This window comes from Bubalus kerabau, chromosome 13 (assembly GCF_029407905.1).
Source record: "Bubalus kerabau isolate K-KA32 ecotype Philippines breed swamp buffalo chromosome 13, PCC_UOA_SB_1v2, whole genome shotgun sequence".
Classification (NCBI taxonomy): Eukaryota; Metazoa; Chordata; class Mammalia; order Artiodactyla; family Bovidae; genus Bubalus; species Bubalus kerabau.
In genome coordinates, this window is record NC_073636.1 from 35,636,065 (window position 1) to 35,708,153 (window position 72,089).

Sequence of the window (72,089 nt, forward strand, 5' to 3'; positions counted from 1 at the left end):
ATGCTTCAGTTTCAGCCAAGACTGGGATAATCTGCTCTTGAGTTTCAGCCAAATTCCACGGAGTCCGCGTCCAGGCCATTCGGGCTTCTCCCAGCCTGGGCGCTGGCAGTCTCTGTGGAGTCAGAGCAACTGGGTCGGTCCAGGTAGCAAGCCCTCCTCCAGGAGCAGAAAAAGCCTAGTCCCCTGGATCAGGTTGGGGGTGGGGAGTGGTTCAGCACTGGGGCCACCTAGAAATGGCACATGCCCATGTCATTCATGTCGCAACACCCTAGTATTTAAAATAATCTGGGGGATGCCTTAGTCCCCAAACAGTCCTCACCATTTTACTAAATTCTTGGGCCCCTATCAATCACCTTGTTACCATCGTGGGAAACAGGAGCACAGAGAAATGAGGCTAGCACATCTCAGCTAGCCTCCCTCCACTGGCAATTCTCAGATGACTTCTTTGGGTGGGAATAACAGTTCACTTTCCATAGGAGAAATATGGAGAGTCTTAGAGCAGGTCCGATGCAGTCTTGAAAGACATTTGAATCTGGACTCCACACGGCACATCCAAGGTCTGGGTCGCTAGCAGGGAGAGTGGGTGTGTGCCTAAGAACAGCAGTCCGCAACCTTTTTGGCACCTGGGACCAGTTTTGTGGAAACAGTTTTAAGATCCTGATGCTGAGAAAGATTGAAGGCAGGAGAAGGGGACAACAGAGGATGAGATGGATGGCATCACCAACTCAGTGGACATGAGTTTGAGCAAGCTCCTGGAGATGGTGATGGGCAGGGAAGCCTGGCATGCTGCAGTCTATGGGGTCGCAGAGTCGGACTGGACTGAGCGACTGAACTGAACTGAGAAGCGGGTGGTGGTGGATGGTTTGGGGGAGTGATTCAAGCGCATTACATTTCTTGTGCATTTTGTTTCTATCATTATGACATCAGCTCCACCTCAGATCATCAGGGATTACATCCTCGAGGTTGAGGACCCCTGCCTAACAGCATCTCCTTCGGCCTGTCTTGCAAAAGGTACCCAGCAAGACTCAGGCACTACTGGCGGGAGCGTGAGAGCAGGTACTCAGTAGGTACTGGGAACGTGGATTTCGCCGAGGGGCGCTGTTTCCCTAGAATCTTCTTCCGGCTTCCCTGGGAGTAAACGCTTTCCACTTGGGAAGGACGATCACTCTAGATGAACTTTGAGCTTCTGCCCCAGCAGGATAGACTCCCAGATTCGACGCTGGGGTTGGGAGGAAATCAGGGCAGACATACTTTGGTATCGGGCAACATCACCAATAACTAGTTCCAATGAAGGCCGGAAAGAGCGAAACCAGGTTTTGTTGGCGCGCGATCCCGGCCCGGGTCCAGGGGTTCGCCCTTACCCCATACCAAACTCTCCTGGTTTGGGCTTACACTGCGGCCGCCTCTCGCGAGCCCTGGAACTTGAGTGGGTGCGGGGTGGAGGAGGGCGCGGAGCACCGCGCTGTGTCTGTGACCTTAACCGCAATCTGAGCCCAACACCAGCACGTTAGGAACTACGATCTTCCTTCGGGGACAGGGTGCCGAGTCGCGGTCGCCCTTGCCAACTCCGCATCCGGGTGCCCTCTAGCACCCTGGCTGCCGGGTAACCCGGCTCAGAGGGAACTCGTAGGTGTTTTCCCAGGCCTAGAGCCGGTGCCGCGCGGTACTCCTTGTCCCCGGGAGGCGTGGCGAGGCCGATTCCGCTCAGGGCGCGCCCCACCCCTGCCCCGCCTCCAGCTCCGCCCCGGGCCCCGAGGGCAAGTTGGGGGAGGGGGAGGACGGAATTTCCCAGAGCGGGGGCTCCGGCCGCCCCGCAAGCCGGCGGGCTCTTTCTGTTTACGGAGAGAAAGGGGAAATGGAAAAGGCGGGGAGGCGGCGGCTGGAGTCTGCTGCGCCGCCCCTCGGCCGGCTCAGACGCCGTGACTCAGGGGCCGACGAGGGCGGCCCGGGAGCGCGAGCTGCTCAGGGCTCATTTGGCAGCTCGGACCTGGACTGCGCGCCACGCTCCGGGGCCGGTCGCCCTGGCTCCCTCTTCTGCTGTCGCCGGGCCTGGGGACCCCGGAGCGCCCGGCTCCCGGGGGCTGCCCACCAGCTGCGACGAGAGCCGTCGGGGGACCGCGGCGGGAGCGCTCCGCTCGCGGGACCGCGCGGAGGCAGCAGGTAACGCAGACTTTGGGGGCTCGGGGGTATCGTTAGATCGCAGCCCTGCTGGGTGTCCCGGGGGTTCCCACCCTGAGATCCGGGGAGCCCCGGCATCAGGGCGTGGGGGTGCGGGGTGTATTCCGGGGCTCCAGGAGGTAGGAGCTGCCCGCTTCCAGCTGCGGCGCTCCGGTGCTGCGCGCGGGTAGTCGCTGCAGCCGGCACAGCTGGAAAGCACCTTGCGCAAGGGTCTCTCGGGGCGCCGCCCCCGACTCCTCCCTCTTCCTCCTGCTTCCCGGATCCCGAGTGCGCGAGCAGAGTAGGTCCCGGCGATGCACCCGGAGGCTGGGACCCGCTGTCTCCGCGCCTCCCGCTGCGTGCGCCACCTGCACAGCTGCTCTTTCCCTGCCCAGACCCGGTGAGTGCACCCCGGAGGCGGGGGCCCCCAGCTGCCCCTCGCCCTAACGAGGGTTGCTCTTCTAACTTAACTTGCAAGCCCTTTAAGGCTCCCTTCTCTTTAAGGAAAGAGATGGGAAGAAGGGAGTAGGGGTGGGGGCTGGCGGGACCGAGAGACATGGAAGAGCTGAAACTTAAGTTTCATGCTTGTTCCGTGGACCGTCTTCTGTGACTAATAGGGTGATTATAGCAGAAGACCAGTGCTGGGTTTTTGGCCTAAGAAAGAATGTTCAGGGGAAAAACGTTATTTCACAGATGTTTCCCCGTGGACATTCAGTATTCAGGATTCCGAAGTTTAAAAGGAAGAACGGCATACAGATTTTCCCAAAAGTTAACTGTCTTTACGTGAAACACTGCAGTCTGTTTCATTTTGGGAAAGACATATTTTGGACTGCTCTTGATGAAAACAGGGAAAGAAGCGCTAATTCAGTTGGCCTCTGTATCTGTGCCCTGAGTTGTAGGTACTTGCCAAGTAGAAGGTTATCTGAATCGGCAAACGCCCCCAGATCTGATGGGTGGAGGTTTGTGTGCAGTGTTTCGGACTGAGGTCTCCTGAAAGGAAAATTGGAGAGTTGAGGCACATAGAGATTTTGGAGTGGCTGTACTTTCAATACAGTGAGAATGGCTTCATTCTGGGGTTTTTTGAGAACAAAAATATCATTAGAGAAAGTCTTCCTGGATGTGTGCCCCGAGGGGCAATGTAATATTTTGGCAGAAAAATGTTTTAAATGGGAAGTACCACAGGGTATAATCATCCTTTTGTTAAGTAGGAACTTAGGCCAGTCATGTTGGCCATTTTCACTCACACTTGCCAGGAAACCCTCAACTTTTGTTTGTGTAGATGAAAGAAGCCAGGAGTATGCCATTTATGTTTAGGAAAAGTATTTCCTCTTGATTGTATTGCCAGTGTCAGAAATAATTAAGAGCAGATAATTTTGACTATGGTGGTGGTTTAGTTACCCAGTCATGTCTGATCCTTGTGACCCAATGGACTATACCCTGCAGGCTCCTCTGCCCATAGGATTTTAGACACAGACAAATGGGCAGAATTTTGACTATATCTGCCCATTTGTCCATGTCTAAAATTGGTATACTCCCCAACTGCAGTAAGAACCAGTGATTTAATGCAGATTTTTTTTTTTTTAATTGTAAACTGTGTGGAGAAGAGTCCTTGTGGCTACCGTGGAATACAGATACCATCACCATTCACACTTTTTCTAGATGGCTACTGATGGTGAAAAACTAGGAAATTGTTAGCATTTTGTCTGCCTAGTTAAGGCCTGAAAGTGCTAAGGCTTTTGCCCAGAACTTTAGTGGATGAACTGGTCATCAGGGTTGCCTCGGGAGCACACAGATTTGCGTGAGAGGAGCGTGGCGTTGCTAAGGAATTAGTGGCACGGAAGACACACTCCTCCACCTCCCTGCCCTCCCTCTGTGCATTCCCTCCCTCCTCTAGCTTCCAGTTTACGGGTGTGTGTGTCTCCGCCTCTTAGGTTTTACATATAAATGCTCCAGACTTTCTGGAGAATATAAGAACCAAAACCTGCCTTTCCACTCTCTGGATCAGCTGACTTGTAAACTGTATGGACCTTTTTCTCTCTTTCTTTAGCCCTGTTACCCCTGGGAACTTTATTTTCTCTCTGGCCAGCCTTTTGAGAAGTAGACCTAGCAGCTTTGGAAGTTTTTAGCCAGTGGGATCCTAAATTGGGCTGTTTTTTGTTTTAATTCCGTTTTTTTTTTTTTTTCCTGTAAATTTTGCAAGTAGAAACTGCAACTAAACAGCCCCATGAAACCCAAGTTGAACGTTCCTCCATTAACCTAAGAAATTCCTTTCAGAATTCAACAGACTCCAAGAGCCTAAATCAGTCTTCCTCAAAGACCCGCTAGGTCTCAGAGAGGGGGGCTTCCTTTGCTCTCTAGATGCAACTATCAGTGATAACAGCCATCAAAACGTTTCATAGGTTTCTATTTTTTTTTTTTTTTTGTCTCTTATTTTAGAAACGATCTTTAAAACCTTGCTGCAAAGAAGTGGGGGAATAGGTAGCCACATCCCATTTGCAGATAAGAAAGCTGCTCTGTTGAGGTATCTGCAAAGCCAGGAATCAGACCCGTCCTTGGCTTTCATGCACATCATAGCAGCTGCAAAAGACATAGTTGATTCACTGTGTACCAGACTCTGCACCGAGCACCTTGTGCTCTTGAGCTCCTTTGATCCTCACAACCACCTATGAAGGACATGCTGTTATTACTTGCATTTTACAGATGGGGAAGGTTGATGTGCAGTGGGGTTAAAGAGGGCTTCGCAGGTGGTTCCGTGGGTAAAGTACTTGCCCAAGATTAGCAGACAGAAAAGGAGAGGCTAGAGATTGGATCCCCTGCAATCTGAGTCTAGGTGGGGTGTCAGACTGCAGGATCTTACCTTCTTATCCCAGACACTGTTTGTAGAGCAGAAATTGATCCCCCAGTAACTTAATAATGGCACAGAACTGCATGGTTCATTTCTCCAGTGAAATTCACCAAGAGGTCTGTGTCTGGGTCTTGTGGGCAGGTGGCCCTGAGATGGAATATTTCCCTGGGTTTGGTGTGTGTGCTCCAGGTTGATGGGAGCCTGTGGGTTTTATTTATCCCTGTGTGCATTGAAGACTTATGCTTTTAAGAACCTGAAACATCTCTCAGAGAGAGGCTGCTTCCAGGAGTGTAGTAGTTTAAGTAGACATACATACCTTTCTATTTTCTTAGGTCCCTTAAGTCTTTTTATCTTTAACCCTTTGGGATGGGATTGTTCCAAAATCCTGTGTTACAGCCTCACAGTTTACAATTCATTTCTCTTCATTTTCTCATTTACAGATCCCCAAGTATGGCTCCCGATGTGTGTAAAAAACTGAAATACAGTTTTGGCTAAGCAGACTTAGTTGACCTTGTCTGTGTCTTGCTTATGATAGATTTGGCTGCCCTGGCCTCTTACCACAACTTCTAGAGAGTCTTTGATTTAGATGTTATATGAACCCTCTTGAGTCTGTGAGATGCATGCTTTGTCCCGTTAAAGAGTTCTGGTCACAGGAGGGGACAGCTGATTACAGGTTAAAAGAATCTTCTCCTTTCTCATAGCCATCCTCAGCAGAAGGAGGATTTGAGGTTTGCTGTCTTCCTTCTAAGTGAGCCGTTTAATTTATTTGCATCAGAATTATTCCTGAAACTTGACTTACCATCACCAAATTTGCTTAGATTAAAATCCATTTGAGATGCTTCTGGCTTCAAGACCTGAATTTTATTTGCAAAGCTAGCTCCTGAATTTGGTAAAGGAATTTTTTTTAAGTGTATTTCTATTTTTATTTTATGTATTTATTTATCTTTGGCTACACCACGTGGCTTAAAGAATCTTCATTCCCCCACCTGGAATTGAACCTGGGATCCTGTGGTAAAAGGGCTGAGTCCTAACCACTGAACTGTCAGGGAATTCCCAGAGAGTTTCTTTTCTTTTTAAATTCACCCAAGGCCTAAAAGTCACAGAGATCATGTAGAAAGGGTTGCCCCTTTTGGGAGAGCAGCAGGTTGGAAACTGTCAAGAACCAGGCACCTCAGCTCCTGCTCCTCAAATTCACACTTGGGTTTAGTAAACGTTTATTTTCAGAGGCTATAGCTGAAGCCAGCAACTCAGTGAGTAAGTGGGTAGCTAGTGAGTTCACTGGATCTCAGGTTTCCTCTCTGTAAAGTCAGCACCAGATTAAAGGTTATCTCAGGTCCCTTTCTTCACTGTCTGTGCACTTGACCTCACACACCCTGTGGCTGGAGCCCCTATTTTATGAACAAAAGCATATAGAAGTCTGTACCCAGTCAATCTTGTCGGTTTCCTGTTGATCGCAAATACACACACAGTAAAGTAAGTAGTCGCGCTTTCTTCTGCAGACTCTTTGGAGAGCCCAGCAGTGATGGAGTTCATGAGCACCGGGAGTGACAACAAAGAAGAACTCGATTTATTAATGAAACATTTGAATGTGTCCGATGTGATAGACATTATGGAAAATCTTTATGCAAGTGAAGAGCCAGCGGTTTATGAACCCAGTCTGCTGACCATGTGTCAGGGCAGTAACCACAACGAGGAGGAGCGATCTGAGTCTCTGCTGCTCAGTGGGCAGGAGGGGCCCTGGTTGTCCTCAGTCAGATACGGGACCGTGGAGGACTTGCTTGCTTTTGCAAACCACATATCCAACACTGCGAAGCGTTTATACAGACGCCGACCTCAAGAATCTGGAATTTTGTTAAATATGGTATGTTTTTCCCTCATCAGTTGAGTGCTGTGTGTTCAGCTTCCTACTCCTGCTACATTTAATGCTGAGTGGGATTTGAACGTTGTTCAGACTGGCTGCCAGGTACAGTTTTTAAAAATGGAATATCTGTAAGAATGACCTCCGTGTGAAAGATGCAAAAAATACAGCCTTCATTAAAAGTTTTGTTTAAAGAATCTTCTCCATATTTTAGAAGTAGTTCTACAAATAGGTAGTTAAGAAGAATGAATTTTAATTTCATTATTCACTAAAGAGCTCACTTGTCAATTAAGTCAAAGAGAAAGGCTTTGAGACTCATGTGAGAGGGGAATAAAGACTTTGTCTTTATAGATATATATTATATAGTATAGTTTATGTATAATATTATATAATTTACAGGTATACAATATAACGATTCACAATTTTTGAAGGATATACTTCATGTATATTATTTTAAAATATTGGCTATATTTCCTATGTAACACAGTATATCCTTATAGGTTATTTTACACATAATAGTTTGTACCTCTCAATCCCGTACCCCCTTCCTTTCCCTCTACCCACTGCTAGCCATTAGTTTATTTTCTATGAGTCTGTTTCTTTTTTTAATATTTATTAATTTGTTTTATTTTTTAGATTCCACATATAAGTGATATCATACAGTGTTTGTGTTTGTCTGACTTAATTTCACTTAAAAGCATAATACCCTCCAAGTCCATCCATGTTGTTGCAAATGGCAAAATTTCATTCTTTTTTATGACTGAGTAGTAGTCCATTTTGTGTGTGTGTGTGTGTGTGTGTGTGTGTGTGTGTGTGTGTGTATACCACATCTTCTTTATCCATTCATGTGTTGACAGATGGTTAGATTGCTTCTACTTCTTGGCAATTATAAATAATGCTGCTGAGAACACTGGGATGCATGTGTCTCATTGAATTATTGTTTCCATTTTTTTCAGATATATGCCCAAGAGTAGAGTTGCTTGGGAATATGGTGGTTCTCTTTTAAGTTTTTTGAGAAACCTCCATCCTGTTTTCCATGGTAGCTGCACCAATTTGCATTCCCACTAACAGTGTAGGAGGATTCCCTTATCTTCACAGCATTCGTTATTTGTGTTCTTTTCGATGATAACCATTCTTACAGGTGTGAGGTGATATCTCCTTGTAGTCTTGATTTGCATTTCCCAGTGATTAGAGATGTTGAGCATTTTTTCCTGTGCTTGTTGCCCATTTGCATATCCTCTTGGGGGAAATGTCAGTTGAGGTCTTCTGCCCATTTTTTAATCAGGTTGTTATTTTTTTGATGTTGAAGAACTGTAGGAACTGTTGGTGTATTTTGAATATTCACCCTTTCCTTATTGGTAGTATCATTTGAAAATATTTTTTCCTGCTCAGTAGGTTGTCTTTGTGTTTTGTCCTTGGTTTCCTTTGCTGTGCAAAAGTTTTTAGGTTTAATTAGGCCCCATTTGTTTATTCTTGCTTTTATTTCCTTTGCTTTAGGAGACAGATCCAAAAAATATTGCTATAATTTATGTCAAAGAATGTTCTGTTTAATTAACATTTTTGAAGGCTGAATTTTTGTGCCCCTCTTTTGTTACATCTTGAAACATCATAGTATTAGTACTGGCTAAATTCAGTTCTTGTAGAAATGTAGTTTGTGGGCAGTAAGTAGTTATCCAGAGATGCTCTCTCTTTAATTGGTGAGGTATGAATGACAAGGGATATATTTGTTTAGTTATCCTAAGTATGCAAATAATCCAAAATATTGTGACAACACTTAGTTGCCACAATAGAAGATCAGGTGATGTATTGGGGTGTGCTTAGTCTCTTAGTGTGTCAAAGGTGAAGGTAGGTGCTGGCTAAAGGTGATCTAATTTTTGGAAAAGAACAATTCTCAAAGGAGTGGGTGGGAACTTGCAAAACATGCTTACTGATGATGAAAGCACCTCAGTTTCCTTTGGTGCATAAATGGAGAGATGGTTAATATATGGAGGGTGGCGTTGAACAAGTAGAGTCTGTACCAAGTACTTAATTATTATTATTATTTTTTGTGTACTGCATTTGTTCAGTTCAAAACAACACAGTGATTTAGGTCAGCTGTGTAGCGAATTGTTTTGCTAGAAGCCAGCTGTGTTCACCTATCGCTCAATTGCCAGCAAGATTGCAAAATCATGTTTTACAAAAAAAAGTAAAGGTTACATTTTGCATTGTTGTATGACTTGCTTTGGTCTGGATATGCCAAACTGTATTTGATACTTAATTTTGTCTTGAGAAGAGTACTTCTTTTCATACATGGGAAGTCATAATCCGAACTAGGGGTCATACCTGTTTGTCTAAAATATAGCTGGAGAACTCTGGTTCAAAATAACATATGTGTCTATGATCAGAAACATAATGGTTTATGTGTTTCTTTTTTTGCGTACTTACTTCTTAAAATGATTATTTTAAAGGAAACCATACAGAATAAACACATTGTTTTTGCTTGTAAATATGTAGAGACTTCCCTTCTTTCCCCTGGCCAATCAGACTGATGAGAGATGGGCCATAGAATTGGGAATGTGCGGAAGGGAATTCGGGGAAATTTCGTTTCTCTGCTTTACAAGATGATGGCTAGTCATCTACTAAACATGTTGGTTCCAAGTGTACCTTCATATGGACCACATGCTCCCTTCCAGGATTTGTCCATTAGTTTGTAGACAGAGCTCAAACATCTACAGGGCATGAGGTGCTTTTTCAGGTGCTAGAAATACAGTCTGTGTTTCCTGGTCACTTTCTGTGTGCTGAAGGAGGCAAGTAAACATGTAATTATAATGCAGTGTAATATTTCTCAATACAGCTACGCCCTGATCAGGGGAATGGTCAGGCAAGATACCTCACATAAACATGAGGGTTGATAGGAGGAAGGGAGAACATTAGAGAGGCCTCCAAGAGGAATTAAAAAATAAAAATTTTTTTCCCCTTGTTTTTGGCCACACCATGCAGCTTTCAGGATCTTAGTTTCCCAACCAGGGATTGAACCCTGGGCCCTGGCAGAGTGGAACTGCTGAGTCCTAACCACTGCCTTGCCAGGGGAATTCCCCCCAAGAGGAAGTGATGTTTTAATTACTGAGTTGGAATCAGCCAGATGAAGGGGATGGAGAGCAGAGAATGTTCCAGATGGTGAGATTGGAGGCATAGATACATGGTGTGTTGCTGGCAACTAACAATCACAGCACCATGGAATTAGACAGGGTGGAGGGCCCAGGAATTACAAAAATAACCTGAAGCACAGGTATGTGAAATGGTGGTCTGCATGTGTGTACAGGTAGCAGCTATTTTCCTAAAAATAATATTTATAAATATTCCTCCAACATCCACAGGACCTGGGGAAGAAACGTGAGGAGACTAAGCCAGGGATTGCTTTGTATGAGGATGCTACAAGTTACCTATAATCTAGACCAACTCTCACCCACATCTGGGATTAATAGCCTAAAATGAGTTCTCAACACTCAACTCTTGGGTGATTATTGGGAAGCTGAAGATCCCTAAGGAGCTCACTCAGAGGTGTGGGTGTGTGATGCTGAGTGCTGCTCCTCAGGGCTTAGTCACGGATTCCTGGCTTCTCAGTCTTAAAAAACCTTAAAGATACTTGAATCAAGCTCTCTCTCTCTGAGGCTTGGCTCACCCCATTCATCATCTCCAATAATTGCTAGGGCATTTTTGCCTTTGCTTGGAAAACTATGACGAAGCATGCATCATATTCTGGGGTGTATATGGTCATATCAGGCCAACTGATTGCAGAGAAGTCCTTCCTTAGATGGCACAAACATTTATCTGTGAGCCCCCTTAGTCCTAGCCCTACTTCTTGGCCATAAAAATGGGATGAATCTCATAGGTATATGATGAGTAGTGGTAAAGAGGCCCTTGAGTTAAAGTGCCCGGCATGTATCTCAGCTCTGAAATGGATTAGGTGACACCAAGCCAGCTACTGCAACCTCTGTGCCTCTGTTTACTCATTTGTAAAATGGGTAAATGGCCACATTCACTCCACATGGTTGTTTGGGGCAAATAATAAGTGACCTGTTGCACATTGTGAGTGTTGAAAGGACACAGGCCATTGTGGTTGTCACGCTCCTTCCTTACGACAGTCCTCCCAGTGTTTACAAAACTGCACGTCTTCCCTCTTCTTCCCTCGTCCCCCACGTCTTCCCTCTTCTTTCCCCATCACCCCTGGCTGTGCCTGCCCCTTCTTGTGCACTGTGCTGTTAACTTTCCTCCTCCTTGGGTCTCAGGCCCCAGCCGGTGCCCATCTGACAGCCCAGAACTTGAACCCAGCTGTGCCTTTGCTATGGGACCAGCAGGGGAGCACAGAGCCAGCTTGGCCTTTGTTCTAGATCCCTTATCTCTCTTCATGTAGCCCAAAGTCACATCCATTTTCTAGCTACCACATCACCCTTATGGAATCATTCTCACTGACTTACCTACTCAAATGCTGTTTCTGGGCTGGTGATGGGTCATGCCAATGGCAGTGATCAGGATGAATAAATGGACAGCATAGGGGCTTCCCAGGTGATGCAGTGGTAAAGAATTCGCCTGTCAATGCAGGAGACGCAGGAGATGTGGGTTCAATCCCTGGGTCAGGAAGATCTCCTGGTGAAGGAAATAGCAAACCACTCCAGTATTCTTGCCTGGAGAATCTCATGGACAGAGGAGCCTGGCGGGTGACAGTCCACGGGGTTGCAAAAAGTTGAACATGACTGAGCAACTGAGTGCACGCGCGTGCGCGCGCACACACACACACACGGACAGCTTGCCTCCAATGTCTGCACTTGAATGTGGCTTTAGTACATGAAAGAGTTGACAGAGATAATGGACAACAGAGATTTCCAGAAGATTATTTACTTGGGCTGCTAGAAAGAAGAAGAAGAAGGGGAAAAATATTTCAAACCCAGATAGGGAAGGTCTGGGGCTTGGGAAGATCCCAGGACTTTGCAGAACCACATACTGGCCAACACGTGTGTGTCACCCTGCACGTTCAGGGTCTGTCATCAGAGGTGGCGTGGAGAACTCTCAGGGCGTTCAGAGAAGAATGTGGGGAATGGTACACTGGGGTGAAGGAACTGCAGAATTTGATCTAAAGAGGAGAAGGCCAAGCCGTCTCAGTGGACTATAAATTAGGCATTTGGTCACTGGGTTCAACTTTAATTATAACCTCTGGAAAACTGAAGGCTCTTATCTAAAGAATAGGAGCTGTGGCTTGAGGTCAGATAGACCTGACTGTCACTGCCTACTGAGTTCCTTAACCTCTTCAAGTCAGTTTCTTCATCTCTAAGTGGAGATAAAGAGAGTCCTTACGTCACAGACTTGTGCGAAATTGATGTGTTAGTGTGTGATGTACTCAGCGCAGTGCCTGGCCAGAGCTAGCACTCAGCAGATGGCTGGTATTGTTACTCTCATCCTCTCAGCTAAGAGGACACTGGGCCAGAGTGGGTTAAAGCAGATTTGAGTTGAACAAAAGTAACACTTTCAAGTGAAGTCAGACAAAGACAAATATCCCATGATGTCACCTATATATGTGGAATCTAAAAACATGATACAAAGGAACTTATTTACAAAATAGAAACAGACTCACAGATGTCGAAAACAAACATGGTTACCAAAGGAGAAAGGTAAACAAACATGGTTACCAAAGGAGAAAGGTGAGGGGAAAGGGAGAAATTAGGAGTTTGGGGTTAGCATGTACAAACTGCTACATATAAAATAGATAAACAACAAGGACCCGCCATATAGCACAGGGGATTCTACTCAGTATCTTGTAATAACTTAGAATGGAAAAGAACCTCAAAAAGAATATATATGTGTTTATGTAACTGAATCACTATCCTGAACACCTGAAATTAACACAACATTGTAAATCAACTATACTTCAGTGATTTAAAAAAAAAAAAAAAAAAACTAAAAAAAAGTAAGATTTTTTTTTTCGAAGGCTGCTTAAACCCTGAAGTGAGCCCAGGAGAATCAAGAGCAATTGGATCTGTAAATATTTAATAACAAGGAAGGGGCGGTAAAGCCAGTGCAGCTGAGTGCCGGGAGCACAGTTCTGTCTTGAGGACTAAACCCACCATGTCCCCAGCCTCCCGTAGAAGTGGCCTCCAGGAACTTGAGGTGACGCTTCTTGAAACGAGGTCATATTTAAAACTTGGCAAGACCACAGTCTCCACTTAGTTATGGTCCCTTTCGGGTCTTGCACAGCGGTCAGGCTCAGTAAATGCTAAAGTTTTGAGTGTCAGTAACTTCACATTTCTAAGTATGAGCCTCTTTCTCTGTTTCATCCCCTGACTAATAGTGCACATGTCTGTGGGGTGTAGCTACGATTAGCAATAATTGGTCCTGAATGAATAACCCTTACGGTCACCAGGGTTGTTCCCAGAGCAGAGTCGAGTAAGCAGCCCAGTGGGTCTGGAGATGAATTGCTATCTTCTCTCCCCAAGTGATCCTCATTCCCCTGCAGCCTCTTCCGTTCTTGAAATAACTTTGTGTCACTTTAATAGTCTCATAATTCCTGAAGTCATAATATTACTAATGACTTGTAGGTAAAACCTGTATTTTTGGGATTCTAGCCCTTGAAAAAAACCATACACCATTTTTTTAATAAAAGAAATGTGCTCCAGGTCACCTCTCTTGTGAACTTATTGTTTTCATTTTATTTATTATTATTTCTCCCTTTAATTTTTCGCTCTTTAAAAATTGAGATAGACTTTCTATGCAGTAGAATACACAGAGGGCTTCCCTGGTGGCTCAGATGGTAAAGAATCTGCTTGCAATGCAGGAGACACAGGTTTAATCCCTGGGTCAGGAAGATCCCCTGGAAAAGGAAATGGCCACCCACTCCAGTATTCTTGCCCGGAGAATTTCACGGACAATGGAGCATGGCAGGCTATAGTCCATGGGGTCGCAAAGAGTCAGACATGACTGAGTGACTAACACACACACACAGAATACAAAGATCTTTAATATCCAGTTTGACGAGTTTTGACATGGGTACATACCCTTATAATCCATACTGCTATCGAGATATCTCTCTCTTAATTTTTTAGTTATTATTTTTATTTATTTATTTGTGTTGATTTACAGTGTTGCATTCATTTCAGGTATGCAGCTAAGTGTTTCAGTTATGCTGTATATTCTTTTTTAGACTCTTTTCCTTTATAGATTATTGCAAAATATTGAGTGGAGTTTCCTTTGCTATACAGTAGGTCCTTGCTGGTTATCTATTTTATATATAGTAGTGTGTGTATGTTAATCTCAAACTCCTAATTTATCCTCTCCCATTTCCCCTTTGGTAACCATAAGTTTGTTTTCTGCTTTGTATATAAGTTCATTTGTATCTTTTTTTTTTTTTTAAGTTTCCACATGTAAATGATCTCATGTGGTATTTGTCTTTCTCTGTTTGACTTCACTTTGTATCACCTCTAGGTCTATCCATGTTGCTGCAAATGGCATTTGTTCATTCTTTTTCATGGCTGAGTAGTATTCCATTGCATATATATGTACCACATCTTCTTTATCCATCTTAGGTTGTGGCTCTCAGTTTTTGAGTTAGCTGTCTTGTTCAAAGTGTCTGCTGACACTCAGAGCTCAGGGACTGTCTGTCTCTTGTTCTTGCCTCCTCAGCACCAAACATAGAGCCTGGCCCATATCATGCCCTCAGTAAACATTAAATGAGTGAGTAGATGAGAGAGAATTCTGCCCTTGCTTTATTTATGTCAACTTACAGCTCTGGCAAAACACATTGTTTCCCAGAATCCTCTGTGATCATCAGTTCATTTCCGCACTGTCTCTGTGTGCATCACCTCTGAGTAATAGTTATGCAGACTAACAGGTTAGCACATTTTAATTGGAAACCAGTCAGCTTGCGTGTACAGTTTACATTTCTGCAATCTTTATTTTCAGCCTTTTGGTCACAACAATCAGGGTGCCTTAGATAAACCATTTTTAAAGTTCTCTTTCGCAATGAATTACTCACATGCAGATAGAAATACGATCAGGTCTGGCCAGTGACGTGTTTCTGTTACATGCTTTCTCTGTCTTGCTGAAGCTCTAAATATAGCCTCTGTACACTGTTAGGATTATATACAGTGACATTCATTTTTAACACTGCATGTAAGAATGTGTTCTAACATAACCAGTTCCTGAAGGGTGGGTCTTGGAAGAGAACCTTGCTGAAATTCTCACCCTCCTGCATGTTTGCTTTGTTGTAGGTAATCACTCCTCAGAATGGACGCTACCAGATAGACTCTGATGTTCTGCTCATCCCTTGGAAGCTGACCTACAGGAACATTGGCTCTGATTTCATTCCTCGGGGGGCATTTGGGAAAGTGTACTTAGCACAAGATATAAAGACTAAGAAAAGGATGGCATGTAAATTGGTATGTACTTCATAACCAGACACGGTGCCCTGAGTGTTGGCGTTGGGGCTTTTGTGTGTTTCTTTACCCAAAGCTGGCTACCCTTTGATTGCCTCTTGTTTGAGGGTGCTCAATCCAACACAGCATCTGTGTTTTATAGATAGGCTTCCTACCTGGGGTCATTCAATCCCCAAGTCTACTTAAGTACAATAGTTGAATTTAGTTTGCACTGGTAAAAAAGAAGGTACTAGCTTACTTAGCGCCAGCTTGGATGCCTGCATCCTTCTTGTGGTAGGATAGGGGAGGGAAGCTCTCCTGCAAGAGCAAATTTATTTGCTGCTGTTTTTAATCTCACCCACAGGGGAGGGGACTAGGCAGGGAAGTAGACGCTGTTCAGAAAGCCACAAGACTTCTCAGGACTACAGATTAAAGGGCTGAATTTATTTATTTATTTTTAAAATATTTATTTATTTATTTTGGCTGCACTGGGTCTTAGTTGCGGCATGTGGGATCTTCGCTTTGGCAATTGGACTCTTAGTTGCAGCATCCTGGATCTAGTCCCCAACCAGGAATTGAACCTGGGCCCCCTGCATTGGGAGCGTGGAGTCTTAGCCACTGAACCACCAGGAAAGTCCCCAAAGGCTAAACTTAAATAGACCAGTATTGAAGACACCCCATCTCTTCTTATTAAACATTAAGCACCCGCTGAGGTGCCCTCATTTTGGAATACTGGCCTGATTTACCAAAGTGAGCAGGCACACACCCTATGACCCAGCAATTCCACTCCTGCAGGTGCCTGACCAGTAGGCATGCATCCACGATCCCCAGAAGCCATATGCTGGAGTGTCCATAGCAGTACTGTGCAATAGCCCCAAACTGGAAAGTTTGCAGATGTTGAAATGTGGTATATTTATACAATGCAATGCTGTCCAGCAGAGAGAAGAAATGACTTACAACTGCAATGATGTAGATAAATCTACAGTAGGTGAAGCTAGAACAGCTGGACACAGAACAGGATCTGTTCTATGAGATTCCACTTATACTGAGTTGGCCAAAACATTTGTTCAGGTTTTCCCATTACATCGTATGGAAAAACCTGAAGGAATGTTTTGGCCAACCCTATATAAAGGCCCAAAAGGCTAAACAGACCTGTTGGAAATCCTGTCTCTGGGTGTCCCTGGGGAGCGGTGACAGGTAGGGGCCAGCAGGGGGTTTCAGGGATGCTGGTGAAGTTCTGTTTCCTGATCTACATGGTGGTTACATGGGTGTGTTGAGTTGAAAATTCATGGAGTGTGATAATCTGTTTTGCATTTTTGCGTATGTCTCTTACACTTTAAAGTTTTTTAAGGACAATAAGACAGACTCACTTTTGATTTAACAAAAAACAAAATAGAAAATAATGACACTATCATCTCAGTCTATCATGAGGGCCTCGTTTGTGCCTCCATAAAGGTTGACCCAGAGCATCTGTTATTAAAGGGAAAAAAGGAAGTAATATGGTAGTTATTTGAAGGTTGCATTTAGAAAGAGATATGTCCAAGTTAAAAAAAAAAAATCTGGAGACATTTTTTAAAGCTCTTAGAGCCAGAAAGTGTTCTGTTTTTCAGTTTTATCACAAAAGACATGGCAAATAGCTTTGTGGGTTGTTTTCCTTGCAGTCCTTATATTTAATTTTTAAGCTGTGTGTTTTCTTAAAAAAGAGAAATATGTAAGATGATTAACAACCCCAAACAGTTCATAAGGATGCAGGCTAGAATGAGACCCCTTTCCTTGCAGCAGTTACCATTAATGGGTTCTTACACGTCCTTCCAGAAAATTTCTATGGACATGTGTCTGTATAGTGGAATATTGTTTTACAAATGGGAACATAATATATGCATTTCTGCATCTTGCCTACTTCAGTCTAACAGTTTATTTTGGAGGCATTCCTGTCATGTAAGAGTTACTTCTTTATTAATGACTATTGATTTTCCATAGAATAGATGGTCAGTGCTTATTTAAATGCATTGTTAGAACGTGAACTGTGAGACTAAAGACAGTGTTTTATGACAAGGAAGACTGAAAATAATGACCCAAAATCTAGGTAGCATAGAAATTCCATGTATAACAGATGGGAAATTACCTTCTGTGGGTCAGTCATGAACAATTCTTTCGTTGGTGTCTGTACTCTAAATGAAAGCGGTATTTTATTATTTTGTCCTTTATTTTCTTATTTTGAATTTTTTCACCTTATGCAGACATTAATGTAAAGGCAGATCCCAAGTAAACATTATCTTTACTCTGGAGTACAATTTCATAATACATCAGAGTATCCTTGAGGGCATTTGTTTGCCTTCTGGTTTGTAAGTTGACCTATATTGTGTATATTTTTCATTATCCTGGGGTTGTTGAGGATATTCCTTGTGCTTTTGTGTTCTAGATCCCAGTAGACCAATTTAAGCCATCTGACGTGGAAATCCAGGCTTGCTTCCGGCACGAGAACATTGCCGAGTTATATGGCGCCGTTCTATGGGGTGAAACTGTCCATCTCTTCATGGAAGCAGGCGAAGGAGGGTCTGTCCTGGAGAAACTGGAGAGCTGTGGACCCATGAGAGAATTTGAGATTATTTGGGTGACAAAACATGTTCTCAAGGGACTTGATTTTCTGCACTCAAAGAAAGTGATCCACCATGACATTAAACGTGAGTTATCTTTGGATGTGTCCCTTTTTGGCTTAAACAGACTAGCTGGACTTTAGGCAGATGGGCTCTTCTGTTCAATATGAATGTCCTTGATGGCATGAGGACTGCCCATGGGTCAGGAATATCCCCTAGAAGGAAATGGCAACCCACTCTAGTATTCTTGCCTAGAAAATTCCATGGACAGAGGAGCCTGGCAGTCCATGGAGTTGCAAAGAGTTGTACACAACTGAGCAACTAAGCATGAGCATGACTGCTTTCTAAGAGTAAGAGATTGTGGAGAAATACATAAGGGAGATCCACTGTGAATCCTTAATATCTAAGCATAAAGTGGGCTAGCAAAACTTGTACTGAGAAAAGTTGGGTATTTTACTTTTTAGTTTTAGAAAGTGGCTTGATAATAGTACACAGTATATAAAATATAAAAAATATTTTCCACCTTTATTGAGAAATAATTGACAATATAACACATGTTTAAGATGTACAGTGTAGTAATTTGATACATGTATATATTGCAAAATGATTATCATGATAAGGTTAGTTAATACATCATCCATCTCATGTATTTATAATTTTTTTGTGTGGTGAGAACTTTTAAAATCTGCAGCTTACAAAAATACGATACAGTATTGGAAAATACCCTGATGCTGGGAAGGATTGAAGGCAAAAGGGGAAGGGGGTGGCAGAGAATTAAGTGGTTAGATAGCATCACTGACTCAGTGGACATGAATTTGAACAAATTCCAGGAGATAGTGGAGGACAGAGGAGCTTGGAGAGCTGCAGTCCATGGGGTCACAAAGAGTCAGACACCACTTAGCAACCGAACAACAATTGTTAACTATAGTCACCATGCTATACCTTACTTCTGGACATATGGTCCCAAAAGTTTTTCATCTCGTTACTGGAAGTTTGTACCTTTTTTACCACCATCCCAAATTCTCTTTCCCCAACCCCTGGCAACCACTTTGTTCTGTGTTTCTATGTTTGCTTGCTTTTTTCTTTTTTAGACTCATAAAAGTTAGATTGTATGATATTTGTCTTTCTCTCTCTGATTTATTTAGCCATCAAGGTTCATCCATGTTGTCACAAATAGCAGGATTTCCTTCTTTTTTATGGCCGTATAATATCCCATTATATTAATATGTATCAGGCAACGTATATGTGTATATCACAAAATTTGCATATGTATAAATCTTCTTTATCCATTCATCCATTGATAGATGCTTAGCTTGTTTCCATGTCTTGGCTATTGTAATTTGAGGATTATTAATGACTACCTTCATTTATATCCACTTTGACTGAATTCTTGACAAATCTGAAGTGATTTTTACCTAAACTCGCACCCACATTCACCTTTCCCTTTTGAATATAATGCACTCATTTCAATAAAGGAAGCATTTCAATGTATCTTTATTTGAAACCCAATTTAAATAATGTTTCCATTTTGTTTATGGATAGATACACAATTTTTTACCAAAATTTCTCCTCTCTTTATAGCTAGCAACATCGTTTTCATGTCCACAAAAGCTGTTTTGGTGGATTTTGGTCTAAGTGTCCAAATGACCGAAGAGATCTATTTTCCTAAGGACCTCCGTGGAACAGAGGTAATTATGTTCATCTGAAAAATGGGCAATAGCTTTTTTTTTTTTAGTATTTGTTTATGTTTTGCTGTCCTTGGGTCTTAATTGTGGCATTCGGGGTCTTTCTTTGTGATGCATGGGCTTCTCTCAAGTTGTGGTGCTCAGGTTCCAGAGCCAGTGGGCTCAGTAGTTGTGGTACATGGCTTAGTTGCCCTGAGGCGTGTGTGATCTTAGTTCCCCGACCAGGGATCAAATCCGCATCCCCTGCATCGCATGGCTCATTCTTAACCACTGGACCACCAGCACAGTCTGGCAATATCTTATCAACAGGAAAAATAAGATGTTCTATCATTACTGCAGAAAGGACAAAGAAGGGGAAGAAATCCATTACATTAAACCATTATTATCATGGGAATGTTTTTAATGAACATTCACTCTGTGTCGTGTGCTCATTTTAACACTTTATTTGGATTGTATTATTTTATCCTCACAATACTATTATCATAGGGAAATACTATTATTACCATTTTAAAATAAGAAAATAAGCATGAAGAAGTTAAGATAAAGTGCCCAAAGTTATTCAGCTACTGACAGATCAGGGAATCCAATATAGTTTTTTCTGAGTCTATAGTCTAAGGTTTAACTGCTGTGTAACTAATATGTACATTTTCAGTAAACAGTATTACTGCTTTGGTTCAGTTACAGCCATAATCGTCATGATCATTAAGAACGACATTTATTGAGATCTGATATTTTAGGCCTCTCTTTAATCCTTGTACTCTTAAAAGAAATCTCACTTATTGGAGCACGAATGAATCTTATTTGAAGGTATAAGCTTACTATAATATTCAACTCATTTGTGAAACAAAAACAACAAAAACAAAACTTTCCTGAATCTAAATGAGAATCAGAGAAATGCATTCATGAGCTTTCAAATAATATATTTAGCATTCACATTATTAGGCTGCATTGTTGATTCATATAGTGAGTGTCTGTTGGACATCTGAGTGTTCAGGCTGCTGTGTATGCAAGGGATGGGACCCAAGACAAAGCCAACAAGGACTCCATTCTGGAGTTAGGACCGATTTTAAATTTACCTGGATTATTAGTTTAGTTTATTATTTAGTTTATTATTAGCCATTTAGTTCAGTCAGTTATGATGGGTGTGGGGTTGGTTGCATCTGGGAAGGTACATGGGGGTAGAATCTGCCTTCCTGGCCCATCTCCATGACAGTGAGGGCTATCAGAGTCCCTCAGCCCCATGCCCTTCTCTGTTGAAAGTGCCCTCAGGAAGCGAAGAGGGGGCAGTTGCTGAAGCTTTGCTTCAGACAGGCCAGATTACCAGGCCAGTCCCGGTGTTAATCAAAAGATGAACTTTATTTTAGCTAGTAAATGTATTACATTGGACTCAGTTGCAGTGCAAGGGTTTCCCCAATGGCTCAGCGGTAAAGAATCTGCCTGCAATGCAGGAGACGCAGGAGATGTGGATTCGATCCCCGGGTTGGGAAGATCCCCTGGAGGAGGAAATGGCAACCCATTCCAGTATTCTTGCCTGAAAAATCCCATGGACAGAGGAGCATGGTGGGCTATAATCCAAAGTGTTGCAAAGAGTGAGACACGACTAAGTGACAGAGTACACATATGTACGCAGTTGCAAAAAGAATTGTCTGCATTTTAGGCTGGGATTTTGTCAGCCTTTTTTTAATCTTTTTTTTCCCCCTCAAACTTTAACCTTTTAAATTTGTATTGGGGCATAGCCAATTAATAATGCAGTGGTAGTTTCAGGTAAATGCCATACATATACATGTATCCATTCTCCCCTAAACCCTCCTCCCATCCAGGCTGTGTAAGCCTTTTCTTAACTCTCTTAAAGCAGACTTTCTTGGGCAGCAGAAGAGATCTTTGGTTTTGCTTTTATTAGTGAACTTATTCTGGAAAATACTTGGGAGAGGATCCTGGAGAGTTGTCTTCAAGCAAAATAATATTCAGAAAACTGTAGACCTTTTATTTTAAGCATGTTTTAGTCTCCAGATCTTGGGACTACTTCCCCAAAGCACAAAATCTAATAAGACTTAACACATCTGACGTGATTTCTTTGGAAATATTTCAGCATGTTTTGGCAGTTGTCAGATGTTCAGATATGTGACACTCTACTTCTTTTCCTGGAGCCAGTTTGAAAAACAAACTATTTATGGTTTTAAAAGATGGAAAATACCTTTCTCTTCCCAGCAGGATGATCAAATTGGACATTTTGCAATAACTGGAGAAAGACATCTCCTTTCTGGGATTTTCTATCAGAAGAGTGTGTATTTGAGTATGAGATAGCAACACAGTGTCTATTCCTGAATAGGAGTTTGGATTGAAGTATTTTCACCAAATGTTAATTGCTTTCTATGAAGTGCTAAACTGGCCTTGGCATTCCTAGCTGTAAAAACTCTTCTGATCCACCCGGGTTTGTTTATTGTATGTCTGGCACATGTGATTGTAGTGTGGTAGGAAGTGTGCTGATGAGTTGAGATGTAGAGGCCACTTCTCAGAAAGCTTGTTTTGACCCCTCATCCTTAAAGAGCAAGAAGGCATAATTAATCAGGGTCAGCCGTGCAGATTCGCCTTCCATTAGAACTTGATCATTTGGTTTGATCAGATGTCTTCTGAACCCCCAAGCCGAGCTTCCAAATACGGTCACCCACGGTCTTCCTATTCAGGGCATGATCTTGTAACCATGCCATGCGATGCACATACAGGGTTAATCCAGCCTATCTTTAAACTGTTGTTTTGGAATTCCTTGGTACAGAGAAAGAAGAAATAATGAATGTGAAAAAGTAATTAGAGTTCCCTTGATAGCCTTGTTCCTTTTGTAAAGTTCTTATATAAGGTCACATGTCATCATCAAGTGCTTGGGGACATACAAACACATATACACACACACACACAGAGTCTCCTTCCCTTTGTAATAAATGTGTTGGGAGGTAAAGGCCTTGACCCCCACACCCCCCACCCCTACCCCACCAAGCTCTAGGCTCCCGGGTCCATGCCTAAGGGTGCACAACCCCCAGAGAGCCTGGCTTGGGTTCCCCTCAGGCCTGTTTTAGGAAGTGCCCTTAACCCCATGCCCTGCTACTGTGGCTCCCTAGAGCTTAAGGAGTCAGGAACTGGGAGCCATGGGGCTCTGGGCAAGGGATCTGCCCCTACCACATGCCACCCCACAGCCCTGCCAGGGCCCCAGGTGAGCACACAGCTGCCGCTGGTGACACCAGAAGTAATATTTTGCCTAATCCTTGCTTAGGAGAGTCACCCAGGGTCGGGGGGAGGGGAGGCAGGCACCTCTGTTAACAGTTGTCCTGACCACTGAGTATGTTGCTCAACTTTGCGATTTTATTTAGTAAGAAAGTCCAAGGAGAGAGAGAGAAGAAAAAAAAACTAGTAAAGGAACCAAGCCCAGGCAGCCCGGAAGTATGTTGTAGGAAGTACTTGAGGCAAGTGAGGTGGGGAAACTGGGCAATTTCCCCAGTTTTTGTAAGCCAGTTCTTTCTTTATTTGCTCTGAAATGTATTCTGGGAATACTGACCCCCCCCTCCATGTTCATGGCAGCATCCAAGGTTGTTAAAGCTAAATATTGACGGTGAGGGTAGGAACTGCACTGTGCCTGTACCAGCCATAAAGACAGGTCACTGGTGTTTGCTCTTCTTCTCTTTTAGAAACACACACTGCTTAGGGAAACCATTTCTAAAACGAGCCCTCCTTTTCCAGCATTGGCTCATAAAACCAACTTTCACAATGTGAACATGGCCTGCCTTTAATATTTAGTCACTGGGCTCCCTGTTGGGTAGAAATAAGAAGTGGTTCATAGAAATGACCCATTAGGATCACTTTTCCAATATTACACTTTATTTATTTGTTTTTGGCTGCTCTGGGTCTTTGTTGCTGCACACGGGCTTTCTCTGATTGCAGTGCGTGGGCTTCTCATTGCAGGGGCTTCTCTCTTATTATGGAACACAGGCTCTAGGGTGCATGGGCTTTTCAGTAGTTGCAGCACATAGCTCTGTAGTTTATAGCACACAGACCCAGTTGCTCTGAAGCACGTGAAATCTTCCCAGACTGGGAATCAAACTCCTGTCCCTTGCATTGGCTGGCTGTACCACCAGGGAAGTCCTCCATTGCTACACTTTAAATTCTTCTCTTCTGTGTAGTCGGTGTTGATACTCTGGGACCTCTGCTGCTTTTGATGACTGAAGATAATTATCAGTTTGGCGTTTTAATGCCAAACATGAAATGAGGACGTGTATTTTAGTGTCCATTGAAATACAAAAGGAATTGGTATTTTAGTAGGAACAGGAAACATCGATCCTTGCTTTGCAGAACTTTGAGTGGGAGTGCCAGATGTGTTCTCAGCCGTGGATGATTTGCTGCCTGGTCTGCCTTGTGCTCAGTCTGTGGGGAGAGGTGCTGTGAGGCTGCAGGGTGAAGCTGCCTGAGGCCGCACGGGTCAATGCTACTCCTTCGCTGAAGGGAACACAGCAGGGACATGCTGTTCTCAAGGGATGAAGTGTGCAGTGGATACAGCGAGGGGCATGTACCATCTTCCAGAACTGGGTTAGGGAAATGGTGCCTAGACCCATGAGGGGGTCAGACTGACCTTCCTGCTTCTTTTTCAGATTTACATGAGTCCGGAGGTGATCCTCTGCAGGGGCCATTCGACCAAAGCAGACATCTACAGCCTGGGGGCCACTCTCATCCACATGCAGACGGGCACCCCACCCTGGGTGAAGCGTTACCCACGCTCCGCCTACCCCTCCTACCTGTACATAGTAAGTGAGGGCGGTGGGGGGAGGGCGGGGTTGGAGCATCTCACCTGCTCAGGAGAGCTGCTCTGTCTCTGATAGCACACACATCTGATGGGATGATGGTGAACTATGACCATCATCCTCTATGGTAACACTAGTATATGCTCAGTATGCTAACTATGGTATGCTGACCATATACTAGGCTTAGTATAACCCTAACTCTCCCACATGGAGGGATCACCCTATGGAAACCCATCCAGCTGTGCCCAGGCAGAAATTATACACTATGCTGTTATACACGATGCCACTGAAAAGCATCAGAGTAGCATAAATCATTGAACTGAGGAAGTTGTATATGTTCTTTGAACACTTTCCAAAAAGACAGTATTAGATTCTAGATCCCCAGGGCAGCCTGGCACACAGTGAAACACGCAGCGCCCCCCCCGACCCCCCACCCCTGCCACTCACCCACCTCCTTTGACTATAGAGAAATTGAGAGGCAGGCGCTTCCCCGTTTCTGCACAGGGGCCTTTGGGCATTGCTTCTATGGAAAGCTGTGTATTCAGACCCCGAGTGTTTATCTCTGACTGCATTTAACCAAAAGATGGGTTTCACTCAGTGTCCTTAGGAAATGTTACTGAAGGGTATGAGCCGTATTCACTTCAAAACAAAAGACTTTCCGGGTCTTGTAACTAGAATAGCTGTGCTGTCGAGGGTATATTTTCATGCCATTGATGCTAAGAGAGTTGGTTTGTTCACAGATCCATAAGCAAGCGCCTCCTTTGGAAGATATCGCTGAAGACTGCAGTCCTGGTATGAGAGAGCTGATTGAGGCTGCCCTGGAGAGGAACCCCAATCACCGGCCTAGGGCAGCAGACCTACTGAAACACGAGGCACTGAACCCCCCCAGGGAGGATCAACCCCGCTGTCAGAGTCTGGACTCTGCCCTCTTTGAGCGGAAGCGGCTGCTGAGCCGGAAGGAGTTGGAACTTCCTGAGAACATTGCCGGTATGGACACCCTGCAATGTGCGGTGCCCTGGCTTCCCTTCTTTTTCTGTCTCCATCCACCTTCTAATAGAACTCATGAACATGCCTGGAAAAACAAATAGAATTAGCAGGTGCAAGCTAGTATATGTAGGATGTGTAACAACAAGTTCCTACTGTATAGCACAGGAACCTATACTCAGTATCCTGTGATAAAGCATAATGGAAAAGAATATGAAAAAGTATATATATATATAATATTTTTCATATTCTTATATATATATATAACTGAGTTACTTTTCTGTACAGCAGAAATTAATATAACATTGTCAATCAACTTGACTTAAGTAAAATTTAAAAAACTGAAGTGACTTGCTGCATGCTATAAGTTGTTGGAGAGATTTCAGCAAGAATGTTAGCAAAAGCATATACCAAAAAAAAAGAAAAAATTAGCTGGGAATTCCTTGGCAGTCCAGTGGTCAAGATTCCATGCTTCCACTGCAGGGGGCATGAATTTGATTCCTGATGGGGGAACTAGGATCTTGCAAGCCATGGGGTGTGGCCAGAAAAAAAAAAAGTCACAATTAAAAAAAAAAAATCAGCTAATTTACCAGCAAGCCTAACTGGTTTCCAGTGCAGATGGAGGTAATGCTATCTTTGAGAATTACCTCTGCCTTGCTTTCTTTTGCAACAGAGAAGAGTGTTTGCTTTTAAAAATAGATCAAGCATGACAGTTTTGCTGTTGGCAAAGAGTGGGACTCTGTACACTGCAGTTATGATAAACTATGCCAGCTGTTGGTTGGAAACATCACAGCACTGATAAAATATTGAATTTGAAGGCAACCTGCATTTCTGTCTTCCTCTGCTCAAAAATCTCTCTTCCAGCTGTGAAACCTTCCCATTTAGGAAAAACGATACACATTCCAGGAACATTGGATGTGCATGGAGAAGGGTTTCTATTTTTATTATGAAATCTGTGATGTTCTAACTCTATCTGGGTCCAAACCCAGATGTCAAGCCTGGAATGCTTGTTTGCATTTCTCGGCTTCTTGTCTGACTTTCCTGTATTTGAAAAGAATCGTCTGGGATATTGGAAAATGGGCCAGGATTTCCAGCTAATTTCTTATGGTTGTTGACTCCTTTTTAAATTATTCTGTCTGTGCTGTATCCCATAAATTAGCCCATCATGTTTAACTCTATGGCTTTTAAAAAAATTTTTGGCTGCACCCTGAGGCATGTGGGATCTTAGTTTCCCAACCAGGGATTGAACCCACAGCCCCTGCACTGGCAGGCAGAGTCTCAACCACTGGACCACCAGGGAAGCCCCCAATTCTACGGCTTTTTAATAATAATTCAACAGAGTTTTAGTGCTGTTCCATTCGGAGCAGGCAATGGCACCCCACTCCAGTACTCTTGCCTGGAAAATCCCATGGACAGAGGAGCCTGGTGGGTTGCAGTCCATGGGGTCGCTAAGAGTCAGACACAACTGAGCGACTTCACTTTCACTTTTCACTTTCATGCACTGGAGAAGGAAATGGCAACCCACTCCAGTGTTCTTGCCTGCAGAATCCCAGGGACGGGGGAGCCTGGTGGGCTGCCGTCTATGGGGTCGCACAGAGTTGGACACGACTGAAGCGACTTAGCAGCAGCAGCAGTGTTGTTTTTGTTAAGTTGAGGGAACAGGCATCTATTATTGAACATGTCCCCTGATCACTTATTTTATTTTTTCAATATTTCCTTTTTCAGACTCTTCGTGCACTGGGAGCACTGAGGAATCGGAGATGCTGAAGAGGCAGCGTTCTCTCTACATAGACCTTGGGGCCCTTGCTGGCTATTTCAACCTTGTCCGGGGTCCGCCGACCCTAGAGTATGGCTGATGGCTGGTGGCGTTTGCCCTGAATTAGGACTCAACATTCATAGATCTCTGGGAAGCTGATTCTGCTGACTCTGCATAGGATCTTCATCGAGGGAATTGTATTTTTATTGGCTGGGCTCTTCAGACTCATGAATGTGACTCCATGTGGCTCCTGTGTGTTGATGTGTGAAGCTACCCTTGGCCTGCTAGGCTGGAAAGTTCTCATTTCTCAGGTAGTATGCCTGACTCTAAGGAAGCTGAGAGTTCACGGAAGGATCATTTCTCAGTGACTGATTCCGTTCATTGTGCACTTTGCTCAAAATTTTAAGAATACCAATTACAAGAATAATATATTAGCCTACAATGACTGTTCTTGGTTCTATTAATAATTTAACGAAGGGAACTTCTTTTAACTCAGTGTATATATGGTGTATATTGGTATATATTGTATGATAACTCTTCAAGCCTTTGTAAATGCTGATAGAAATGAAAATCTTTATATCTGGGGTAAATAGAACAACTTGAATATTATAGCGATAAGCTGAGCTAGTGTCTTAAAAATGGCTAACCGATGAATTGGGAGCCATGTGACAGCTGCCGCTAGTGACAGGTTTGGTTTGGTTCCTATGGAAACATTTTGTACTGTACATGCTATGCTTCAGACATTTGAAACATGATGTTTTGAATGTGGATAAAACTGTGTTAAACCACATAATGTCTGTACATCCCAAAGGATGAGAATATGACCTTTAAGAAAAATGGAACATTTATAAATTCTTAATGATGCTACTTTTATAATTCTTACTTCTCTATTTTCTTGAAAGCATTTGTATATTAAAATAGCATACTGTGTATGTTTCATATCGAATGCCTTCATGAATCTTTCATACATATATATTTTTAACACTGTAATGTATGTGAGTATTCCTCCTTCAAGTATGTTTTTACATCATGCAAATGAAAATGAGACTTTTATCCAACATGACCCATCAAATCAGCTGAATAAATTCAGTATTTTGCCTGAAGTCTTGTAAAGAGTGTGATTCTCAGCTGGCCCAGGGATGGGTTTTAGGGGTTGGAATAGAACTTGGAGGAGAACGTGTGCCATGAGGAGGCCAAAAGTGCCCGAGAGCTTTGTGAGCTTTGCATGTTGTATGTGTGCACCTCTGCTCTTGCTGCTGTGTGAAGCCATGGTTGTCATCTGGATTGTCATCTGGATTATGTATTTTCAGTACATCGTGGTTGGGAAATAATTCTCAGCTGCTGGTTTAGGCTGTGTGGTTCGATTTTGCATCTTATTTTTATACATTTATACCACCTCTGAATACCTGCTTGCATTCTCCATGCCAATTATTGTCAAGCTCATAACCAACTTGCTTTTGTAGAAGGTAGATTTCACTCATGTCTAGAAACTCTAATGAACACTGTTGAATGGGGGTCTGATCCATCGTTCACTGAGTGAATAGTGTTAAACGCTTGTACCAGTGTTATATAAACATGCCCTCCCTGTAATTAGCAACACTGCACTTGTGAAAGAGGCACTGTTACCTCTGCTTTGTTTTTGTTTTTTCAGAAGAAGAAACTGAAGCAGAGTGAGGTTAGCTCACTTAATGCTGAAGATCTCAAAGCCCACCAGGAGAGAGATGGGAGGTATTTGCATGTGGGCCTTTCTGGATCGTATGCTTAATCTCCTCCTCAGATTGTTCTTGTGATAACGATAGACCAACAGAAGTGACAGAAAACTCAGTGTCCCTAAGATTCTGGTCTCCAAATAAGGGCAGAGGTAGATTTACCACAAAGCTGATGTAGCTTTGGCCTCAGGGGTCCTTGCTTGTGGAGACCTCTCTGTGGCCCTATGCCAACTTCTGTGCCCTCCCAGGCTGGGCCCAACACACCTGGACTCGCATAGAGCTGTCAAGGTGCACAATGTCCTTTTTTATTTGGCTGCACTGGATCTTAGTTGTAACATGTGGGATCTAGTTCCCTGACCAAGAATTGAACCTGGTCCCCCTTCATTGGGAGCCCTGAGTCTTAGCCACTGGACCCCCAGGAAAGTCCCAAAGGTGCATAACTTTTGATGATTTTCTTGAAAAACCTAAACAGCCCATGTGAATTGAGGTCCAGTTAACAAATTCCACTTGGGGAAGAACATTTCTTTTAAGTAAACTGGAGCTCTCATGGAAAGATCTGGGGATGTTTGTCTGCCAAGGGGTGGTCAAGGGTAGTGGGGCTGAGAAGGTGGTCAGAAGAGCACCCAGGGGAGTTCAGGGCTGGGACGTGAGCGCCGAGGACTTGCACAACTGCCGACCCAGAAAGCCACGAGTTGTGGCTGGGATGGGCCACCAGACAGAACGTCAGCTTCAGAGAAGCCAGGCGGCCCCAAGAAGGTTCTGAGGGAATCCACTGCTCACCTCCTTCTTGGAAGATGGGCAGTGGGGCTGTCAGACCCTAGGGTAATGAGGATGGAATGATCATATCCTGAAACCAACACCTGCCCACCTGGGTACTTCCTGCTTCAGGCAGCAAGGCTGATTGTGTGGGGGAATTGGAATGCGTTATGCGAAGAGTCGGACATGACTGAGCGACTTCCCTTTCACTTTTCACTTTCATGCATTGGAGAAGGAAATGGCAACCCACTCCAGTGTTCTTCCCTGGAGAATCCCAGGGATGGGGGAGCCTGGTGGGCTGCCGTCTATGGGGTCACACAGAGTCGGACACGACTAAAGTGACTTAGCAGCAGCATGGAAGATGGATGGGACCTTTCCATTTGGGGCTTGGAGACGGTCTTGTCTAAGCTGCTCTTAGACTGGTATATTGACCTGTTTGGGGAGGTCACATGGGCAACGCTGGAACCTGATCCTCTGATGATCACAATGCCCTTATGTATGCCTTGAGGTCTGAAAATAACTTGAAACAGATCATGAAGACTGCCCACCCAGAATGTGCTGGACCTAATGGGGGCTTGCCAAGCCTCAGAAAAACAGCTTCCATCTAGGGGGTCAACCAACACATCTACACCCCCGGTGCTAGTTCTACCGGATGTATGCCATGTCATGACGCAGCAAGACCTGAAGCAGTGGGCTGATTTCTATCAGCCACCGAGTTCCTCCACTATCTGACATACCGAAGTCAATTGATCTTTCATTGATAGCACTTTTCCGTGGCATAACTGAATGTGAAAGCAATGTTTTCTAGAGGGCCTGGGGGATTTTTTTATTTTTTGTAGATCTGCAGCATGATTGGAAACAAAGATTGTTTGATGCCAGCGTCCAGGGCCAGCCCTAGGGGCAACCGGAAAGAAATGTGCTGCCCAGCAGGCTGGCAGTTGAGTCAAAGCCTTATGGGGACTTTCTCTGGGTAAAGAACTGGGCTGGCCCCTGCAGGGGACACAAGTAGGAGAAGGTTCCAGCCCGCCGGACCAATCCAGTCCCTGCTGAAAGGAAGTATATCCCATTTTGGAATTGTTAGGAGTTTCTTTGTTTTAATGTATGACTTTCTGTTTCCCCAAATACTTTTTTGACCAAGACTAACCTTTTGCCTGGGAGCTAGATTTTTAAATGTTGATTTAATCTCAAGTGCACAAGAAAGTGATCATTGCAGTAACAGGGTTTCAAAACTTCACTTTGAGCCAGAGATGAGGATGCAAAGTGGCTGCACACAGAGCACTTTTGTCCCAGATCTCACATGCCCTTGCTGTGACTTTTGTTTGGCTTCCCCCTAGAGAGGGCAGGCAGGTGACAATGTCAGGAGGAGGGGACATCACGCAATTATGGGTCCCAGTGAAGAAGCTATGGGAAATCTGCTTTGTCTCACTCCGAAGTCAAAATGAGAGACGATGGGGAGAAAGGATAGTTAGGGAATTTGGGACAGACATGTGCACACTGCTATATTTTAAATGGATAACTGGGGCTTCCCTGGAGGTCCAGTGGTAAAGAATCCACCTGTCTATGCAAGAGACATGGGTTTGATCCCTGATTTGGGAAGATAGCACATGCCATGGAGCAACTGAGTTCATGTGCCACAACCACCGTGCTGGTGCTCCAGAGCCTTGGAGCTGCAGCCACTGAAGCCCACACGCCCTAGAGCCTGTGCTCTACGACAAGAGAAGCCACCGCAAAGAGAAGCCCACACACTGCAACCAGAGCGTAGCCTTCACTCACCGTGATTAGAGACAAGCCCTCCCAGCAATGAAGACCCAGAGCAGCCAAAAATAAATAAATAAAATGGAAAACCAACAAGGATCTACTGTATAGCACAGGGAACTCTGCTCCATGTTATGTGGCAGCCTCTGGATGGGAGGGGAGTTTGCGGGAGAACAGATACATGTATGTGTTTGGCTGAGTCCCTTTGCTGTCCACCTGAAACTACCACAACATTGTTAATCAGCTATACTTCTATAAAAAATAAAAATTAAAAACAAAACAAAGTGAGATCACATATAAGGACAGAGCATGTCCTTCACTTATGATCAGTGCTGGGGTAAGTTCTAAGCACTTCACCTTCAGACATCTGTTTCATCAGAAATTGCAGAGATAGAAGTGATAAAGGCAAGCTTATCTGGGTGTCCAGAGCACTAAAGCTGATTTCATGCTGCTGCTGCTGCTAAGTCACTTCAGTCGTGTCCAACTCTGTGCGACCCCATAGACGGCAGCCCACCAGGCTCCCCCGTCCCTGGGATTCTCCAGGCAAGAACACTGGAGTGGGGTGCCATTGCCTCCTCCACTGATTTCGCGAGATCCTGTTAATTCTGGTGACTGTACAAGTGAAGTGAACTGGAAATACAAACAGCAAGGAATCAGCTGGAGGGCAGAATATTCTTCTCATCACAGCCCTCTGTCCACGCAGAGGTGCCCTGAGTTGTCTTGGTAATTGTATTATCCTTGGAATAACCCTGAAAATCAGAAGAGCTGGGCAATTGCTCTACAACTGTTGACTATCATTCTTATTTCCTTTAATAAACTCATGCTAAATTTCCTCTCTATGATGCTTAGAGTACTTCAGGTCTCTTTTTCCTACATGGATGTAGAACTCCAGGAGTAGGAATCATTTGCATTTCATCGGAACATGTTTCCTTAGTGGTCCAACTAAGCTCCAACTGACTTGGTTTTTCTGAACCTAACATTCTTGCTAAGGCATCCAAGGGATGAAAAGGAAGAAGAACAATCTCAGGAACAAGAGAGCAGTGCACCCGAGGGGTGGGGCTGATTTCTAGGTCAACATGGCTTCTCACGAAAGCACGTGGGTGGACTCCGGGGACCATGAACCCACAGGCAGTAAAGATAAAGGAGAGGTTATAGAATGACAAGGGCTGGTGTCAACTTTGGGCCTCAGCAGAGCCTCCCCACTCTCTGCCTGGGTATTTCTTCTGCTTGGAAATTCAGGTCTTGCCAAAGCTTTGCTTCCAAAAGATGAGAAGGCTGGGTGGGGCCTCAGGGGCCCAGGCGACGCCCTGGATCTCTCACAACTTCCCTGTGTGGACTTATCTGTGAGTCCTCTCCAGAGCCCGTGAGCAAGAAAGCCCCAATTGTTTCTATCTTAATTAAACTATACAGGAAAGAGAGAGTGCAAACAGGGTAATTAATTCAGATTTTGTCTCTGAAACCCCAAGTTCCTTTTGTCCCCTGGCCAGCGGGCAAGAATGAACAGAAAGATTTTGGCAAATACCTTCCTCATTCTCCTCCGTGGCCCTCCCTAGGCCCCAGCCAGCTCTCCAGAAACAGCTGCTGCTCCTAGCGATATTTTGGGCACACACTCATGTACGCTTAGCTAGCACCCTTCCTTGGAAAACAACAACAACAACAAAATACATAATGTCTACTTAATTTTACATCTTGGTTTTTGACAGAAATATTTCCCAGCAGTGACAGAAGGAAGCATTTAAATAAGAGTGATCATATTTAACAAGTGTCTTGCATTTGTCTTAGACAAAACTTTCCCCAGCTGTTTCTGCCTGGTGGAGGGAGACTTCAATCTGCCCCACCCCAGTGTCCTTCTGGCTGCTTTTGGAAATGGAGGGGTGGAGCCAGAGGGGTTGGACCAGAGGCCCTCTCTATTCACTCCCAGCTTTTGATATCTTTTAGGTTCCCTGAATATTCATTGAAGGGACTATTGCTGAAACTTCAATACTTTGGCCACCTGATGCAAAGAGCTGACTCACTGGAAAAAACCCGATGCTGGGAAAGACTGAAGCAAAAGGAAAAGGGGGCGACAGAGCATGAAATTGTTAGATAGCATTACCCACTCAGTGGAAATGAATTTGAGCAATCTGGGAGAGAGTGGAGGACAGGGAAGCCTGGAATGCTGCAGTCCATGCATGGGATGGGTGGGAGAGTCTGACATGACTTCACGACTCTAAGTAACAGCAATAACAACAAAGATTCATTGAACAGGAAAGGAAATTGAACAGGCCACGTTTATGGAGCTGCAAAAGGTCTGAATCGAATTGTTCGCAGGGCAAAATGGGAACCAAGGCTGCTGACTTCTAACATGAGGTTCTTGCCTTCAGATCACATGGCTGTCTTGAGGGGCTGGGGAATCCCAGAGCAGAAGTGAGATAGCACTTTACACACCCATTAGCTCTGGGCTGTGCTGAATGGACAGGGCTGGACTCGACCCATCAATCAAGTTCTCTTCTACGGGTACAAAGAGGCTGGATCTTGTCTCCAGCTGAGGTCATGAGATGCCACCCACGAGAACAGGCTCTGGGGCAAAGGACACAGAAAGGAGGGACTCTAGACATGGAGACAAATATCAAGGTGATATTAAAGGGGAAGAATTGCTGGTGTTTGATGCAGAAATAAAGTCATGAGCTTCCCATTGATGTTAGCAATGACAAAGTACGTTGCTGTGTGCCCTCTGTTCCCCAGAGCCGTGGGATGTAGTGGAGCAGACAGTCCTAATCCAAGGAGTGAACTTTCTGGCATTCAAACTCCTTTTGATGCAAACCGTATTGTAGTTTTGACCTTGACCAGATTTCTAGTCCCCAGTTCTGATGCAGGGGATGCTTTTCCCCACAAGACCCCCCAGTTCTCAGGCACTCCCTAGTAGTCCTAACATTTAACACGATTCTGACACTTTCTTCCTGGACATAGCATCAGGTCCCAAGGTAAGGGATTCAGTCCTACAAGACTGCCCTCTACCCCGACTCCAGATGCCAATCACCTGTCTGGGTTGTCACCTGGGTTTCTGGGATTCCCACAACCCCTTCCTGGGGTTTGATTAATTTGCTACAGTGGCTCACAGAACTCAGAGAATCATTTTCCTTACTGCTGCAGCTGCTGCTGCTAAGTCGCTTCAGTCGTGTCCGACTCTGTGCGACCCCATAGATGGCAGCCCACCGGGCTCCCCTGTCCCTGGGATTCTCCAGGCAAGAACACTGGAGTGGGGTGCCATTTCCTTCTCCAATGCATGAAAGTGAAAAGTGAAAGTGAAGTTGTTCAGTCGTGTCCCACTCCTAGCGACCCCATGGACTGCAGCCCACCAGGCTCCTCCATCCATGGGATTTTCCAGGCAAGAGTACTGGAGTGGGGTGCCATTGCCTTCTCCATTTCCTTACTAGATCACCTGTTTATTACAAGGCATACTGAAGAAATTACCAGTCAGATGAAGCAATCCTTAGGGTGAGGTCCCAAACAAAGGGGCCTTTGTGGAGGTCCTTCTGTCCTTGTGGAGTTTGGGACATGGCATGGTGGCAAGGGGAAGGGTCTGGCTGGAAACTCGGAAGCTCTCTGAGCCCCTCCTTTGAGGTTTTCTTTTTTTCTTTTTTGGCTGCACTGTGCAGCATGTGGGGTCTTAGTTCTCTGCGTGCGTGCTAAGTCACTTCAGTCATGTCTGACTCTTTTGCGACCCTACTGACTGTAGCCAGCCAGGCTCCTCTCTCCATGGGATTCTCCAGGCAAGAATACTGGAGTGGGTTGTCATTTCCTACTGCACTTAGTTCTCTACCAGGCATCAAATTTAGCCCTCTGCATTGGAAGTGTAGAGTCTCAATGCTGGACTGCCAGGGAAGCCCTTTTGTGTTTTAATGGAGGTCTTGTTTCATAGATGCATTCATTGAATCATTGACCATTGATGACTGACTCAACCTCCAGCCCTTCTCCTCTCCTAAGAGGTCAGGGAGTGGTATAATTCCAGGGCAGTAAGAGTGAGGGATGAGGGAGTGAGACAGAAAATGATGAGAAGCAAATCAGTGTATTACTGAATTGGCTACAGCTTCAGGAAAAGACACAGGTGTCCTGTCTTGCTGGTCAAGGTTTGCCTGTGAGTGTTGGCCTTTCTGCACTGCTGGGTTCAATCTCCAGGTACTTTTGGGAAGTTTCTGATTTATCAGGTTCCATTTACCTCAGTTTACAACTTCACTCAAATCCATAAGTGAGGGTTGGGACTGAGAAAACCCACCATTTGACCATCTCTTCTTATCCTGACATGTGCAACCCAGGATATTACCTTTGAAAGAATAGACCAAGGATGTGATACTGAAAACTAGGCCTCAATGCACTGATGCTGAATTAAAGCTCAGAGACAGAGTTCAGGTGAAGTAGAATAGCTTTATTGCTTTGCAAGGCAAAGGGGGACACAGTGGGCTACGATCAGATCAGTTGCTCAATCGTGTCTGACTCTTTGCGACCCCATGAATCGCAGCACGCCAGGCCTCCCTGTCCATCACCAACTCCCGGAGTTCACTCAGACTCACGTCCATCAAGTCAGTGATGCCATCCAGCCATCTCATCCTCTGTCGTCCCCTTCTCCTCCTGCCCCCAATCCCTCCCAGCATCAGAGTCTTTTCCAGTGAGTCAACTCTTCGCATGAGGTGGCCAAAGTACTGGAGTTTCAGCTTTAGCATCATTCCTTCCAAAGAAATCCCAGGGCTGATCTCCTTCAGAAAGGACTGGTTGGATCTCCTTGCAGTGCAAGGGACTCTCAAGAGTCTTCTCCAACACCACAGTTCAAAAGCATCAATTCTTCAGTGCTCAGCCTTCTTCACAGTCCAATTCTCACATCCATATATGACCACTGGAAAAACCATGGCCTTGACTAGACGGACCTTTGTTGGCAAAGTAATGTCTCTGCTTTTGAATATGCTATCTAGGTTGGTCATAACTTTCCTTCCAAGGAGTAAGCGTCTTTTAATTTCATGGCTGCAGTCACCATCTGCAGTGATTTTGGAGCCCAGAAAAATAAAGTCTGACACTGTTTCCACTGTTTCCCCATCTATTTCCCATGAAGTGATGGGACCAGATGCCATGATCTTTGTTTTCTGAATGTTGAGCTTTAAGCCAACTTTTTCACTCTCCACTTTCACTTTCATCAAGAGGCTTTTGAGTTCCTCTTCACTTTCTGCCATAAGGGTGGTGTCATCTGCATATCTGAGGATATTGATATTTCTCTTGGCAATCTTGATTCCAGCTTGTGCTTCTTCCAGTCCAGCGTTTCTCATGATGTACTCTGCATATAAGTTAAATAAACAGGGTGACAATATACAGCCTTGACGAACTCCTTTTCCTATTTGGAACCAGTCTGTTGTTCCATGTCCAGTTCTAACTGTTGCTTCCTGACCTGCATACAAATTTCTCAAGAGGCAGATCAGGTGGTCTGGTATTCCCATCTCTTTCAGAATTTTCCACAGTTTATTGTGATCCACACAGTCAAAGGCTTTGGCGTAGTCAATAAAGCAGAAGTAGATGTTTTTCTGGAACTCTCTTGCTTTTTCTATGATCCAGCAGATGTTGGCAATTTGATCTCTGGTTCCTCTGCCTTTTCTAAAACCAGCTTGAACATCTGCAAGTTCACGGTTCACATATTGCTGAAGCCTGGCTTGGAGAATTTTGAACATTACTTTACTAGCATGTGAGATGAGTGCAATTGTGTGGTAGTTTGAGCATTCTTTGGCATTGCCTTTCTTTGGGATTGGAATGAAAACTGACCTTTTCCAGTCCTGTGGCCACTGCTGAGTTTTCCAAATTTGCTGGCATATTGAGTGCGGCACTTTCACAGCATCATCTTTCAGGATTTGGAATAGCTCAACTGGAATTCTATCACCTCCACTAGCTTTGTTCGTAGTGATGCTTTCTAAGGCCCACTTGACTTCACATTCCAGGATGTCTGGCTCTAGGTCAGTGATCACACCATCGTGATAATCTGGGTCGTGAAGATCTTTTTTGTACAGTTCTTCTGTGTATTCTTGCCATCTCTTCTTAATATCTTCTGCTTCTGTTAGGTCCATACCATTTCTGTCCTTTATCACAGTGGGCTTGAGCCCTCCAAAAACTGTATCTCAACCCAGGAGGATCTGGTGGAGGATTTATAGCAACTATTCAAGGGTGGGTTTGCTGATAAGATTAGTGTGTATGCAGGGCCTACATTCCTTTAATCTGGCCTCAAGTGGTCTCTTGACAAGCTTCTTTTGTTTTTGGGGCTATCAAACCATGATCTCTCTGGAACGAAGAATGCTAATATCTTCCATTTGGTGGCAGCTTTAGTTCTCTGCTGCTGCTGCTGCTGCTAAGTCGCTTCAGTCGTGTCCGACTCTGTGCACTGAGTGCGCTGTGCACTGTGCCATAGACGGCAGCCCACCAGGCTCCCCCGTCCCTGGGATTCTGCAGGCAAGAAGTGGGTTGCCATTTCCTTCTCGAATGCATGAAAGTGAAAAGTGAAAGTGAAGTTGCTCAGTCGTGTCTGACTCTTAGGGACCCCATGGACTGCAGCCTACCAGGCTCCTCTGTCCACGGGATTTTCCAGGCAAGAGTACTGGAGTGGGGTGCCATTGCTTTCTCCATTTAGTTCTCTAGAAGAAATCAAAGATGTTATTATGTGTATCCCTTCAGGTGGAACCAGGACCTGCCACAAATCTGCACAATTGTTTTTTGACAGCTCCTCTCTTTCTCCACATCCTCTCCCTTCTTTGATTAGCAACTGTTGAATACGCCCTCTGGGGCTTCCCTGATAGCTCAGTTGGTAAAGAATTCGCCTGCTATGCAGGAGACCCTGGTTTGATTCCTGGGTCAGGAAAATCCCCTGGATAGGCTACCCACTCCAGTATTCTGGCCTGGAGAATTCCATGGGGTTACAAAGAGTCGGACGTGACTCAGCGCCTTTCCCTTTCACTTTGGGACTCAGGGCAGGTCATGGAGGCTGATGCTTATTCCCTACAAACAAGAAATGGAGGACAGAAAGGCTTCTGTTCCCAGAAGCCCCACAGTGTCTTGCTCAGTTTCAGATGGGATAGTGGGAGCTCTCCTCCAGCATGCAGGGGATGGCGGGGCATTGTCTACAGAGAGCTCACAAACCATGATGGAATCAATACAAGCAGTTGTGCTTTGACTACTACTATACCCTGCATGATAAAATGATCCTTCCTAAAAAAAATCTTTTGTTGGTCTAAATTCTAAACAATTGCTGTGGTGATTGCTGACTTTCTATAATATACATAAGCTAAAAATTATCATATTTTAATTACTTATCTTTTTTGTTTTTTAAAAAATTAGTTATTTTTAAAACTTGTGGTAAAATTTACTACATAAAATAGGCAATTTCCCATTTTAACCGTTTTGAAGTGTGGAGTTTAGTGTCATTACGTGCATTCATGTTGTTGTGCAGGCATCACTGCCATCCATGCACAGAACCCTTTTTCATCTTGCAAAATTGAAACTCCATCCCCATTAAACACCAACTTCCTGTTCCCCTCCCCCAGCCCCCCGTGACAACCCTTCTACTTTCTGTCTCTATGAACTGACTGCTCTACATGCCTCATAGTAGCACAGTCATTACTTTATCTAATAAACATATGGTGCTAACTTACGGAGCTAATTGCCAAGCTATCCCCACAGAGAACTCAGTTACCTATATTAGTTTCAAGAGTAAGTTTCCAACATGACATAATTGTTGACATTACTCAGTCACAGTTGGTGTCTGCAGCCTCTGTGGTCTTAGGTATATCCACGTTTAAACCAATTCAAAATAAACAATGACTTTTAGAGAATAGTTTTAGAGAAGAAGAAATAGATCTGAGTCACTTCAATTCTATCACTCTGTATGACCACTTGGAGTTCCTATTTGTGTTTAAAATTTGAAATAGTAAAATAGAATGTGAACTATGAGGTAAAATATTTTTGTCTGGTAGGTGTAAAATTTGGTTCCCACATGAAATATTTTAAATTTGAAAAAATCTTTTAAAATTATTTTTTCTCTTGTAATTACTGATTGTTATAATTAAAAGTTACTTTTTCTCTTTTAATTACTGTTTGTTGTAAAACAAAAAATGGACCAAGAAATTGGTGAGCTACAGTCCATGGGGTGGCAAAGAGTCGGACACGACTGAGCACCTTTCACTTTCACTTTTCACTTCTGTTTAAGGGAAACGAAAAAATAAAATAAAACAGGCAGTTGATATTTGATAATATTATGATTTCATAAATGTCTACTAAATACCAAGATTACAGAGAACATAGGGGGTTTATTAAAACTATTTTCTTCTGATTTTATTGAGATGTAATTGACCTGTTATGTCAAGGCTGTATATTGTCACCATGCTTATTTAACTTATATACAGAGTACATCGTGAGAAATGTTGGACTGGATGAAGCACAAGCTGGAATCAAGATTGCTGGGAGAAATATCAATAACCTCAGATATGCAAATGACACCACCCTTATGGCAGAAAGTGAAGAACTAAAGAGCCTCTTGATGAAAGTGAAAGAGGAGAGTGAAAAAGTTGGCTTAAAGTTCAACATTCAGAAAACGAAGATCATGGCATCTGGTCCCATCACTTCCTGGCAAATACATGGGGAAACAGCGAAACCTGTGACAGACTTTATTTCGGGGGGCTCCAAAATCACTGCAGATGGTGACTGCACCATGAAATTGAAAGATGCTTGTTCCTTGGAAGAAAAGTTATGACCAACCTAGACAGCTTATTAAAAAGCAGAGACATTCCTTTGCCAACCAAGGTCTGTCTAGTCAAAGCTATGGTTTTTCCAGTAGTCATGTATGGATATGAGAGTTGGACTGTAAAGAAAGCTGAGCATCAAAGAATTGATGCTTTTGAACTCTGGTATTGGAGAAGACTCTTGAGAGTCCCTTGGACTGCAAGGAGATCCAACCAGTCCATCCTAAAGGAAATCAGGCCTGAATATTTATCGGAAGGACATGATGCTGAAGCTGAAACTCCAATACTTTGGCCACCTGATGAGAAGAACTGACTCATTGGAAAAGACCCTGATGCTGGGAAAGATTGAAGGCAGGAGGAGAAGGGGACGACAGAGGATGAGATGTTCGGATGGTGTCACCAACTCAAAGGACATGAATTTGAGTAAACTCCAGGAGTTGGTGATGGACAGGGAGGCCTGGAGTGCTGCAGTCCATGGGGTCACAAAGAGTCAGACATGACTGAGTGACTGAACTGAACTGAACTGAATTGACATATAGCATTATAAGTTTAAGCTACCATTCTGGGGCCCAGATTGCTGCTGGATGCATCAAAGAGATCTGGGAATAATTGGACGTGGATGGACTGAGCACAAACCTCTGCCGTGGTCAAGGCGAGGTCCCCTCTATTGCTCTGATCAGTGCGCACAGTGGTGTCCAGCATAGCTGTAAGAAATCATTCTCGCAACTTTGCCGAGTTTACTCTCTTGGTTGTGTTTCTTCAGGTGGGATATTTTTGGAATTATGGGAAATTTTAATGAATTCTTAGAAGTCTCACCCCATCAGTGAAAAATGGTGCAGACTGTAGGTATCAAATAAAAAGGCTTTCCCAAAGAAGATGGGGTCAGTATGAAGCTGTTCATGCCACAGATTATTTTGAAAAATTAATCCTGACTTTGAAGTTAGGAAGATCTGCTTAGATTTTATGAAAATGGCCTTTAACTCTGCAACAACAAAAGATCAACAAGTAATGTTGACATAGAAAATAGAATTAAATATTGAAGAAGAATACATAGCAATGACAAAAGATGCTGGCCTACATTGCCACAAGAAACCCAAAGTGTAATGTGTGAATATCCCAGTCATTTTCCCCAAGAACTCAACACTGTTCTAAAGGAACAGAGCAGGTAATGTCAAGGTTTACTCTCTGATTTTTGGAGAGGAAGAAAAACTTTGAAAGATTTTAGCAAATATGGAGGCAAATCTTCTGGAGAAGATATTTGGAAGACAATGGAAGTTTTTCTTAGTATGAAGACTTTTGAAAGCCACTGGGATCAATTCCCAAGAACAAAAATACTGGCAGTGTTGCTATTTCTGGAGTTTATTGTGAAATGGGATTCATGGAAATATCTGCTAAACTGTATTCTTTTCCTAACTGTTTGTATATCTGGTGTCTCATGTGGAAGGAGCATTTTGCAATTACAATTAATAAGCATTGTTCTCAAATCAACTATAAGAAGAAAAATGGAAAATCTGACCATAGCATAGAATGTATTGCATATATTCATGAAGAAGATCAATCAAAGCTAAGTCTGTTATTGACAGATTTGCAGGAGTTATGACTGGAAAGCAGAAACTATAATTTATTATTGTCTACTGCAACAGTGAAAAGTAGAAATTCTATCTCTTTAAAAAATAAATTAATGCAATTAAAAATATTAATCATTCCTTTTTTAAAAAATAAATTTTTATTTTTAATTGGAGGATTATTTCTTTATAATGTGTTGATTTCCTTGGTTCAACAATGTGGATCAGCTATAAATATACATATATTGCCTCCCTCCCACCCTCCATCCAGCCCTAGGGAGCTCAGCCTGGTGCTCTGTGATGACCTACAGGAGTGACATTTTTTTTGAACTGTAATACTTATTTCATTCTTAATTTTTTTATGGGCATGGCTATTATACAGCCATGTATATATTATACAGCCATGTATATATTATGAAATTTAATGAAAGAACATTTTCATTGTGCTTCTATTCTGGTCATGCTGCTGCTGCTAAGTCACTTCAGTCGTGTCCGACTCTGTGTGACCCCATAGACGTCAGCCCACCAGGCTCTCCTGCCCCTGGGATTCTCCAGGCAAGAACACTGGAGTGGGTTGCCATTTCCTTCTTCAATGCATGAAAGTGAAAAAGTGAAAGTGAAGTCGCTCAGTCGTGTCCGACTCTTAGCTACCCCATGGACTGCAGCCTACCAGGCTCCTCCATCCATGGGATTTTCCAGGCAAGAGTACTGGAGTGGGGTGCCATTGCCTCATAACTACACATTTTTTCATTTCATAATTATGACTGAAAATAATTTTGTCATATAGAGGAAGGGAGTGTTAAAACATGATCTGCTCTAGGCATTATGTTAGGAGTGCGGTTGTGATAGAGTCGTCTTTGCACGCTGCACAAAGAGGTCTTTTTTAATTGAGATATTCAGAATATTGTATCTTCTTAACTCTTGATCAAAGTTTGAGGTTGGAGCTGGGACCTGGGTCATACTTGACATCTTCCATGTCCTGGGACAGTAGAGGGTATCACAAACCTCGCTCATGATGGGTTCTTCAATAAACACTTTTTTAAAAGAAGTAAATGAATGAATAAGTGAATGAAAGACTCTTCTTTCTGGCAATCCCCCTTCTGCACAAAGAAGCTTGTGGAATTTTAATAGGACTTAGAAGAGATTTAAAAATACACACACAAAAAATTTTACAAAGGATGAAATTGTTTATTAGTGTAAAGTTTGTGAACTCTATAAACTTTGGTGTGGTTTTTAATACTGCGGTTATATACAGTCTAATTAGCAAGAAAGTACGAACCATGAAAATGGTGTTCCTTTAATGAATAAAATTTAATCTGAGAGGAAGCTAAGTTGTTAGGAAAGATGACACAGTAACAAGAACTGCAATCAGCAGAAAACAACATGAAAAAGTAGGGACATCACGTTATCTGAATAGTTGTAGAAACTCTTATGTGTGTTATGGCACTGCTGTGAAACTTAATAGAACTTTTGGTTCAAAGCTTCAATTGTGGATCCATCACATTGAATCTAAAATAACCCAGCAACTCAAGAAGGGTGGTAGTTGCTTCCTTCCTCTTCTGCACTCACTGATGGTAATTAAGAAGTAAGCTGGGAAAGCTAAAAAAAGGTACAATGAAAAAGAGGAAGTGTGTGAAAACGGCTGATGTGAGATTTCAGTCCATTTTCAGTTTGTGTGTGCGCTGTCCATACACCTCTATGGTCTCTCACACTAGGACTCCCAGCTCCTTTCAGAAACACAGGAGAACCTGTCCACTCTTTCGACTCTTTGTGACCCTATGGACTATAGCCCATCAAGTTCCTTTGTCCACTGAATTTTCCAGGCAAGAATACTGGAGTGGGTTGTCATTTCCTTCTCCAGGGGATCTTCCCAACCCAGGAATCAAACCCTTGTCTCTTCTGTCTCCTGCATTGGCAGGTGGATTCCTCACCAACTGTGCCAGCTGGGAAGTCCCTTGTGTGCATGCTAAGTCACTCAGTCGTGTCCGACTCTTTGCCACCCTATGGAATGTAGCCCTCCAGGCTCCTCTGTCCATGGGATTCTCCAGGCAAGAATACTGGAATGGGTTGCTAGGCCCTCCTCTAGGGTATCATCCTGACCCAGGGGTTAAGTCTGGGTCTCTTACCTCTCTTGGACTGGCAGGCAGGTTCTTTACCACTAGCGCTGGCTGGGAAGCCTGGCAAGCCCCGTAGTTCCTACCAAGTATGTAGGCTAGTTAAGGGCTTGGATTGGAAGCATGAAACGTGAGTAGAGTTGGAACAAAGAGAACATAGGGTGAATTACATAGAAGAGGCTGTTGAGTTAGCATCTGCAAAGGGTTTCTATTAATGCAGAGGAGAGACCAGGAGAAATGTGTTGACTGCAACATTATTTATAACTATGAAATATCAGGAACAGCAGGGAAAGGATTAAGTAAGTGATGGTACTTCTACTTGTGAATCTCCATTATCAAGAAAAGGTATATTATGAAGAGTTAATAATTAGACAAAAGAGTTGATCCCTGCTTCATTACTGTAATTACAGCTGTCTTATGGGAAAATCTAATTAGACTCAAAAGGAAGTGTCTGGCTCTCATGAGATAAAATACACATTCAATAACCTGGCTCATACCATCTGTTACTGCCTCTCTAGAATCAGCATTTACACTTCTCTTGTGCCCTTCTCCTCCTTGCTGCATACATGTTATTCCCTGTACCTAGAAGAGTCTTCTCAGGTAACCCCTGCTAATTCTTTCTGTCTCAGCTGGGATCTCACTTCACGAGGTGGGGGGTGGGGAGAAGACCTTCCCTGACCAACCCCTCCAGGACAAGATTTTGTGCTATCTATACAGGATCATAACTGCCCTGTTACCTCTGACATTAGACCACACGGTCAAAGAGGGTGAGCAGCATTGTGTCCCCAGGACCTGAAACAATCCTTCACACACAAAATACTCAATGAATATCTGGAAAGTCTTCATATTAAGTGAAAATGGGAGGATCCATAATTGTATGTTAGTATAATTACAACTATTCCTTTAAAAAAAACTATCTTTCAAACAACAGAAATGATACATTGTACAACAAAAAGTTGTTTCAATTGCCAATTTTCTATTGCCACCATGTATTATTTTCACACCCCCCAAAGGATCTCTTATTTCAAAAACATAAGAGAAAAGAGGAAACTCTCTGAATTCAATGGTGCTGTTGAGAATGGTGTTTCAAGCATACCTATATCTATGATTTGAGTTAAAAAAAAAAAAGGCTGTGGTAATCTCTGGGTGGAGGGAAGTTACATTTATATAAACGAATCATATGTAGGCCACAGTGGAGATGGGCCCAGAGTGAGAGGGGAAATGAAACACAGGGCTGGTGGCATCTGCTGGGAGGCAGGCAGGAGACTGCTCCTTGGAACAGAGAACAAAGCTTGCAAGATAAGTTTTGCGCAGGAACAGGGGTGGATCAGTGGATGCTGAGGAAATTGAAGGGATGCTGAAGAAGTAGCTGGGGAAAAGCATGAGGAGAACGAAGGACAAGCAGGAGCAGATAGTCTCCAGGCGGGCAAGGATGGGCTCTCATGGTTTAGATCCATGAAGGGAAAGAGGGAGAGGGAAACCCAGAGGGAAAATCGGTCAAGTGGAGATGATGGAGGTGGTCATGGTGGGGGTGTGTGGATCTGTGGATCTAGGGCACATGGACAAACAAGGTCCTCAGAAAAGATCCCAAGAGAAAGTCAAAGAAGGAGACTCAACTTGACCAAAGGCATCATCATAATTTATCTGAAAAGAAGTTCAAGGTACACAAAAGAAAAGTGTCAAAGGTGAAGGAAACTTGGGAGTTCAACTCAGATGAATCAATCTCCCATGTGATGAAACTCAGCTCAAAGTCAGCAGGCATGTGACTACCCCAGCGGGGGACCCAGAGGGAGGAACTGGGGAGAGGGACGCGGGGGTGGAGATGAGAAGCTGTTTGTTGTACTAGAACCACTGGGTGGAGGTGAGCATCCCTAACAATTTCTGACTTGTTGGGCGGCAGCTGGGGCAGTTATGTAATGACCACTCCCAAGGACCTTCCTAAAATAACATAACCTCAGCAGCAGCTGATGATCACAAAGAAAACAATAGCACAAAAGGAAATCAGGGTGAGTTTTACTGACAGAGTGTTCCACCTTCAGCAAGAGAAAGCATGTCCCCCAGGGCTCAGGAGAAGAAACATGGAAGATGGTGGATGGGCCCTGCGGGGTCCAGGAGACTCGGGTCGAGGACTCTGTGGGACTGGCCGCCAGCCATTCCGATCTCCTGGAAGCAGCCCCTGCCCTTCTCGCTCCGGCTGTGGCTGATCCTCTTTAGGGCTGGAGAGTCAGATCCAAGCTGGTTCCTATCTGAGTTTTGGGACTGGAGACCCAAAGCCATGCGGTTAATCATCTCAGTGTCAAAAGCACTGAGGTGTGTCAGATGTTCACCAAGCATATCAGTTAAGTAAAATGAATACTTCCTCACCCAGGCCTCAACAAAAACGGACAGAAGAATCTGAGAATGCACCAGAAACCACCTGTGTACGTACACTACCAGTGAACCTGTTCTCTGTCTCAAGAAGCAAGCTGTTGCGAGATCTCGTCCTGTATCCGAGCAGTGATGCCATCACCACTCCAGGCAGGATACCTGCTGTGCCCACTCCCTCTCCCTGGCCAAGTGTGACCTCCGGGGCTTCTAGTGGTCAAGTCCCAAGTTCACACCTTGGAGCTGATGGAAATATGGCTTTGGCTGCACACACACACACACACACACACACACACACACACACACCACTAAAGTGCAAAACCTAGGAGCACAGAAATCACATTTCCTGGCATGGGGTGATGCTGGTCGTCAAGCAGAGAGACTCAAACTGATGGCCTAAGTAGGACAAGAGATGCAGACAGTCTGGGGGCCACTCAGATCTCTTGTTCCAGTTTATTCTCAGGCTCAGCTGCATCTCATCATCAAAATTTCTCTTAGATTCTTGAGTCTATGAATTCCCCTTTGGAACTAAACTAGCTTGAGTTGGGGTTCTGTCTCTTACCAGCCCAACAACACACAGAGGCTAGTGAAATCAGCTTGGGCACTCACCGAAAAGCATCTAGCTGCCAAGGGAGAGGAGCACAAACCTCACAACAGAAGCAGGCGAGTAAGGGTCTGGTGGGAGTTGAGGACCCAGAGGTTCTTGCCTTTTTAAAAATGATTTTTCTTTTATTTTTAATTGTAGGATAATTGCTTTATAATGTTTGTTAGTTTCTGCTGTACAACATGAATCAGCTATATGTATACATAAATCCCTTCCCTCTTGACTCTCCCTCCTACCCCTCTACCCCACCCCTGTAGGTCATCACAGAACACCAAGCTGAGCTCCCTGTGTTATATGACAACTTCCCACTAGCTCTCCATTTCACACGTGCTAGTGTACATGTTTCAATGCCACTCTCTCAGTTCGTCCCACCCTCTCCTTCCCCAGCTGTGTCCACAAGTCTGCTCTCTGCCTCTGAGTCTCTCTTCCTGCGCTGCAAGAAGTTCTTGATGTTGGGATCATCCCAGTGAATGCTGCTGTAGGTGATTAGATCAAGCTAGAAAGCTGGGACAGGGTGAATAAAGGAGGTACCTAGAAGAGCTGGAAAGCAGGTGGGGGCACCGGAAAGGATGCAGATGCTGCTATTACCCGTGACCACGACCATGAACAGGATAGCAGTTTTAACCACCAGATTAGGGAGCTCATCATTTAGAGGAGGAATTTGGCTAACGTCGGAGATGGTCAGACACATGCAATGCACGTAACTCAAGCACTATATTCAAGGTATAGTGCTGCCAGTCTGCAAGATTAGGACATAAATGCAACTCATAAAAGAAAATTATATAAAATGTCAGCCATAGAGCAAATCATATGTCTGCACACAATGGGGTGACCATAGAACCCCACCAGCAACCGTCCCGGTATACTATTGTTCGGGCATAATTGTTCACAGCACCCTCCTTCAGTCAAAAAGTATCTGTTTGAAGGATAAATTCTATGGTTACCCCAGTGAATGGCTAACTCGATCCTGTGTCACCATGGAAGGAAGGGTTGGATTTCAGCATCCTAACATGGAAGGGCAATGGCAACTTTTGCCCTGAAAGCTACAGGGAAGCCACAGAGAGCAGTGAGAGGAGGAGGAGGAGGGAAGTGGCCATTTGGGGAAGAAAGAGAAAAAAGCAAAACTGCTGGCCAGTGTCGGTAGGAAAAAAGAGGAAGATATAAGAAACAAATCAAATGATTTGGAAATAAGAAAATCAGCATCCCAAAGAAAATTGCCCAGGACAGAATGGGTGGAGCTGCCGGTGAGGTCTGGTGAGCTCCGAACACAGGACACGTGGTCCCAGGCACAGTGGGATGACTTTGGGGAACACTCGAGTGTCACAGATGGAGATGAGTGAGTCATAGAGGTAGAACCAGACCGGGCAGAATCTGGGGCTGGGTGAGCTTGCCGCAGGCACTCAGGTCAGCGTGTATCACTGCCAGGGACCAGAGCTGTGCAGTGATGATGAATAATGAGTTCAGGACTAAGGTCTGGTCAAGGGGAGAAAGCACCAGGTAGCCCTCTGAAGGGTCTGTTGTTCTGAGGTGGTGCTTTTTACCCTGAGAAATTCAAGGTTTCTGGTCAACCCTGACTCTGGGATAGACACCAAATCCTAAAGATATGAACACCTTAGATCCACTCCTTAGCTCAGCAGGACAAGGAAGATGAGATCCAAGGAGGTGAAGTGGCTTGTGGTGTCCCTGCACAGCCAGACAGTGGCAGACCTGCAGCTAAGACCATGGTAGCCTGATGTTCATGGTGGTGCTTGTGTGGATCATAAAGAACACACTGGTCCTTGAGATTTTTCCAAGAAACCCTTCCGTTAGGAAATCAACCTTGAGTCCTAAAACAGTAAAGGGCCTCAGAAACCTTGAAATAAAAATCAGTTAAACTCAGGACCTTCTGAACTTATTTGATTATTGTCTTTTTTTTTTTTGGCCCCACCCCCCCACCCCCACGTGGAACATGGAATTTCATTTTGAGAGGCACATCTAAGAACACACTTTGGAAATGCAATCCGTGTGGTCCTCGGCTGCTTAGAACACACCCAATTTTCCTGGGGTGGAGGTGCTGCCTTGTCTCCTTGGAGCCTTTGTGATTCAGGTCTGAACATACAGTCATGCTCTTCTGGTCAGTAAGCATCTCAACCCTCTGGACTTCCTTTAATTTCCACCTATGAAACTTATGAAAACTATAAGCTGGATCTAGCCAACAGGTATGAGACCCCCTGATACCATGGCTGTCATTTCCTCCCTAAGATCGATGTTTTATGAACTTTACTTGGTATTTCCCATCATTCCAGACATGAAACCTACACTTCTGAGGAATGTAACCACATGCAGAAAAATTAATACACTAGAGATACTGCAACTCTAGGAAAGGAAGGAAGGAAACATTTATTTATTGAACATCTATTAAGTGATGTGTGCCATGTGAGATGTTTTACATTGTTTTGCTCACTTAGTGTCTTTCCTTTGCCACAGTGTTTTCCAATCTAGACCGTCTTGGAAAGATGGTTTAATAATTCATGAAAACATACCCACAGGCTCAGAATTTTCCTTGCAGTGGGAGTGAAGTGCATGTCAAAAGGATGGGGTTGGACCCAGAAAATCTTTGATGTAGGAAAAGGTTTTGTGCAGTTGAGATACCATCTCCCCCTCCTACCTGGTCTCCATCCTCCCCTGCTTGTCTTGCTTCTTGGTTCCACTTAGTAGACTTATGCATAGAAAAGTACCAGGGAGTGAGTGTGGCACATTTATAATTTGAATAAAAACTAGAGGGAGAGACTTCCCTGATGGTCCAGGGGCTAAGACTCTGCACTCCAAATGCAGCGGGTCCAGGTTCCATCCCTGGTCAGGGAACTCGATCCCACGTGCTGCAGCTAAGAGTTTGCATGCCACCATTAAGATTCGGTACAGCCAATGAACAAAAAACTAGAAAGAGGGCAGTGCTTGAGGAAAGGGAGTGAATGATGGATGGTGACATTTCTGGCCTTGTGGGGAAGGCTGTTCTGCAGGAAGAACACAGGAACAGTAATCCCTCCCAAGCCCCTCAGAGCACACTCTGTGGGCAGCTGTGTGCTCAGTCATCTGTAAGGTGGAAGCAGGGTGAAGATGCTGGCGTGGTGTTTTTGCATCTCACACCTTTACTGGCTCTAGCACAGGCTGGTTTAAAGCAGCTTTCAGGTGCCTGCAGGACATCTGTACACTCAGAAGCCCTTGTTGGAGACTGGTCCCTGGATGGCTCGCGCCACTGTCCCATGGTTTCCTTTTTCTTCACCTTCCTCACTGGTCTGTGTTCTCAGATTTCCCCAAAGTATAGAATGTAAAACTTGGGTGTAGCTGGAGAATAGTTTTTCTTGATTTTGCTCTGCTCTTCTCAGTTGCTTCAGCCGTGTCTGACTCTTTGCAATCCCATGGACTGTAGCCCCCCAGGCTCCTCTGTCCATGGATTTCTCCAGGCAAGAACACTGAGTGGGTTGCCATTTCCTTCCCCAGGGGAATCTTCCCAATCCAGTGACTGAACCTGCATCTCCTGCATTTCCTGCACTTCAGGCAGATTCTTTCTGTGCTGGGCTACCAGGGAAGCCTGGGGATTAAAGAAAGTGTATGAAAAGGTCCCTCCCTGGAACAGTTGAACTGTGAGTAGCCCTGCTGGGTCAGGAAATGCAAGCAGATGGATGCACTATTGCTCTGGAAATCTGATTTGCCTGCATTAAGAAAAAAAAAAACTTGAAAGTTTATATATGGATGAGATCTGGGATTTGCACCAAGCTCTGTTCACAGTTTTCCTGCTTGAAAAGCTGGATTCCTGCTTGAAAAGTTGAAATTTCATTTCAAAAGGAGAGAGAGAAAGGGGGAGAGAGATTGAATCTTCCTGGCTATGTGATGCAAACCATCTGGTCAGTCAAGGTCAGGACTGGTCCCAGTGGAGGCCCCCAGGGCATTTTCAGAAGGGGTATTGGGGAATCACTCTAGCGTGCAGCTCTGTTCACATGGCCTGAGAGAGAAATTTCCCCAGACCGGTGCTGACCGCTGTTTACTTCTCAGAGGGACTCTGGGCACCTTGCCCTCACCACTTCCTTCCCACGCTCTCCCTTGCTTTCTCTGCCAATCTATAAACACTACAGTATTAACACCTAAGTCTTTAGAGAAATGAATTCTCCTCATCTAAAAAAGTGTTATTCTAAACTATTGCCTATAGAACTGGCTGTGCTAAGTCATTCAGTCGTGTCCAACTCTTTGCAACCCCATGGACCATAGCCCGCCAGTCTCTCCTGACCATGGAATTCTCTAGGCAAGAATACTAGAGTGGGTTGCCATGCCATCCTCCAGGGGATCTTCCCGACCCAGGGATCAAACCCACATCTCTTAGGTCTCCTGCATTGGCAGGTGGGTTCTTTACCACCTGCAACACCTGGGAAGCCCATAGAACTGGCTAGTTAGAACTTATCAGTTCAGTTCAGTTGCTTAGTTGTGTTCAACTCTGCGACCCCCTGGACGGCAGAAAGCCAGACTTCCCTGTCCATCACCAACTCCCGGAGCCTGTTCAAACTCATGTCCATCGAGTTTGTGATGCCATCCAACCATCTCATCCTCTGCCTTCCCCTTCTCCTGCCCTCAATATTTCCCAGCATCAGGGTCTTTTCCAATGAGTCAGTTCTTCGCATCAGGTGGCCAAAATATTGGAGTTTCAGCTTTAGCATCAGTCCTTCCAATGAATATGCAGGCCTGATTTTCTTTAGGACTGACTGGTTTGATCTCCTTAGAGTCCAATAGCTGTTCAGAACTAAATGGAAGAGTTTAGCATCATCTTATGTATTTTTTTTAGTTTCATGGCCACAAATGCCTGAACCACAAATTGAAAATATGCTATAAGGTGAAAGGATCAACTGAGTATCACAGCAGAGAGAGGTCTGGGGAAGATTTACCAGGATTCTGTTAATTCAGAGCTGGAGAGGTGATCTTCCAAGAAAGTAAGATGATGGTCCAAAAACCCCACAGATGCCGAGGGCCAAAACCAGAAGAGCCTAGGTGTTTCTGACAGCTGGCTCCATCCTGTTTCTAGAACAACATGGTTCAAAAGACACTGAAGGAAAGTCTGTTATATCATAGTTTAGAATGGGAGGCTGAGGATGGATATTTTTTAAAGAAAGATATAAAAAGTTTAATGTGATAGTAATAGGGAACCTATGAAGATTTCAACCTGGTGGATTTATCTTCAGAATTCAACAGAGTGCTCCAACGGAAGCCCATTTCTCCAGGGAATACACATTCTCAGGGGCAGACCCTGCCATCTCGGGCTCTTGTGTGCAGCACAGGTCCTCAAAGTGAAGCCGCCATAGCACTCCCTTGTCTGGGACACTCCAATGTCCAAATAAAAAGGTAAAGAAATGGGGACTTCCCTGGTGGTCCAGTGGCTGAGACTGCACTCCCAATGCAGAGGGCCCTGGTTGATCCCTGATCAGGGAACTGGATTCTTCCTGCAGCAACTAAGATTTTGCATGCTGCAATGAAGATCATAGATCTTGTGAAGCTAAAGAAACAACAAAAAATGCAAAATGATAAAAAAGAGAGGTAAAAAAAATAGGCATAAGAAGAACAAACTACTATGTGTAAAATAAATCAGCTGTAAAATTATGCAGTACAGCCTGGGAATAGAGCCAGTATTTTATAATAACTTTAAATGGAGTATAACCTAGAAAAATATTGCATCACTTCGCTATACACCTGAAACTAATGTAATATTTTAAATCAACTATACTTCAATAAAAATTTTTTTAAAAGGAATCGACAAAAAGAGAAATATATATATGTTATTCTTGTAAGGTACTTTTTTCTATTCTTTGATAAGCTTTGTTTCAGGACAGGAAATAAAAGAAGTTTGCATTTCCTTTCACTACAGCAGTGACCATACCAACCACAGTTTCTGTGGTCAAAAGCACCATTCTCTGATTTTTCTGATGCCCTATTTTCACTGCTATGAGTTAGCATCTATTAGCATTAACTATCAGAGAAGGCAATGGCACCCCACTCCAGTACTCTTGCCTGGAAAATCCCATGGATGGAGGAGCCTGGTAGGCTGCAGTCCATGGGGTCACTAAGAGTCAGATACAACTGAGCGACTTCACTTTCACTTTTCACTTTCCTGCATCAGAGAAGGAAATGGCAACCCACTCCACTATTCTTGCCTGGAGAATCCCAGGGACGGCAGAGCCTGGTGGGCTGCCGTCTATGGGGTCGCACAGAGTCGGACACGACTGAAGCGACTTAGCAGCAGCAGCCGCAGCATTAACTATTCTTCTCTTAAAGGAGTTTACTATTTATTTAACATCCACAGCAATCAAGACAAAATTCAAAATAGATGCAGACAATACCCAGAGGATACTGGGACACAAAGACCAGAGTCTTCATTTATTTATTTTTTGCTGAAGTAAAAGAATGATAACCCCTTCCCATCAGGTTTTTGATGTTGCTTTATGAAGACAGCATGCCAAGTGAACGTAGCAACTGATAAGACTGTTTCAACAAAGGGGTCATTATCTTCAGACGTTTAAAGTAAATGTTCCAGTTTGGCATAATTTTATTCAGGTACCCTTTCAAGAGAGCCTGTGTTTATATTTTGTATTTTACCTGAGTAGAAAAACATCTCGTTTCTCGTACTTAGGAAGTGGTTTTAGCACTTGGAAAGACCTCAGTCAAGGGTGTGATAAGCAGGGCTGGCACAGCTGGAGGTTCTGACAATACCTGCCCGGGGCAACCCACTGCGAGGAGAAACCATCCAGAAATCACACACGTCCGTCAGTGGCTAGGGTTGAGCCGTTTGGGGATTTGCATCAATCTGCCCAAATGAATGACGAAAAACCAAAGAAATCACTCAGTCTAGTGTTTATACATCAAACGGTTTCTTATAAACCTTTGGTTGCAACTGTTTTTCACCTATTAAGACAAGTCTCAAAACTCCTGAAAGTTTAGCTAATTTAGAGTTTGTCACAATAGCCTTTTTTTAAGGTTTTTTTTTTTTGATGTGGACCATTCTTTAAAGTTTTTTTTTTTAATTAAAAATTTTTTTATTTTTGACTGTGCTGGGTCTTTGTTGCTGCACACGGGCTTTTTCTAGCTGCAGAGAGCAGGGGCTCCTCTTGTTGCAGAACACGGACATCGCACTGCGGTGGCTTCTCTTGCTGCAGAGCTCGCGCTCTGGGCCTGTGGGCTCCAGAAGTTGTGGTGGACAGGCTCAGTTGCTTCGCGGCATGTGGAATCTTCCTGGGCTAGGGATCAAACCCCCTGTCCCCTGCATTGGCAGGCAGATTCTTGACCACTGGACCACCAGGGAAGTCTCATCTTTTAAAGTCTTTATTGAATTTGTTGCAATGCTGCTTCTGTTGTTTATATTCTGATTTTCTGGCCCTGAGGCATGTGGGATCCTAGCTCCCTAACCAACGATTGAACCCACTGCCCCCGCATTGGAAGGTGAAGTCCCAAACACTAGACTACCGTGGAAGTCCCACGATAGCATTTTCTTTCTGTGGTTCTCTTTTACTATTCTGCTTCCTTTGAGCCGTTTTCCATGTCTCAGCCTTTGGGAGCAGCATCAGGCTTCTTTGGCACAAAGCTGCTGGGGACTTTGCATCCTCTTTTCCCTCTGCCTCTACTAAATCCCATGGATGGAGGAGCCTGGTGGGCTACAGTCCATGGGGTCGCAAAGAGTCGGACACGACTGAGCACAGCACAGCAGCACTATCTTTAGTAGTTCTGGGGTCCGCCTTCAGTAGCTCTGGGGTCAGCCTGCAGCCCCTCTATGTGGCCAAATTTCAGTCATCACGAGACAGTTCCATTTGAATATCTGAATGTGTATCATAGTGAATTTTCCAGTGAGACACTGTTAGACACACACACACTCTACTCTCTGACTGTTTCCTCTCTTGTTTCCTTGGCTGCTCCATACTCAGCCCTTGTGGGGTTCCATAGGGCTCTGCCCAAGGTTGGTTCTCTCTTCCCGAAACACCTCACTTTTTCCCAAGGATTTGAATTACCACGTGTCTATGTGTTAATGACTCAAATTTGCCAGATTTTTCTATTAAGTCTGTGAATCTAACTGCTTACTTGACATCTTGACCCAGAAAACTTTCAGACAATGTAACCATCATCACAAAAAATGGAACACATTCACATCTTTTGTTCCCATCCTGCACTTAGGTATGTGCTTTATCCAAGATGCACAGCCATCCTCCAAGATGCTGGCCAACATCCAGGACACCTGTTTTCTTCTCCCTCCTTTTCCCTGTCTCCCTCCAACAAGTTCTCAGCATTCTAGACACAAATCATAGGCGTTCATCTGAGACATCTTTGCAAAGGGAACAATTCAGTCTTCCCGTGGCTCCTAAGAAAATGTCCCGAGATGATATGGCTGACAAGGTCATCTGTGTCCCCACTTCTCTGCCTGCCTCCTCTGCATCCTTGTCCTCCCTGCTCACCACACTCCAACCACACTCACCTTGCCCAACCCTGTGTCAGATGCACATGAGATGCTCAGTCCAGCTCACTGGGTTAACTCTCACCTCACACCTACCTAACTCTTCTCTCCTCCGAGGTCACTTAGGGTCCTTCCTGTTTCTTTTTACTTGTGTGTGTGTTAAGTTGCTTCAGTCACGTCTGACTCTTTGTGAACCCATGGACTGTAGCCTGCCAGGCTCCTCTGTCCATGGGATTCTCCAAGCAAGAACACTGGAGTGGGTTGCTATGCCCTCCTCCAGGGGATCTTCCTGACACAGGTATCAAACCTGTGTCCCTTGCATCTCCTGCATTGGCAGGAGGGTTCTTTACCATGAGTGTGGCCTGGGAAGTCCCTTTCTTTTTACTCGGTTCTTTTTATTGTATATATTTTTTGGCAATATATTTTTAAAATTAATTCTTTGTTACACGTTTGTTTAGCTGCATTGGGTCTTAGTTGTGTTGTGTGAGATATTTCACTGTGGTTCACAGACTGTCTTTGGTTTTGTGTACAGGGTAGTTGCCCCTTGGCATGTGGGATCTTTGTTCCTGGATCAGGGATTGAACCCATGTCCTCTGCATTGCAAGGCAGGTTCTTAACCACTGGACCCCCAGGGAAGTCCCTTAGCAATGTATTTTTAAATAAAAGTTATAGCAGTGCATGGTTTAAGAGCTGAATTGTTTTCATGGTTTTTAACTCCCAAATCCCAGTTCCCTGAACTTCCCCCTCCATTTTCTGCTCCCTAAGGCATCTACTTTCAGCAGTTTTAATTGATTCTTTTGGTAACATTCACTTCATCACTAAATAACATCAGTTCAGTTCAGTTCAGTCGCTCAGTCGTGTCTGACTCTTTGCGACCCCATTGACTGCAGCATGCCAGGCTTCCCTGTCCTCCACTATCTCCCAGAATTTACTCAAACTCATGTCCATTGAGTCGGTGAGGCCATCCAACCATCTCATCCTCTGTCGTCCCCTTCTCCTCCCGCCTTTAATCTTTCCCAACATCAGGGTCTTTGCAAATGAGTCAGTTCTTTGCATTAGGTGGCCAAAGTATTGGAGTTTCAGCTTCAGCATCAGTCCTTCCAATGAATATTCAGGACTGATTTCCTTTAGGACTAACTGGTTGGATCTCCTTGCAGTCCAAGGGACTAGCAAGAATCTTCTCCAACATTACAGTTTAAAAGCATCAATTCTTGGGCGCTCAGCTTTCTTTATAGTCCAACTCTCACATCCATACATGACTACTGGAAAAACCATAGCCTTGACTAGATGGACCTTTGTTGGCAAAGTAATGTCTCTGCTTTTTAATATGCTGTCTAGGTTGGTCATAACTTTTCTTCCAAGGAGCATGTGTCTTCTAATTTCATGGCTGCAGTCACCATCTGCAGTGATTTCGGAGCCCCCCAAAATAAAGTCTGTCACTGTTTCCACTGTTTTCTCATCTATTTGCCATAAAGTGATGGGACCAGATGCCATGATCTTACTTTTCTGAATGTTGAGTTTTAAACCAACTTCTTCACTCTCCTCTAACATACTTACTTACTAAATAACATATTAACTACTTAATTTTCCTGTTTAGGTGTCATCTGTTGATTTCTCCATATGAAAGATGAGGATTTAATTCTCCTCCCGAACAAACCTTTGTGATATCCTTGGACACTTTCTAATTCCCTATTCTTCCAACATGAGTTATAATTTCAGTTAGGTTACACTGTGTGGTGTTTGCATTATTATTATGATACTATTTAGAGCTGAGCCAAATGGTTGTGGATGAACAATGTTGCCTGCTGTATCAGTGAAAAAGGATGTTGCTGCCAGCAAGCCAGCAGCCACTGTAGCTGCTGGACTGTGTGCACCCTGAGGGGATTCAGGATGCAGAAAGTAGGAAACTGGCCCTAGACAGCTAAGGTTCATGTCAAAGGAATGAATTCAGTGAGCCCAGACTCGTGTATTTTCTTGTAAATTCATTAACTTAAGATATCTGTTTTTCTTTAACTAACAGTCATCTTTGGATGTTCTGACTAACTGATTTTTGTTACAATACCCCCTATAGGTCCTGGTTCCTCCCTGAAATCTTCAGAGCAGTCCCTCAGAGATATCTGAGAGGCTGCCTTCTGGGCTTAAGTCCTCAGTATGTGTCTGCTGAATAAAACATAGTTCTCAACTTCTATTGTTGTGCATTTTTCAGTCAACATAGTAAACTAGGTTTTTCTTCACTAGGGTTAACTATTGCCTTTATAGAGGGCAGGCAGGAGGCTAACTGCCTATGCATTTATCACTAATTATCCACCTCTCACTTCCACGTGTGTTAATATTGCTCAATAAAATCAATCCTGGGTATTCTAATATTTTTTCTTCTTGAAAAAGCTTTTCCAGGAAACTTCTGACCTAAATTTGTTGTGGATTTGTGCCAATTTGGGTTCTCCAGGAAGCACACACCAAGATGGTATTTGAAGGGCAAAGAGATTTATTAGGATAAATGCCTGGGCGAGGGGAACATAAAGGGGCAGGAGGAGGCAGGGAGAGCCGTCAGACAGGGATGCAGGTCTGACACCTGGGAAGGGAGAGGAGGAAGGAAGGACGGTGTGGTAGGAAGAGTCTCAGACTGCACTGTGGCTCCTGGAAACCTCAGGGTGGCAGCCGGAGTCTCCTTAGAAGAATGCTATGTCGGGCAGAAGAGACCAGCTGTAGGAACCCTGCAATTGCAGGAAGGGGGACACCTTCCAGGGCATGAGAGTGGGCTCTTGTCTAACACTTGGAAGTGAATTCATCGAGGAGACACATGAGCTGACAAAACAAAGATTTTATTGTGAAGGGGCACCCAGGCGGACAGCAGCAGGTTAAGGGAAACCAGGAGGGCTACTCTGCCACGTGGCTCACAGTGTCAGGGTTTATGGTGATGGGGTTAGTTTCTGGGTTGTCTCTAGCCAATCATCTTGTTTGGCCCAAGTCGGTCTGACTTAGGGTTCTTCTTGGTGGCACTGGCATCTCCCAGCCAAGATGGAATCTCATGTGAAGGATTCTGGGAGGTTGGTAGGACATATTGTGGGCTGGTGCCTCCTCCCCCCTTTTGGCCCCTCCCAGATTCTCCCAGTTAGTTTTCAGCAGCAGCACCATCTTCCTTATCAGGACCTCCTGCTGTGAGACAACTCATACAAGTGGTTATCATCATGTCTGGCCAAGGTGCGCTGTTTCGCTCAATGGTCCCCTAACACTGCCATGCTGAGGCATTGTCTGGGAGCTGCCAGCTAGAAGCTGTCACTGACTGCTTCCCTTCTGCAAGTTATCGCCTGAAGGAAGGGCTGAACAGCTATCCCACATCTTTACAGGCTGGAATGGCTCCTGGTTTTCTGCTCCAAAGGGCCACCAAATGAGGCTGAGACCTTGAGAACTTTCACCATCTCATGGTTTCCATCTTATTTCTTAGCTGTTTACTTCTTCATCTGAGTTCTTTCTCTGTAGCTTCCTGAGGAGGAGTGTACGAGTTTTTGCAAGCTTGCATCTCTGAAAATGTCTTTATTCTACAGGGAAGGAAAATTTGCCACCCCAAAATGTCTCCTTGGCATGCAAATTATTTTGAGCTGAAAGCAATCAAGGCCCCAAAGACACAGAAAGTCACTTTTCCCTTTCCCCTTACCTGCCTAAAGAATCTAGATAAAGGGCTTTTTTCCAGACTAGGTCTATTACCCGAGATGTTTGCAAAGATTACAGGCCAGGTGTGGTGGGGGAAACTTGGCAGGGCCCAGAAATTGGAGTCCACTCTGTGTCCCATTGTCTCTGCTGACCCAGCAAACATTTGTCTGCCAAACATTTGTTTTCTCATCCTCATGTCGATTGCTCCCTCCCCTTTAAAGTCCCAAACCACTACCCCAACATCCTCTTTTGGTTTCAGCTGAAGATGCTCTTTAAGATGAGAGCTTCAGCCATTTTGGTGAATTACTCAGTTTTCCCGAGTCTCTCCTATGTATGTTGTTGCTGTTTGGTAGTTAAGTCACGTCCAACTCTTTTGTGACCCCATGAACCTCCAGGCTTCTCTGTTCATGGGATTTCACAGGCAAGAATACTAGAGTGGTTTGCCATTTCCTTCTCCAGGGATCTTCCAACACATGGATTGAACCCCATGTCTACTGCATTGGCAGGCAGATTCTTTACCACTGAGCCACCAGAGAAACCCCTCTCCTGTGTATGTTATTAAACTTTTGTTTGATACGTAGAAGGACAGAGGAAATTTCTCCTTCCAGAAGAACTCTCATACTTAACAAACAGCTATGCGTAGGTATCTAGATAAGAAATAACTTCCCTTCAAAACTCTGCAGGCATTTCGTTCTGTTTTCTCCTACCTTCTAGTATTGCTCTTAACAACTTTAAAGTCATTCCAGTTCTTGACCCTTAGCTCCAGTGTTCTGAAACACTGTGGTAATGTGTCTCAGCACATTTTTCAGGCATCCTGGGGTTCTTAATTTGGAAACTCATTTTGAGACTTGGGGAAATTTATATGCATAATTTCCTTAGTGTTATATTCTCATTTATTTTCTCAGCTTTTTTCCTCAACTCTTAATCAGCACCTATAAATTTCTTATGATTTTTTCCTCTTATTTTTCCTTTTTAATTTCTGGGACATTTTCTCAATTTTAACTTCAAAACCTTTCAGAAATTAACATTTTTTCTCCTATTATATATTAAATTTAAACACAACATTTGTCTCAGGAAAACTTCTTTTAAAACATTGTTCTTATTTTATGGATAGAATATCTTCTCTTATTTTGTTCTGAAGAAATTCACAAAGTTTTTTTTTTTTTAAGCTTTCTTTTCTTCCTTTTTATACATTTTTATTCTTGCTTAGTTTGCTTTGACTTCTGTTTTTCTTACTACAAGGCTTTTTCTGATGCCTGCTGATCCTTGGCTGTTCACTCATATTTAATGGTTGGATGCTCGAAGCTGACTGACAGTGGTGGGCATATGGGCATGGTTTTTAACTGAGAGTCCTCAGAATCTCACATGGAAAATGGGGATACTTACGGTGTTATCTCATAGGGCTGCCGTTAGATAATGCGGGTCAAGAGTGCATCATGGCCCCAGCATGGAGATAGTACCAGATAACACTAACTGAAGAAAAGGAGCAGGTAGCCTCCTGGACGTAACTGGGCCCCCTCAAGGGAAAGCAGCTGGAGATTCATTCCTTCTGGACTGATTCTCTAAGATGAGAACAGCAGGACACTCTAGAGAGGAGGATGGGCCCTGCCCAGATAGACGAGACCACGTATTTCTCATTCTTAAAGTCAGGAGACCTAGCCAAATGCACATGTACAGAAAGTATCCTTGGAGGTCAAAAGGGAGTGATGTCAACCTACCCATAGGCCTCTTCGCCTGAATCCATCTTGGCTGAGAGATGAACACATAGCTATAGGAGGATCCTGAGTTATACAAAATACAGACTCTGAAACAGGCAAATCAAAATCATTGGTCAAGGAAACTTGGAAGAAATGCCCCTTAAAAGTGATTCAAACACCCATGAGGGCGTGACTCTCCCACTAAGTCTGCCCATGTGTCTACCAACAGGTACTGTACTCTTTTCCTCCTAATAAATACTTTACTTGTTGCACTACTTACTGTCTTGTGGGAATTCTTTTCTGCAAAGCTGAAGGGCCAAGGCCTTGTTGCTGACCTTTGGTCTAGGGGCTAGGATTCAGCGCTCTCGCGGTCATGACCCAACCTCAGTCTCTGGCCAAGAACAAAATCTCTGCTTGCTTCAAGCTGCTGCAGGCCAAGGCTACCCGAGATCAATTTGAGTCTCGGCTGGATACTCTTGAATCTCTCTGTGACTTGGGAAGTTACTTAACTTCTCCATATATTGGTTTTATTTATCTGTACAATGGGATTATAATTTTGCTGCCTCAAAGAGTTATGAGGGTTCGATGAGGTAATGCATACAAAATGTTGGGAATATGGCTCGACCTCGCTTACAGTTAGTGGTCAATATCCCAGACAGTGTCCCCTCGCTGAATCACTTCTTCATGTCCTCGTTTGGGAATTTAAGGAGATGTGGTTGGAAAACTGATTCTGGTTCCTTCAGAGCAGAGACACATCTGGAATAAATGTTTTCGTTTAGTTAATAGAGCTCTGCTCTTCCAAACAGACACGAGCTAGACCGTTGCTGAAGGGTGTATTTAAAAAAAAATAAATTCATGGTCAGCATCGTCTAAACTTCAGGATAGAATCTAAACTCCAAACCCCCATTAACTGCTTATTGGCCCTTAAGAAACCCACCAGACATGAGATCCTAACCTGGTTCACAGCTCAGGAGCATCGGAGGAGGGTGGTGAGTGAGTGTTTACAAAGCTCCAGTGAGAAAAAAATGTCTGGTCAGATTCTTTAGAATAACAACAACCGCAGAACTGAATCTAGATTGTTAGTTTTTTGAGGGCAAAGGGGTTGAGGTTGGGATGGCTTTGACCTTCCATTTTAAGGAAATCAGTGGGGAATGACCCTCTGAAGACTGGAAGCTAAGATCAGTGACGCAAGCAATGTTGTGTCTCTCGGTAACAAGGATCTTTAGCATTCAAAGACGTTCCCATGATGCCTTCCCCTCCCACACCATTTCCTCCTGGGCCCCTGGAATAGAAGACACACATCTTAGTCCCTTCGCAGAGGAGAAACTGCCTCCTTGGAATTGGTCATTTTACTTGGAATTGGGATCTGCCACCTCAGAATTGGTGATTTTACTGTAGTTTAAACAATTTCTCCGAGTAAGCAGTGGCTTCTATCTGAGAAAAAGTGAAGTCGAAGAAGTATTAAAAATCATGATTTGACAAAGATATTCAGAAAGTTGACTGAATATTTAGCTCTTGTGTCTAAAAATAACCATGGCTGCTGCTTCTTTTTTTCCTTTTGCCTATGTCACATGACATATAGGATCTTAATTCCCAGACAAGGGATTGAACCCTCACCCCCTGCATTGGAAGCACGGAGTCTTAATGACTGGACCACCATGGAAGTCCAAGCATGGCTTCTTAAAGGTCTCTTTGGTTAAATCTACAATAAAAGACATCATTCACTAGAACAGACTAAACACTAAATTGCTTGAAAATGTGCTTGTCATGGATGTTTGATTGTTTAGAAGTAGATTTTAAATACTTCATGCAAAAGTATTTCAAGGAAGTATGCCTTAATAAGTCAAGTAAGCACTTTTTCCTTTTGGTACACTGAAATAATTAATACATGCATTGTTATTCAGTGTATAGGAAGAGCGCTTTATTAAATGAGTGATAAATATTTTGGTTGAGAGGTTTCAAGACATAAGATGCAGAGGACTGGGCTGGAAGTTTGCGGTTAGTTGATGCAAACTATTATATATAGAATGGGTGGACAGTAAGGTCCTGCAGCATAGCACAGGGAGCTATATTCAATATCCTGTGATAAACCACAATGAAAGAGAATATGAAAAAGGATATATATGTATAACTGAATCACTTTGCTGTACAGCAGAAATTAACACAACACTGTAAATCAACTCTACTGCCATAAAAAAAAAAAAAAAAGCCTGGACGGGTGGTTTTGTAAGAGTTCCCAGAAGGAGTGAAGACAGCAGGAAATTTGCCAGCCTCCTCTCCTTCCCTGCGTACGAGCAGAATTGTGGACGCGATTGACCGAATGATGACAGTGAATGTTTTCCCTGAAATTACAAGAAATGTAATTTCAGCGCTTGTAGTTTTTTCCCCCTATGACTTCTTGAAATTCCTTTATCTATTGCATTCCCACCCCCCCTTCTTGAGGCTGAACTTCTGATGGACTTTCTTTGTGTGGCTCTGGGTTGTGTCTGACATTCGAAAATACCCTTTCCTTCTGGGGGATAGGCTAGGCCAGATGGCCCTAGGGTGGGTCAGGGAGGGTGACTGAGCTGGACACAGAGGCTTCTATTAATAGTAATTCAGAATTTCCTATAAGAGATCTCCTCTTCTCTGGGGGCATATTTCACCTTTTCAGACTTAACGACAGCATAGATTACAGGTCCAGTCATCCATGCGATAGGCAGCCTTTTAGTTATCATAGGTAATTTGTAGTCCAGGAGCTGACACCCTATTTACTTTCCTTCAGTAAAAATGGCTCACTCTTTGTGTGCTTGCCTGTTTTTTGGTAGAGAGGGAGACTTATATTTGTTTAATGCTTTTTGCTTTTCTTGGCATGTTTGCTGATAGCAACATCTCAGCTGCATATTGGAAGAACTGGCCTCTTACCAGTGAATGTCTGGGAGATTTGGTTGGCTGTTCAGAGCTTTCGCTTGTTCCTTCCTAGAGCATGCACAACGGTAACTCTAGGAGGATTACCAGGATGTTCAAAGGACTTTGCACATTGCAAAACGCTCCTTATGGAGAAGTGTTTATTCTGAACATAGCAGATGCTTGAAAAATTACTGATTAAACCTATTATGCAAGCCTGCAGTAACCTACCCCATTCAGTATTTCTTATTAGAGAGTCACTTACAGTTTGACCAGGGCTCCAAGTTTCAATCGTTTATCTTCTGCTGAGCTGGACAGCCTGTGTTTATCCCTGGCTCTGTGACTCACCAACCCCATTACCTAGGACAAGTCGCTGTCCGTAAGTGGTGAGTAGTAACAGACGGGTTCTTACTGTTGACAGAGTCCACTTGCTTGGTCATAGCTTGTTTAACTTCTGAAACAAGAGTTAAAAAACCCCCATTGAATTTACTGATGAGATGATATGACATATGGGATTTACTTTGAAATAACCCAGGGGATGGGGTGGGGGAAGTAAGGGAGGGTAGAGATGAAGTGAGATAGTCCATGAATTTAGAGCTGCTGAAGCTGAGTGATCAGTACCTGGCAATTCTTACTAAATAATTTTGAAATGTCTCATAATAAAAAGTGAAAACAAACAAACAAAGAAGTTTACTTCAAAGGATTCAGGATTTAACAGTTTGGAGACCAGCTTCTGAAATACCATTTGGTATGTTAGCACTTTTTTTTTTTCTTTTTTCGTTTTTAAACAAAGGAAAAGCCCTTCAGGTACTTGAGCCAAGTGGGAAAAAATATTAGGCTGGAGATTCTCAAGAGTAGCTGTGGGCTGACTCAGCCCGGCTCCTGGGCCACAGTGAGGTTTTGTCCAGTGGACCGGGTATTCCCCTGTCCTAGGCCGGCTTCGGCTGACTCATACAGCAAATCAGAGTTTCACATCTAACTGTTCTGGGCATTGGTTATCAAGGTTGGAACCCAAAGGCCTGGCTGAAATGAGGAGAGGCTATTTCACACCTTCTTTAAAGGTCACAACTTTCCTCCGGAGAAGCCTATTTTCCATTTGGAAGCTTCTATCTGATGTCACCCAAGCTAGGAACTTAAAAGGGGACGTTTCCTAGAAGTACACTAAGCTCTTTGGTGACATTCATTTTAGGGTTAAAAAATCAGCTGAAACCATAAGCTGACTTGTTTACTTACAGGAGAGAAACGCCTGGTGAACAGGGAGTTCATGTAACCTCGGCTGTTTAGACTGTCCTGACGGTGGACCAGCTATGTCACTGGGCCTCTGACTTCACAGGGCCATAGACCAGGACAGGCCACTGCCCTTGATCTTGACCCATTGATCAGACATGAATGGGTCAGGACCTCCTCTTCCATGGAGGCCAAAAGCGAGGTCAGAAGCTTTCCTTGCTCGGTGTGCAGGCAGCTGCTGCCCTGGAGGACAGCTGAGAAGATCCCCAAGTCAGTTTTCCTCCCGCTTTTCAGTCTGGAGCCTGAGCCTCAGGATGGGGTGGGGGTGGGACCATCTTCCTCAAGCTTTCCATGTGAGGGCCAGTCTGGTCTTGAGTCCGCTTCTCTCTGAGCCCAAGGAAGCAATGTCCACTCTACATAGAATTTAGATACAAATCAAGCCAAAGATAAAAATCAAGCCATTGACATAACTGTGTCCTGAGAATAGACGAGCCAATATTTGCCCACATTTAGAAAATAATTGTTTTTAATTGAAGTATAGTTGATTCACAGTATTGTTTCAAGTGTATAGCACAGCCATCCCATTACATATACATATGTGTGTGTGTGTATAACTGAACATGTATAACATATATATACATATACACATATATACACGTGAACATGTATATTCCTTTTCAAATACTTTTTCCCTATAGGTTATTACATAATATAGAGTATAGTTTTCCCTGTGCTATACAGTAGGTTCTTGGTTATTTTTCTGTTTTATGCATGGTAGTGTGTATATGATACTCTCAGTCTCCTGATTTATCCCTCCCTCCACCCCCCTTCACTTTCATTTTCACTTTTATGTATTGGAAAAGGAAACGGTAACCCACTCCAATGTTCTTGCCTGGAGAATCCCAGGGACGGGGTAGCCTGGTGGGCTCCTGTGTCTGGGGTCACACAGAGCCAGACACGACTGAAATGACTCAGCAGCAGCAGCAGCAGCGGCCACCCCTCTTTCCCCTTTGGTAGCCATAAATTTGTTTTTTGTATCTGTGCATCTGTTTATGTTTTCTACAATATATAGATTCATTTGCGTCATGTTTTTGATTCCACATATGTGATATCATATGGTATTTGTCTTTCTCTTTCTGACTTACTTCACTTAGTATGGTAATCTCTAGGTCCATCCATGTGGTTGCAGATGGCATGATTTCATTCTTTTGTATGCTTGAGTAGTTTTCCAGGGTATATATATATATACACCACATCTTCTTGATCCATTCATCTGTTGATGGACACCCAGGATGCTTCCCTGTCCTGGCTATTGTAAACAGTGGCTGCAATGAGGACTGGAGTGCGTGTATCTTTTTGAGTTATGCTTTTCATCTTTCCCAGATATATGCCCAGGAGTGGGATTGCAAGATCAGATGGTAGCTCTATTTTTAGTTTTTGAGGAAGCTCCATACCGTTCTCCACGGTTGACTCACATTTTTCATACCTTAAATAACCATGTGGTAACTGTGGCATCTCCATTTTACACAGCGGGAGAAGGCGCCATCCCAGATCACAGAGTGGGAGCACGGCAAAGCTACAGCTCAAAGCTCTCTTTAGCTGAGCTCTTTCTATTTCACTGGAGCAGATGAGTAGCCCCCAGTTACAGTGGAGACTGTTCTAAAGGTGCGGAATTGTAGGAATTCCTAAGGGGTGGGATCACGCAGCATGGCCCTCATTTCCCAGCATCCTCTGCAAACTCTTCTAATCTGCCCTGGATTGTAACTTTCTTCTCTTTCTCTCATCTCCTTAAAAATCTTCACAAGGCTCATCTCAAATGTCACCAACCTTTCCTGATCTTCCCAGTTATGATTAGTTCTATTCCTTCCCCTCCCACCCCTCCACGATGCAGTTTTCTTAATCATTTTGTCTCAGTTTACTTAAAAAAAAAATATGTCTCACTTCCCTCCCTAGATTGCAAACAGCTTGAGGCAAAGGATACAGTCAAATAAATTTTAGTTTTTTATTAAAAATTATGACCTGTTAAATATGTAGAAAAGAATCAAATACACATGTTCTAATGGGGTTGAGATTATTAACCATCCTGGGGGTTGCTCTCTGATCACACATCCTTCCTTCCACTAGAGCCAACTGGAAACAATGTTGCACTGTTTGTATTCAGCAGCAACTTGCTTTCAGAAAGTTGAAGATTCATTCATATTGGTGTTTGTGGCTGTAGGTCATTGATTTCATTATGAATCTGGTGATGTATAATATTCCGTTGTAAGAAAATACCATGATTGATCCATTCTCCCATCAATAAACAATTGGGTTGTTTCTCACTTTCTTGCTTTTTCAACAATAATACCAGGAACATTCTTTTCATGTCCTTTAGTGCACATGTGAAAGAGATTCTCTGGGCCTCAATTGCATATGTGTGTATGTAGTTTAAAAATCCTCCTGTACTCTGAGGTTGTAAGAATATTTTTTAAAGCTCACTGCTTTTCCTCTGACATTTAGGTTTATAATCTAACCTGTAATTCATTTTGGGTATGGTATACAGTAGGAATCCATTTTCTCATTTTTTCCTCCTCATAATACATAACTACCCCCTTTTGATTAGTAGCCCTTTTTAATGAATAGTCCATTTCATACACATTTCTCTGCAGTGTCCCTGGTGGAAGATGCAGTATTTCTGATCCCTGGTGTGCACCAGTGCAGCTGCACAGATTTTTACTTCTCTTACCCTGGGTTGAAATGTAAGTGGAAATAGATGCATTGGCTTGTATAGTATCTCATCTGTTTGAAAGTTATACCTTAGTCATCAAAGAGCTACGGAATCAGGGGCTTGCACTGATGCTTTGAAGGAAGAAAATGTTAGGCTTGGGGTTATCAGTCATCAATTCAAAGCAAAGTGTGGAAGACAGGGTTTCCTCAGCAGCATTAAACAAATCCTGCATGTGTGTTAAGTTGTTTCGGTCATGTCTGACTGTCATCCTATGGACTGTGGCCTGCCCGGCTCCTCTGTCCATGGGATTCTCCAGACAAGTATACCAGAGTGGGTTGTCATTCCCTTCTCCAGGGAATCTTGCCAACCCAGGGATTGAACCCACGTCTCTTATGTCTCCTGCATTGGCAGGCCAGTTCTTTACCACTGGCACCACCTGGGAAGCCCCTAAACAAATCCTAGTTTCTCCTTAAGTTAGAGGGCAGATTGAGCTGAGTTCCGGCCTCAGGGACTGATCAGTTGATTAGCAGAGCTTTATGGAAGGTCGAATTCTTAGCCCTGGCAAGTCTCCTGCCAAAGTCAGGACTCTGATAGTAAAGAAGTAGAACCTTAAAGCTTGGGTTGGGGCAATCTGGGTATTTGTATTTATAAGCCACTGATATGCAAAACGGAGAAGGCAATGGCACCCCACTCCAGTACTTTTGGCTGGAAAATCCCATGGACAGAGGAGCCTGGTAGGCTGCAGTCCATGGGGTGGCTAGAGTCCGACACGACTGAGCGACTTCACTTTCACTTTTCACTTTCATGCATTGGAGAAGGAAATGGCAACCCACTCCAGTGTTATTGCCTGGAGAATCCCAGGGACAGGGAAGCCTGGTGGGCTGCCGCCTATGGGGTAGCACAGAGTCAGACACTACTGAAGCAACTTAGCAGCAGCAGCAGTAGATATGCAAAATCCCCTAGCCTTCTGTAGCCTGGGAAGTGGCCCACCCCTTCCCCCATTAAGAAAAAAGGGCTCTTTCTCTTTTATAAAAAATAGCACTCGCTCCCTTCCTGAGGACCATGCAGAAGCTTTAAATGAGGTGGAGGCTGGTGTGGTCAGGTTAATGCCTGTCTTTCTATGGCACCTGCTCTTCCCTCCCCTCCAGACCACCAGATGCATCCGAGGTTAAATCCCAGGCTGGCACACGCTAAGGCATGGGAAGGAATTTGTGCCCTCAAATCACTCCAGGCCCTGGCTACTCAGTCCTGGAAGGAACAGGAAATCTACATCTGAGAGTAACTCTTGATGGTTCAGGATCAAGCTGAATCCATGTATGTTTGGATAAAGAGGGTATTTGTCAATATGGAGAGACTCCAGTTAATTAGGAGGGCCCAACCTGGCAAGAGCCCAAGAACGAGGAGTTGGCTGACTTGCTTTGCTCAGAGAAAGTGATGGGCCATGGTCAATGAAGCAGAGATGCTGAAACTGCCATGGCAACTGTGGAAGAAGGGATCAAAAGGCCCTGAGAGGTGGGCCTGCTGCAATGATTTGCTATTTAAGATGGAGAACTCACCAGCTGACACTGCTAACATTTAGGAGATCCTAAAGGACATCTATTTACTAAGATGATAAGAGACTTGCTGGCTACGGAAGCACTGACATTTCTGGGAGCTCAGTAGAGGTTGTCTTCTGTACATCAGGGATAATGGACACAGGCATTGTTCCAGAATTGGGATCCCTAGTAGTCAAGGTGATGCCAGGTGGAAGCATTGAACACCATCTCGGAAACCAGGTGGGTGTAATGACCAGAGTGGGCCACAGAGTTTGAATAGCACTCTTGCCTGGAAAATCCCATGGACGGAGGAGCCTGGTGGGCTGCAGTCCATGGGGTCGCGAAGAGTCGGACACAACTGAGCGACTTCACTTTCACTTTTTACTTTCATGCATCGGAGAAGGAAATGGCAACCCACTCCAGTGTTCTTGGCTGGAAAATCCCAGGGACAGGGGAGCCCGGTGGGCTGCCATCTATGGGGTCGCACAGAGTCGGACACGACTGAAGCGACTTAGCAGCAGCAGCAGCAGCATAGAGGTACATAGACATGTTTACTAGAGTGTATTGATCCTCAGACAAGAGAGATGGGCAGACTTGGAGGGTCTTAGTCAATGTCTAAAATCTAAGAACCTCAAAAACAGGTGAGCATAAGGCTGAGGTCAGTCACCACAATGGCAAGGTAGGGACCTTGCTCTTTTTCTGAATAGCTTTTAGATCTAAAACTCGATTGAAAGAGAGGCTGGCTTGCCATAAAGGACCCCAAAATATCATGGCAGTTGTGGAAAGAGGTGATTTTCCTAGTCTTTCTCCCAAAGGTTTACTTGGGTACCATATACTGAAGAAAGTTGTGGAGCCACACCTTTTGAGGACTATTGGATGAGGGCAAGCTGACCTGATACCTTCCCTCCTGAGTAGGGGCAGGTGGAGATTAGGTGGTAAATGTGGTCTTAGCAGGTCCATCTCATAGTGGGTCTACTAAGGCACAGACTCACCCAGTGGCAATTTCCTGAATTCCCGGATGTACGATGAGAATTAACATGCCTAGTAAAATTAAGGCTGACACCCTAGGCTTCCTAAAGGCAGGACCAACACTGGTACAACAGATGCTCCAGAACTTCCTATGGGATTAGACTCCAGGTAGACTTCCTGTAGAACACATTCTTGCTAGTTTCTTTTCCTGCCACATCCTGCTTCCCTCACTTCCCTTCCCACCCCCCCCCACCCCCCCCACCCCCCCCACCCCCCCCACCCCCCCCCACCCCCGCCCCAAACACTCTCAATACTTGCATCTGAATTCAGTTTTAGGTCTTGCTGTTAAGGGAACTCAATCTAAGACACGTACTATCTCAACTGTTTTCCCTTCATTTTATGCCTTTGCTGTTGTAAATCATTAAATGCTTTTCAAATATCCCATTAGAGTGTGCTTGGATCTTGACAAATATAATGAGTTTTTAAAAATGAATTGTTGGTGAATTTTATCATATGCTTTTACTATCCCTTCTATGAGATAGATAAAATTTTCTCCTTCAATGTATTTAATGATAAAATATGTGACTTTCTATGTTAAGCCATCTGCTTGCATTCCTGGCATGAATTCAGTGATCATTTTTTTTAAGAGTATGTTCTTGGATTCATTTTATACATATTTTGTATAAAATTTCTGTGACTGTGTTCAGGATTAATATTTTCTTTCTCATACTCTGATTCAATGATGAGGAGGTTATAATAATCTCATTGGATTCCTTGGGGACATTTTCTGATTTTATATTCTCTTAAAGAATTAGTATATTCAAATGTTTGAATCCTTGAATAATTGGTAAAACTTGCTTCTAAACCTTTGGGGCGTGAATTTTCTTTGTGAGATGATATTCAATTATTGGTTAATTTTCTTTAAGGGTTCTATGACTATATAATATATCTATTTTTGGCATTAATTTTTTTGTACTCAAGAAATAATTGATAAATGAATGAGTTACTTATCTTGGCATATGTTGAAGTCATTATGCTTAAAAAAGGAAGTTAATCTATCAACTAACAATAACAAACTGATGGGAATTCCCTAGCATTAAGTGGTTAAGACCTCTCATTCCAGTGTAGGGGGCACAGGTTTGATCCCTGGTTGTGGAGCTAAGATCCCACATGCCTCGTGGCCCAAAAAACCAAAAACATAAAATAGAAGCAGTATTGTAGCAAATTCAATAAAGACTTTAAAAATGGTCCACATCAAAAAAATTAAAACAAACAAAATGAAAAGAAAAGAATAAAATATTTAGCTATAAACTTAAGGAGGAAAGCTATTTACGTATTGAAAACCACAAAACATTGCTGAAAGAAATTAAAGATGTTGGTAAATAGAAACACAATCCATATTCATGAATCAGAAGATTAAAGACTGTTAAGATATCAGTGGTACCCAAATTGACCTACCTACTCAGTGTAATCCCTATCAAAACCCCAATGATGCTTTTTTAAGAAATAGAAAAATCTATCCTAAAGTTTAAATGAAATTTCAAGAGAGAGTTTGGTGAATCCCCAAGGAGCCAAAGCAATCTTAAAAAAGAAGAGTAAGCTTGGAGGCCTCACACTTCCTGATTTCAAAACTTACTGCAAAGCTGCAGTAAGCAGAACTATGATCCTGGCTTACAGACAGACCTATAGACCAGTGGGATGAAATAGAGAGCCCAGAAATAAACCTTTATACACATGGTCAAATTATTGTTGACATAGATGTCAAGATCATGGGGAAAGGAGAGTCTTTTCAACAAATACTGGGAAACTGAGTATCTACATGCAAAGAATGAAGTTAGACCTTTACCTTATGAAAGTGAAGTGAAAGTGTTAGTTGCTCAGTTGTGTCCAACTCTTTGCAACCTCATGGACTGTAGCCCACCAGTCTCCTCTGTCCGTGGAATCCCCCAGGCAAGACTACTGGGGTAGGGTAGCCATTCCCTTCACCAGGGGATCTTTCAGACCCAGGGGTTGAACCTGGGTTTCCAGCATTGCAGGCAGATTCTTTACCATCTGAACCAACAAGGAAGCCCCTTATCTTATATCGCATACAAAAATTAGATAAAGTGTAAGAGCTCAAACTACCAAATTCTTTAAGGGTTCTATAACTACACAATATATCTATTTTTGGCATTAATTTTACCAAATTCTTAGACAAAACTATAGTGAAAAATCTTCATGGAATTGGATTTAGCAATAATTTCTTTGACATGACACTGAAAGCACAGGCAGCAAAGGAAAAAGAAGAGATAAATTGACTACTTC

The 72,089-nt window shown here is 43.8% G+C and overlaps 1 protein-coding gene and 1 non-coding gene across 3 annotated transcripts; both read left to right on the plus strand.

The window, feature by feature from the left end:
* The first annotated feature begins 1,830 nt into the window (after positions 1-1,830).
* Positions 1,831-28,140, plus strand: MAP3K8 (mitogen-activated protein kinase kinase kinase 8). 2 transcript variants are annotated; one of them, XM_055544009.1, is made up of 8 exons: positions 1,831-2,160; positions 6,502-6,863; positions 15,098-15,265; positions 17,664-17,925; positions 19,420-19,526; positions 24,158-24,310; positions 25,048-25,294; positions 27,017-28,140. In XM_055544009.1, the coding sequence occupies exons 2-8, from the start codon at positions 6,525-6,527 to the stop codon at positions 27,145-27,147; spliced, it is 1,407 nt and encodes a 468-aa protein (XP_055399984.1). In that variant the 5' UTR covers positions 1,831-2,160; positions 6,502-6,524; the 3' UTR covers positions 27,148-28,140. The 2 variants fall into 2 exon arrangements, with proteins under 2 accessions (XP_055399984.1, XP_055399985.1); XM_055544010.1 differs by lacking the exon at positions 1,831-2,160 and adding an exon at positions 2,287-2,557.
* A 21,286-nt stretch (positions 28,141-49,426) lies between these two features.
* TRNAW-CCA (transfer RNA tryptophan (anticodon CCA)) lies at positions 49,427-49,499 on the plus strand. Its single transcript has one exon. It is a non-coding gene; the product is annotated as a tRNA-Trp (tRNA).
* The last annotated feature ends 22,590 nt before the right edge of the window (positions 49,500-72,089 follow it).

Excerpts from the sequence above, each read along its gene's own strand:
- MAP3K8 (XM_055544009.1), top strand. The coding sequence starts at position 6,525 with ATGGAGTTCATGAGCACCGGGAGTGACAACAAAGAAGAACTCGATTTA. Across the intron at positions 15,266-17,663 it reads AAAGGATGGCATGTAAATTG|ATCCCAGTAGACCAATTTAA; the intron begins GTATGTACTTCA and ends TTTGTGTTCTAG. Across the intron at positions 19,527-24,157 it reads AGGACCTCCGTGGAACAGAG|ATTTACATGAGTCCGGAGGT; the intron begins GTAATTATGTTC and ends CTTCTTTTTCAG.